General features: G+C 40.0%; 2 protein-coding genes across 3 annotated transcripts in view; both read left to right on the forward strand.

Annotated features, from left to right (window-relative positions):
- The first annotated feature begins 19252 nt into the window (after window positions 1-19252).
- LOC117422323 (neurogenic locus notch homolog protein 1) lies at window positions 19253-53680 on the forward strand. Its single transcript, XM_058987041.1, has 34 exons — window positions 19253-19552; window positions 21590-21674; window positions 33860-34122; window positions 34223-34561; window positions 35836-35958; window positions 36055-36288; window positions 36465-36620; window positions 36718-36903; window positions 37160-37273; window positions 38920-39033; window positions 39140-39373; window positions 39514-39624; window positions 40860-41052; window positions 41166-41311; window positions 41432-41545; window positions 42269-42388; window positions 42497-42649; window positions 42754-42982; window positions 43109-43310; window positions 43509-43662; window positions 43786-43970; window positions 44279-44411; window positions 44616-44873; window positions 44979-45091; window positions 45182-45753; window positions 46283-46708; window positions 47072-47220; window positions 47962-48178; window positions 48427-48517; window positions 48713-48875; window positions 49346-49644; window positions 49793-49940; window positions 50037-50134; window positions 50461-53680. The coding sequence occupies exons 1-34, from the start codon at window positions 19495-19497 to the stop codon at window positions 51877-51879; spliced, it is 7599 nt and encodes a 2532-aa protein (XP_058843024.1). The 5' UTR covers window positions 19253-19494; the 3' UTR covers window positions 51880-53680.
- A 3905-nt stretch (window positions 53681-57585) lies between these two features.
- Window positions 57586-72089, forward strand: part of LOC131697529 (ubiquitin-associated domain-containing protein 1-like) — a 15890-nt gene continuing 1386 nt past the window's right edge. The window contains exons 1-11 of one of the 2 annotated variants that reach the window (XM_058987042.1): window positions 57586-57968; window positions 58685-58805; window positions 58917-58990; window positions 60285-60392; window positions 61463-61489; window positions 62251-62353; window positions 62924-63032; window positions 63382-63691; window positions 64591-64677; window positions 67582-67720; window positions 68177-72089. The exon at window positions 68177-72089 is cut by the window's right edge and continues 1386 nt beyond it. In XM_058987042.1, the coding sequence (XP_058843025.1) occupies window positions 57831-57968; window positions 58685-58805; window positions 58917-58990; window positions 60285-60392; window positions 61463-61489; window positions 62251-62353; window positions 62924-63032; window positions 63382-63691; window positions 64591-64677; window positions 67582-67720; window positions 68177-68292 (1332 nt within the window). In that variant the 5' untranslated portion in view covers window positions 57586-57830 and the 3' untranslated portion in view covers window positions 68293-72089. The remainder of the gene's footprint in view (window positions 57969-58684; window positions 58806-58916; window positions 58991-60284; window positions 60393-61462; window positions 61490-62250; window positions 62354-62923; window positions 63033-63381; window positions 63692-64590; window positions 64678-67581; window positions 67721-68176) is intronic. The other variant, XM_058987043.1, reaches the window with a different exon arrangement.

The following is a 72089-nucleotide window of genomic DNA, read 5'->3' on the forward strand; positions in this document are numbered from 1 at the left end:
TTATGCAGGTTAACGCAAAGCTTGACATCTGGTATCGGGAACACTATAAGAGGCATTTCCAGCTGCCATATTCATGTGTTCCTCATGTAAAGAGGATTTCTAGAGCACTTGACCAGTTTCCTTCTGTATATCTGACTTCTCTTTAACCCTTGACTGAGATCTGACATCTCAAAGAGATCAGTGGATGAAGCGTAAAGTGGACAGCTCTTCATTCAAGTCACTGTCTGCCTATATGACAAAACAAATTGTGATTGTGACGTAACTACACTATGGCTACTGTAATTAACCTCGACTTATGCTTCACTAGGGATATTCTTAAAATTGAAGACTCAATCAGTCATTACGGAGACTTTAATACAGATTTCCAAATCTCTGAAGAAATCAGACGCTTCAGTCGCTGAGGAATGGGCATGTATCCCAGTCCAAAACCTTTCAGGCCTGCTGTTCTGACTGCCGTTGGCGGTACTGCAAGTGACAGTGTTATGGCGTGTGTTTCCCTGCATATATTAATACAGTACATGCTTTTTTCACTTTCTTTTGTCAACTACTTTTTTTTCTTTTGTTGTGTGTTCTTTCTTTTCTTCGAAGTTGTGGCTAGCTCGCCACAGCTGCTTTACAGGACTTGCAGACTCTTGGTATTGTTCGTTGCCTTGGTTACTCTGCTGGGGTCACAGGGACAGTTTTTTGTGCTGCGTTGTGCCCCACTGAGAGAGGATGTGGTAGCGAGCAGCTAGCAGAGGCCTCAGATCTGATAACAGAAAGCAGGGGGAAAACAGCAAGGGCCTGGACTGTATTACCAATGAAGGGGAACAGCCAGACTAGTAGACTTTACTTGTGTCAGCTGCTTTGAACCAGGGACAGTGTGGGCTGGTGCTGTGACACCATGTTATATTCATGTTCCTTTTTTTCTGATATTACATTTACAAATTGTGTGAAATTGAGTTTCAGTGCAATACCTAGCTGTCTGTTTAATGTACCGTAGTACTCATCCAGTTTAATTTCACCAGCTTTACATGGTCACTCAGACGGTTGTTACCATTCATAGCAAATAGAAGTAGATTATTTTCCTCTATCCTCCAATATTACCCCTGATATTCACCTGGAAAATGGAGAAATCTTTGCACCGATTATTTATTTTTTTAATAAAAAGTGATACATTCCACAGAGATTTTATACAAAATAACAAACGAAATGAAGGTCTTGGTTATATTTAAGACATTGAGAATCCATTACTGTTTTGTTGTTTCCAAAGAGGCACAGTTTTGTGGTCATTTGTAAAAGCAGTATGGTCTATATTTATCTAGTAAAAGAGACAAAACCTCAACCATAACGCCAACAGGAAGAAGCATTATCAAAGACATCTGACAGAAAGAGCTAGCTTGTGTTTATTACAGATGAGTCCCAGTAACGTTTAATAACAGACAGATAAAGGTGTAGTGGCCCCCATGGTGTTCAGACATATTTTCAATCTATATTTCAGAAGGTTGTTGCTTTGTGAGCCTGTGATGAAATACAAGCTGCAGGGGTTTCCTGCAAAATGTTATCAGTGCAACAAAAACAGGCTACCCCCTTTTGATCAATTATGTTTTGCTTTCAGAGCAATAAGAGTCTGTGGAATTTGATAGGAAAAGGAGGAATTAACAAACTTTATTTTATGGACAATATATATATTTTTATTTGCAGTTCCAACTTGTGGTGAAATGTGGTGCCCACCCACACTGTTTCAATATAAATTAGAATGAAGTGAACATTTTTTTCTATATGAATATACACTGCCTAGCCACTTTATTAGGACCTGTACCTAGTATCGGGTTGGGTCACCATTTTCCCTGATCACAGCCTTGACAAGACGTGGTATTTATATCAGTCATTTATATCAGCTATTTATATTTCACATATTTGGTGCAGCGAGGGAGGCAGAGGATCTAGATGACCACTGCGTTGTTCATGTTCATCTCAAACATGCTCCAGTGGATCAGGGTGAGGAGACTGAGTTGTTCCATGGCAGATGCAATGTCTTTGTCATTCCAAGAGTTGGAAATGGATCATCTGTTTTTGGGCCTCTTACTGGATATAGACAATCCCAGACAAGGTTTACAGCAAAAATAATAATACACATTTAAGATTTAAGACATTTACAGTAAGATGATTTTTACTAGACCTATTTCTCTAGGATAACCAGCTCCCAAACCAACACTGAGTCTCCTGAACCAGCAGGACCAGCTGAAAACCAGCAAACCAGCAGCTCTGACCAGTATACATCAGGGCAGGTCATGGCTACAATCTCCTCCAGAGTAGATAGAAGCAATGGGATTACACCATCCTACAGGCTTGGTCTGGATGTTGCCAATCACACTGAGTGAAGCCCACCTGGTGCAGACTGGTCACTCGGGTGACTGAAGTGATAAGCAGGAAAATGTTTTGTTTGTGGCGCTCTGTATGCGACCGTCTTCCTTTTGTTACTCTGAGTTTTCTCTGTTGCCGTGACAGACAGAAACTCAAACAGAAACTCCAGAACTACCGAACCATAAATCCATCTTGCACATGCACCCTGTATTCTGCTGCTGTGCATGCAAAGCCCCAAGTCCTATTTAATCTCTACTGGGTTCCTTGCACTGGTAATGAGACTGTAACTCCCTGTTAAGGGACCTTCATTGTTTTTTTTAATCAGTATTGTTTAACTTGTAAGGCTTCCTTCTGTCGCATCTGCCACCGTTAATTCATTTAATAAGCCATTTCTCTAAAGTAGCGCTCAGCGACTGAGGGTTTCTTAATGGGTGCACTTAAAAAGGAATTACATCGGACAACAAAGTTTATACATGCTACTATGGCAGACCTCTCCCCTATCGCTTCCAGTTGTAATGGAACATCCAAGAGTTCTGAATATTGTATGGGTATTTTGAATTAGAAGTGTTTAATCTCCTAAGATTAAAGACGCTTAAACTTTTTACATTTTGGTAACTGCTCAGATAACCCATAACAAGACGCACCTGAATATAATTTTAAATACATGACTACAATATTATTAGTGTGTGTAAGACTACTGATGTGTAGATTAATTAGACAGTGAATCAATACTGAATATTAAATACATTACCTTTCACTGCTGTATCAACACTTCTATTTTCTATAAGCATATTTCTGATAAAGTTGTTTTGGATAATAAGTTACTGCTTTTATTGGTTCATACTATTGTAATGCCATCTGTATGTCAAAATATGAAAATGTTAGTTTGCTAGTTGAGTTCCATCATTAGTTCAAGCTGCTTATGTGCTACTGCTCTCATTGTCACTGACTGTAAGGGATATGTTGGATAGATCTGGATTGCAAACAGAAAAGACTGTTCTAGGAAGAGCTTTGACACAGTACAGGGAGCTCCAATAGTACAGCAAAGTATTAATCAGAATCTAAGTTGTGTGTTCTGTTGCAATAGATCAAAGTCTGGGGAAGATCCTGGACTTACAGTAAAACAAGTATACGTGCATTTGTGTAAAATATTTTACCTTGTGTCAGATATTATGAACTTCTATGAAAGCAGGCCCCTTTTTAAAATACATATAAAAAGGTTGCTTTATATTAAATTCACACTGTAATATATAGTGTGTAAATGTATGTTCTTGATGGGGTTTTGAAGTATTTTGTTATGGTTCATAAAAATACGTAAGAGATAGTCTTAATAGGATATGGACTTGAACAAAGTAAATCCACCCCATTCATTCTGAAAGGCAATAAAACAACACTGATATTGCTGTATAAAAGCACACTCTATAAAGATCACTATAAAATGACTCAACGCAGTTCAATAATGGTGAATTCTTTCTTGTTAATTCTTGTATAACCCATTCAGTTACTGCATTTATCATTGTAACATATGAGGTTTCCTGTCTATGCTATACTTTAAACTCTATATGTATATATACTTTTAAAGTCTTTGGCAGTGCAATTTCTCATACTAAATTGAGTTTACATAAACAGCTTTACATTTAAATGTGATGAAAACATTTTGACCAAAAGGGTACAAAAATGAGGGCACACTTCAAAATGAAGCCCTTGGTGTTTTAAAAACTAACCAGCATGTTTAACCACTAATAAAGAAGCCCCCAGAGTATTAACTTAGCAATGTGGTTCTTTTCATGAGAACACTGCCGTTTGTGATGGATGCCGGAAAATATGGAAACAGTAAGTTTTAACTATCAGTCACTCAATAGTGATTTAGAAATGAAGAAAGAGTTAATGAAACTAACTAAAATGTCTTGAAGACATCGAGAAAGACTTTTAGTCTAAAAATCTGTCATTAAATTTACTGTTTCTTTTCATATTTCTAAATGTAATTAATTAATTACACTTTGAAATTTGTTTTCCACCAAGCGATGTCTGCCCTAACATCATTATTTTGTCATTTGTATTTAATGAAGCTAGAACATGTTTGCATTTCGTATATATTTTTATTGTTGTAAGTGTAAATAAATGACATTTAGGTCCAAGCTTCTTATGAAGTAGACTTATGAAGACGTTAACCACATTGTATATATGCGCTCACATGTAGGTAATGTATTAGACTTTTTGCTACTATAATTATACCATGTTCGTGGTTGTAGACAAAACATAGGATGTATACAGCATTCTCTATGTGGTTAAAATGATAAAGGCCTGAACTCTTGCTAGGTCTTACCTGGGTGATTATGTAATAATCGAGAGGGCAGAGATTACCAGCAGTGGATATTTTAAAACAAAACTGCCAGTACTTATCAAACTCAGGGTAATATTTAACTTCAAAACACTCACAAATTGTCTACTTGACTTGTAGTTTTCCCTTAATATTTAGCTTACACTTCTCAATAATTTACCAGTTTACAAGCGTGTACCTTTCTCAATAATTTACCAATTTACAAGCGTGTACCTTTCTCAATAACTTACCAGTTTACAAGCGTGTACCTTGGTTTAATACTTAATACTACCTTGTGCGTAGGATGTCTCTTTAATATTATAGACATGTCATCGCGTGCAGTTTGGGCAAGTTCTGCTGCACAAACTGTGGGAAATTATTTCTGTTATAATAAGAGACACACTACACACCACAAATGAATGTATTATATATATATATATATATATATATATATATATATATATATATATATATATATAGATTATACTCATATAAATACAAGATAGAGGACAAATCCTTAAGAGTGACTAATTTATTGCCTATAGGTGATTTATAATACAAAAACTAACAAAACCACCTTTGCAAAATGATGCTTTGCCTACAGAGATTGTTTTGAGAAGTATAAGCTTTCCATAACCTTACCCTGAAAGTGGCTTGTCACAACTTGTCATGTGATGTAATGTAGTCACTCAAAGGGTTGTCAGCTTACTCTCACAGCGGCAGATGAATGGTCCATTTATTTTCATTTAATCGTCCACTTTACCACAATGGAAGCTTAACCATGGGAAAGGCGTGCAACTATAAGCCAGAGAAAGCCTATAATTATATAAATATATGAACTTCAAATTGTTTACCATATGTTTTTTTTTTCAATAAAGTTTTATTTTTAGTTTTTTTTAGTTTTTTTTTTTTAACCTAGCCAAAAGTTTTAAACAGACAATGTGGCTTAGTGGTTAAAATCCAGGAGATCCAATCGCAGATTTACTTTCAGTTACTACAGGTTTTAAGGATCAATGATTTCTAAGTGCAACATTTAAAATAGAGTTTTCTCTGCTCATGATGTATATGGCATTCACTTTTTTAAGATGTGCTTGCTGTATGGATGCATGGATTACCAATTGCTTGTTCTACCACAAGGACTGCAACATTTTTTTACACATACCCCTTGGGCCACAATTGCAGTGATAAGACAACATATAAAACAACATCAATAACGGTTATTATATTTATTTGCACATAAACCTGGGTGTAAGCAACACTGCACAAAGATGGCGCATCTTTGCTGTACAGTAATATGTTGGTCCAATGCAAGGCATTAACCATCGCTTCTCTACTCTACAGAATGATCAGCATGGTTTCTGCAGGCAGCCATTGTATTCCACTTTAATGTGGTGCATGCAGAACTGTGAGAAGTCATCATTGTAAAAAGATGTCAAGGTGTTGACACGTCGACATTAACAGCAGCTGGTCAGGGCAAATGTGTAAATCTGAAACACGATTAAAATGTCTTTCATTCACTATTTCTTGTTTCCTATTGTATGTTGTTTTTGGACTAGGTTTTTCAATTACCGTATTCCTTCGTATTTTTTAAACCAGTTTTTTCTTCTCAAAAACAGCCAGCGTCTTAAATTCGAATACAGTATAGTGATGCATGTATTAAAATCGCCAACAAAAGACGTGACTACCCGAGTACACCATCAGCAACGTGACTGACCGCCGAGAAAAGACGAACAAAGGCGTCATTGCCCGAATACACAAGCAGCAGCGTGACTTACTGCCGAGAAAAAACAAACAGAAACGTTACTGCTCGATCTCGAATCATCCATGACGTACAGGCAGCCACTTTTAACGAAGCATCATTAGCTTCCTGAGGAATTCGAACAGAAGTTTTTACAATTTCAGCATTTCTTACAATCAGTACCAGCTTGGACAGATCGGAAATGCTGATTTTTTAAGGATTTTTCAACATGCCAAACAATACCACAGTTCAAAAATTGAGAGAAAAACAGGTGAGTAATCATGACTGGAAATAATAAGCAGCACATAACTGTAATGCTCTGTGTGATGGCAGATGGCAGCAAATTGTCTCCATATGCGTAATTGAGGTTGTATCTATAAATGCATATTTATTTAATGTTTTATTTTTTCCTCAAATTGAGGGTGGGAAATTTGCGCTGTGTCTTAAATTTGAGGGCGTCTAAAATTCGAAAGAATACTGTATTACTAGAATATTAAAATGTCTTATTATTAAAGGATATTAATATTAGCTATTAATTAACCCAAGTGTTACCTACCTAACAGCTGAGCAAATATTATAAACAAGCTGTGAACAGCTTGGTAAGGTCATAAAACAAAGGCTTAAGATGCAGCAGTTCAGAGGTTATCGGTCTATTCAACAGCTGGATATAAAATTAAGTGCAACTTGAAATTTAGACCAGGAATGCAGCAGACTTTAGTTGACGCTTTATCTCACAATCATTATAATATCACTTTAGAATGGAGGAATGGGATCACCCTTGACTATGTTAAATACATACTACACATACAGACTTGCTACGCAGGAGCTCCCAGATCATACGCACCATTACTCGGGTCATACAGGTCATACTGGTTACTGGTTTCTTACTCGATACCACAGTTGGTGTATAAAACCCCAGCAAAGGTTCACAGAGATATTTAGGAGGGTAGACACCAATTACTTAACTTGAAAATCTGACAAGATCATTTTTTAACCAGTATAATCAGCTCTTCAACCAGCATGAGCAATTGAAAACCAGAATACAAGCTCTGAGCGGGACAGACCAGTGTTGGATATTTCTCACACCACAGGACTGTTCATCTTGGCCCAAGCTTGTGGAAATCTCCTGTAGAAGACCCAAGAGTCTTGGGTCTTCCACGGGAGATTTGTATTGTTTATTTACAAAATTCTATCTCTTCCTGTTATTTTTTATTTGTAACAAAAAGGCCTGTGTAATGTATTTGTGTGTGTGTGGGGGGGGGGGGGGGGGGGGTTGTATTAAAATATAATATTACTCACTCTTGTGAAAGACTTCCCATTGTAAAGATGTAATAAATATGCTTTATAGTTCTTTATAGTGATAGAGAACGAGGGATATGCCCGGGCAAGTTTCTCCTCAGGAGTTTTTATAGAGGTTAGGAGTGAGTGCAGCTGACACAACACAGACAAGTATTATTTCGTGTGTGATTTATAACAGACTGATATGTACCTCACCCACACCTCAATGAAACAATCGCCTAGCTTGTGCATGAGGTCCTGAATCGGCACTGATACCCTACTTGTAAATTTAAGTTACAGAATTTTGTGATTCAACATCAATGTCTGGTAACATTACATTTTCCTGCATGTTATTTGAGAAAGGACTTTCCCACTCCCTGCATTCATTCAGTCAATGTGTATTGTGCTTATTTATTAAAGCCTTTTAAGATGTCCTCTGCAGCCGCCATCTTCCTTAATAAATATGTAGTTGCTTTTAAATTGAGACAGATCAGAATCCTTTAAGATGTGTGACTCAAATGGTCCTCACAGTAGCAGTGTGGGATATAGATTCAGGGACACCTACTACAATGCCCATTTCAAACTTTCAAAATCGTTTTACTGATAAGCGCTCAAGGACTGTGATATCAAAACAAAACGGACCAAAGTGATCCATTTCACAAGACAAGATTAGGTGATAACCTCAAAGACATTACATATGGCACATTATCTAATGACAAATTTAAAGGCACGACATTACATGAAATAATGAAGCAAAACAGCGGCCTTCAGCTGTAAAAAGCCTGATGAAATGCGTTAGATCTGGTTTGGGATGCTTGATAAGTGGAACTCCAAAAATGTTCCCAAGCTTGTGGCACTGAGCGATTTCCCTCATGGGCCAAATATGAACACCGAACACTGAGCAGACGTGTTTCCAGCATGAGCAAGAAGCACTGGGAATGAGCTGCCCTCCAGTCGCTGCAAAGGGCAGTCCTTTGGGGTCTGGTTTGGCAGAGCTTTGTGGGAAAACCTGGCAATCTGCTCCCTTGTGCAAGTACATGGTCTAAGGACAGATAGAGGAATGCAGTTATTTATTTAACAGGGAGTCCATCTGAATTGCAAGAGCTCCTAGAATGCGACCATTAGAGTAAGTTAATTGAAATTTGCTTTACTACACCATTGCAGTGTACAGTATATACAAATGTACAGGTGCTGCCTCAATTTGCTTACAGACCGGTACCGTCCCGGGTCGGCACCTGGTCGGTTCAGTACCGGTTCGGTAACTGTAGCACCGGTTCGGTACGGTACAATACAGGGTCGGAACCAGGACGGTACCAGGTCGGTTTGGTACCCGTGCGGTGACTTTAGCACTGGGTCGTTACAAGAACGGGTCTACTGGTTCATAACTAATTTTGGGGTTTGATGTTTTTGAACACCTGCCGTAACGACAGTCTTAGTTAGATCATGAGAAAACATACATCATATATTTGCCAACAACCTACCCCTACCGAAGCATATGCAAATAATTATGGTTTTTAATGTGTAATATAAACTTACAACATATGGCGTCATTATTAGACTCCATACTAATATGAACACATACAAAAGAAAAAAGGTTTTGGAATGTCATCCTCCCCTAGGATTTACTTTCTCACTTTCTGCTTGAATGGTACATAAACCCTCAGGAATTATGCAGATATAGTCCTGAAACTATGTATTAAATTCTTCGGTTTTGTCTGGTGGGCCTCCATCTTGTCAAGTCTTCAGACTTTACTTTTTGTGTTAAGAATACAGTAAGTTGTAAATGTGCACAGCAATTATAGATTTTTGCGTAAAGAGAAGAGTTTATCGTACTGAATTCCCTGAGGCCGTAGCTATTTCTTTACTTGCGTAACGTTACTGTGTTTAAGATAACTTTGAAGGCTTGGATGCATTACAGAAAACCAGTTCCAATTTCATAATTCCAGTTCCAGTTTATTAAAAAGCTGAGCGCTGTAGTGTCTCAGTTTCACCCCGCAGTTGCCTTGTGTCTTGTGGATTCATTTCCTGGACTGATGTCACCACCAGACATCCTGGTCACACTTAATGAAAAAACAATTGATATTGATATATTCTTTCTTTTGTGGTTTCAGTTACAAAGACCCAAGGCAAAACAACACAATCAGACTGCAACAGAAAAACAACCACAAAAAGCAGCTACAAAAAGTATGAGGTAGTTTGTGTCACATTTTTACATTAATGCTAATGACATTAGCATTAATGGAGAAATGTGACAACCACAAGTCTTTCAAAGTACCGGTACCTCAAATACAGGAACATTTTAACAGATGCTGAACTGCTGAACTTTTGGTTTTTTAGACTTTACTTTTACTTTCACTGAGTTCAAGACCATTTTGTCTGCCCCAATACTATTGACTTTATTTTGAAGCAAGTGAAAATATTATAGAAAGCATTAACACAACAGTATATAAAACTAGACATGAATGACTACAAGAAGGTGCAGTTTAATTAGTGTTCTGAGAAGTTTTTTGCTAGCTTATACCATTTATACCAACATAAGTCTGAGATCGGAATTTTCCCTACAAGCGACTGCCAAATCTATTCCTTTCTGTAAATTATTATTTTTGATAAACTGATATTAGTTTAACTTTCTATTATAGTATGTTGTTTCTATGTTGCAACTAAACACTCCTTAGTGGGCAACATGTCTGGGATCAACGGCTGTATTAAGAAGTTATATATTTATATATTTTTTCAGTTAAATTTAGAAGTCAGGGCCTGGGTTACATTTTGGTAGGTTTTACTTCTCTATTACTCTGTTATGAAATGAACCGTTACAAAGTGAAATACTCACTATGGAAGTTGTTTCATCTATAATGGAACTACCATAGGGTCTACTTGCAGAAATTAACGTGTCTATTGCCACATTCTTATTTTTCCAATGCGTATCAAATCCTATGTAGGCCCAATTTGCTCATTTTAAGGTAATTATTACTCTTTGCATTCATTTCTTTAATGTTAGCACCACGTTTAAACAATATCATCTTTAATATTTTTTACATCTCATGGCGCTTAACAACAGAACTGAAGTTATTTAACGACGCTAACATAAAAAGAAATGGATGGAAAGCAGACAAGTGGGCTTACATACGATTCGATACAGTTCATTTCTGCCAATATACCCGAGTAGTTTTACTATTTACTATTAAAGGTGAAACAACTTCCACGTATTTTTTCTCACGCTATAGACCCATGTTCTTCTCATTTGCTTCAAAATAAACAAAGGACACTGTAAAAAGTGTTGTAATGTTTTCGGGAGGGTGTTCTGAACACAGGTACCTAGACACATGCAAGTACATGGACCACAGCAGACTTTTGCTATGTGATCAAACAGTCGGTGGAAGCCCCGCCCCTACAGACAAACACGGCTGCTACTCAAATGTCACCCTACAACTTCCCTGTGAATGGCCCCATGCATTTATTATTAATTAAGATATGTATTAATTATTAGATGGTTCAATGATGTATAAATGGCTTGCTTGCAGGTCTCCGCGTGGACTGCAGGATGCGCCCTATAGCCTGGAGATCGCAGGTTCGAATCCAGGCTATGTCATTGCCGACCGTGACCGGGGGTTCCTAGGGGGCGGCGCACAATTGGCCAAGTGCCGCCCGGGTAGGGAGGGCTTAGGTCAGCAGGGCAATCCATGGTTCACCGCGCATCAGCGACCTGCGGGTCTGCAGTGGAGCCATTCAGGTCTGTTTTGTCCTCCGGCACTATGGGTCTGGTGGCTTTGCTGTGGATCCGCAGTGCAAAAAATGACAGATTGGCAGGAACACGTGACAGGACGAGTGTTTCAGCCTCTGTTTCCCGAGTCAGTGTGGGAGTTGCAGCGGTGAACCAGAATAAAAATAATAATTGGCCGTTGCAAATTGGGGAGAAAACTGGGGTAAAAGCCATTGGTGACGACTAAATTGAAAAAAAAAATAATAATAATAAAATAAATGGCTTGTTTGCAAACACATAATACTAACTTTGTGTTGGTTGTAGTCAGTAGGCTAGTGACTCAAACTTTTCATTAACACCTAAATCCTATCCAGCCCACGTTTTGTTATCTAAGCCTAATGATGGGCCTTCAAGAAATCTTGAGTATAGCTGCTGTAGGTAACACTATTAATATCATTATAGTAAAACGTATGTGTTTTATAACTTCTAAAAACATATTTCTATTCTACTGGTGGTTAGGATACCAGGCAGCACCCATGCAATTTCAGTAACACTTTTTAATGAGTGATGAGAATTCAACTAGACATTGCATAACTAGCATCTCCAGTGGGATCTCTCATATAAGAGCTGTTAACATAAACTAAAAAACAAGGAGCAGCCGTTGCAAAAGGGCTTAAAATATATGTGGAATGCTAAAAAAAATGTTACAGGGAAATGGCTTACTGTCATATGAACTATGAAGACTTTGGACCTTATTCACAAAACTTTAATGACAAAGTTATTTTAAAAAACTGCTTTTTCAATGTCTGTTTTTATTAATGAAATAAAGTATGATACATTCTTGAAAAACTTCTGAGTCAAAGCTTTGTGGATAGTGCCCCATATCTCAATGTCAGTTGCCTCTTATCATGCAGAAACCTAACAAATAACATGACCTCAACACGGAGGCCAAATATGTGGAGGTCAAGGTCAACACATTTAACCTGCAGTGTTTATATTATCCTGCAAATATATATTCATTATCCCAAACGGTTTATGAGATACCAGCAAGGAGCTGTTAAGTTGTTATCAGGTACTTGGCTTCATATATAATATAGCATCAAAATAATGTTGTAGTTGGTGCCTGATTTGATGACTTTTCTTTTCACTAAGAAGATTCAGTCTGCATCTAAACATACACATTCTCTTCCTGTCAGCCCCTCCCGTCCCTCTATTCTTCAAACCCTGAGGGGGGTCTCCACTGGCTAGAGCTGTTTTAAAATAAAATATTAGCTGCCATTAGCAGCTTGCTGGTAACTAATGTGCCTTTTCACACCTGGGAGACACTAACTCTCTATTGAACACAATGGGAGGATTGTTTTGTGCCCAAAGCAACAAATGACTATAAGCTCCCAACGGCAATTTACAGTTGCAACTCGGGATCAAAAGCTTATTTCATACATTATCTCTTCAAATATGCGGGGCTTTAACTTTTAAAAGTAACACCTCATTCTCCCATATAATAGTTCTATATTACTGCCTAGTTGCTTTATTACATTTGCACAAACCCAATAGTTATAGTGGGTTGCATCCTATTAACTTCTACAACCATAATAAAGTATTTAACTGTGAGTGTCGGTTTGAGGAGTATATAGCAACAGTAGTTTAGCAAGTAATGGACCTTTTTGTGACGTCCTGCACTAGTTTGCCATAACTATTTATTCTCCCTACTGAATATGTTTAAAAATTGTATTTTGTTTATGTTTTAATTACTTTTGTTTCACTGCAATCTTTAATGTTGTTTTCCAGTTCTTCTGTATTTTAGCTACTTTTTTTGTGACAGTTTTGAATAATATATTAGATTAGGTTTATCCTAGTTAATCCTTTTTTTTTTTTTTTTAAACCAAAACATGATAAAATATTTGCTATGGGGTTCTGTGAACATTACATGGTCTTACTGTGAGGATGAAATTGTTGCAAGAAGAAAGAAACAAAAGCATCCGGTCAATTTTTAAAAGGCTTTTAAAATCTCAAATCCCTGACTTCAGGTTGAGGCAGGTCATATTTGAGGAGTCACGGTTTGGCCCCTTTCCAGTCAAGACGTGCCGGACTGGATTGAGGAACTCCTGAGCCCAGGTCACTCTAGCTGTGATGGGAGGGAGCCTCCAGCGATGGTTGAACTGGAAACCAGCCAACACTACTGCGAGTACAAATAAACAGCAATAGCAAAATCCTATTTCCTTTTAATGTCTCTCATTCAGAATCATGCTTTTCACAGCACTGTTCTTGAGAACTTCATTACTTACTCATGAGAAGAAGGTGTGAAAATGTGGTTTATGGGGGATTATAAGGGTGAACAGCTGGTTGTGGGACACACGGAAAGTTTCTAAATATCACCGGTACATTTCTGTGTAAAATTCTGGTTTGATCATGTCTTTGTACGACGATTTAAAAGTTAGTGGTGAACCATTGGCACCATCTTGACAGCCAAAACAAGTGATGCATTCTACCAGTATTTCAAGGGACTGTACATAGAATTTATAAGATATTGATACATTTTCCTCTTCACATTCTCTTACAATTTCTATGAATATACAGCACAGCTATTATTTTAAATTACGAGCCCTATTCATATAAGCTATTTAAAGCTGTACTCCGTTATACAAGAGACCATAAATGCACCCTTCCATTGTTAAGTGTTAAGAAAGACACCCCATAAGAAAAATAGTTCAGTAAGACTTTATCCACTTTATCCTATGGCTAAGAAGTATATAGTGATAAGGGTGTGGGGGGTTTGAATTAAGACACAGGGGTCTAATGATATTCTACTATCTATATAATATAATATATAATAGCATTTAGATCCACCTCTGTTTTGATCAATTTAAGTGTTTTCATTTCTCTTGTGACTCCTGATTTCCACATTTGCCTCTGATACAAGGGTTGAGCTAACTTGACAATGTGAGTGTGTATTTTCTGTGGCTCTGGAAGGGAAGGAAGGGAGTTAAAGGAATTGGCTATTATTGTTGGCTGCGACCCAGTCACTGTTTTCCTATAAGACCCAGAGGTCAGAACTGGGTGGGAAACACGATCAGCCAGCAGGTCATTTCTCAGGCTGGGTGCAGGACGGGGAGTGTGGGGGTCGGGATAGGGGGTGGATGGACCAAATTGAGTCTCCACAGCGCAACACATGAAGACAAAACCATGAAATTCTCAGGCTGTTGAAATGTTTTTGGTTAGATTTTTTTAAGTGTTGAATAGTGTAATAAACACAGATACAAATATAAACTGCACTACAGTTATGGGAACCACTCTGCAGACCTCAAAGGAATGTTTGGTTACTACTCAATGGCATACTTCTACTCTAGCACAGATATGGCTTCAACTGATCGTGCATGTCAATAGCACCTTCTGAAAAATGGCACAATGAAATCTAATCTTAACTTCCTATTTTCCCAGAGTTTTGATGTGCAGGCTGTCTCTTATAAAAGACGTAATTTTGCACAGTTTCGGCTGCAGGCAAGGAAGCTTTCTTCCTCATTGAAATCTTGTTGCTATTTCATGCTGCAGTAAGAGGTTATGTCATCTGCAAGCAGTTTCTGTAGCCCCAATGGTGTTTTTTTAAACTGATTTTTTAACTTAGTAACAATATGCGTGTGTGTGTGTGTGTGTGTGTGTGTGGACAGGACAATGCTAGTTGGACATTGGCATTGGAATTCTCTTTAAAAATGAACAGTGCAACTGCAGGAAAATAGATCTGTTTCACAAACCTAACAATGGGCCGGATTTTCCTGGAATCTGGATCCTTCCTTACTCCCTGGTACCTGCAATGAAACAGAAAATAGATGACATGACATTAGAATCAATCAAACTAAACTATCCTGTTTTAGTATTCTTAATGCATTATTTTTTCTGTTTTTCTGGATTTTAAATGTATTTTGCATTCATTAGCTTTACATTCATTAAAAATTAATTAGTACATCCATTTCACTTTCCGGGCTTGCATTTTAAATCCTTTAAAGTGCATGCTTTTTGAAATCTAAAGTATTTTGTCTGCAAGTGTTCAAAGAGAAATCCACCCTGTCCCGTTGCTGGAATGGAGACAGGTTGCAGAATCTCTAACTTCCCCAAAGGTTTTGCTTCCTGTTTAAAAATAACATACTGTAATTCTAATGGCATCACACCTCCATAGATAACACTCAGTTTGGTATATAGAGATGATACAGGTTTTGTTCCATTCAATATTTTATACTACTGAGCCAAATGCTGTACCCATTGCACAACCAAACCCTTTACTGAGGTATCAAGCCTTTACTATGTTTAATCAGCTGTAAATCACAGTAATCACTATTATCGGCTAATTTAGACAGTGTGACAGACAGACAGACAGATGGAAGGACAGTTGGAGATGATCAGCGTATAATGATCCCCATTTATTGAACGAGGAACCTAAAAATGAGTTGATATTATTAATCAAAACAAGTTTATTGTTAAACTCTGAAATAATTGGGCTGTGCAGCAAGCTCAGTACAATATCAGTTTGAGACATGTTTGGGCAACTCGTCTGGACTGGACACTGTTTTACAGAAACACATTCATAACTTCAAACACACAAGGGGGGATTCAGTAAAAATAATACAGCGCCTGTGTTATCTCCCAGCTCAAAGGTGACATTCAATAAGAGTTTCCAAATCTGTTTTATAATGCACTGTGTTCAGGGTGTGTTCAGTATTAGTCTTACTGGTAGATGTCATGATAATACATTGTCCCAATTAGTCAACAGCACCAATTAATTGCTGTTAGAAATGTTCAAAAACTAAAATAAAAATAAAAAAACGTTGGTAGCGTGATTCAAATATGCATACGGAATAAGCAAATAAAACCACATAACCAGGTGTAATCACACTGCACTCATGGTAACACATGTGGAAGCAGTAACCAGTACAGAGTACAGAAATGCTGTGCTTAAACGTGGAAGCAGCTGCTTTCATAACAGCTTTACTGTGAGGCAAAGTGATAACCATGCTTCAAGAATTAAAGTGGGTACAAAATAAAGGTATTCAAAGTACCTGCTGTTTAAAGAAAATAAGCCTATTTGTTATAATTAACCAAAACTGCCCATGTGAAAATGTGAATATAAGGGCCAGTTTATATTAAAAACACATTCAATATATAATTGCATGATAAACATGTTCCTACTTAAAGAGTATCTTATTATTTTAATGCTGTTTTCTCTTGATAGGCCCAGTTTGGTGAGCCAAAAAAAAATGCTAAGACGCCCTAGCAGACCCCAGGACTTAATTACATGACATATGAAGACAGGTTAACAGAATTAAATCTCTTCAGCATATAAAAAAGAATGGAAAGAGTGGGCTTGATTGAAGTCTATAAAATCATAAATGGTATAAAGTTAACCCAAGACACTATTTCAAATTTAAGAGACAGGGTCCAGTCTGTCTAGTCTCCTCTGAAGCTCAATGAGGTGAATAATCCCTAGGCTAACCCCCCGCAGGAGATCTTTTAATCCAACCACAATACTAAACAAGGTTAGAAACAAACTCTATTCCTGCACCCAGTCCTGGATTTCCGAAATACCCATGTTTAGGTATATTATTGAATTGACCAGGAGCCTGTTAGGAGTTGTTTTTGCAGTTACAGGGGAGGAACAAATTAAAAAGGAGTCTGATTGCACAAGCTCCCGCCTCCTAATCATATAAATAATATACTTAATTGAGGGTAGTTCTGAAACCCAGGACTGGGTGCAGGACTAATGTGTGTTTTTCTACCCTGTAGTAGGACTGGGATCAATCTAAACATACTGTGCAGCTATACTTCCAAGTTCTGTGGTGCAATTCGACCAACCTTCCACATATTTGTGGACCCAAACATGTCAATGCAGAAGCAAATGTGCCAAAATCATATTATCATTCAATAACACCTATGTATTGGCCTCTGTGGCTATTTTAGTATTCTGAGGGCTGCTGGGACAGTAAATGTTTATTCTAATGGCTTGCCAGAAGATTAAGTAAATGAGATCATTGGTCTCAATTCCTTGTTAAATAAATACACCTGAAATTAAAAATATATATATATATGCTCTGTTAAAAATGAAGGAAATATTGTCTTTAAATATCACAATCATTTTCTATAGTGTGATTTCTGTACCATATTGTCTGTCTCCTGCTGTTCTGCAATGCTTAAAGCAGTAATCATGTGCTTTACTCACGTCAGCTGTGTATGATGACGTCTTGAGCTTTTAAATGTATACACATAGAACAACAGTTTCCCCCTAGGCAATATACTTTGAAAAAAAGTTTCGGTGCAATTTAACAGTTTAATGTTCAGATATTAACTTGCCTCAACAATAAAAAGATTTGTGAGTCTGGGGAAACAAATCTTCCAGCAGCACCATTACAGGTGAAAGGTATCAACTTTGGAGATCTGCCAGAATCTGCGTGTTCTGAGACGTTAGAAAGCTTTCCACACCCATCCAGTTTTAATAAAAGGCAGGTAAACTTGGTGTGTTACACTTCAAGCACCTGCAGTTACCGTCACTATGTAGAAACTACACACCAAAGCTGAAGGCTCATTCTACCATTACACTGTGCATGCTTGATACAAAATGAGCTAAATTAAACTTCCACTCCTAAATTAAACTTTCACAACAGTGACTCCAGAGCCATGTTCGTTTTTTTAAAAAGTGACTATATCATGCACAAAACAGCAAGCTAGAATGCACTCTTTTGGAGGTTATGTACAGAGCTTGTCAATACAACATGTTATACAAAGATTACCGACCTAGTCTTCCAAGTTAACTAACCGCTATCTGTATACTGCCCATCAGTACTTGAAAGGTCTCAAATTAAATGGGTTACATCTTTTATTTCCAGTTTTGTGACTTGAACAGACAAGTTGACACGGTTTTATTTTCTTAATAGTTTGTAAATGTCTGTGATTATACTTTTTTTTACTTTGCTGTAACTGGGTGACTTACGGACTTAGACAGAAACTAGCCTGTTTGTGGTTAATCGGTGACACAAAACAAAACAAGGTATCTTCCAATGAGCAATACGGGGCAGTATCAGGATGTATTCATAAAAATAATAACATTTAACATGAGGCTACAGCCTCATGCCCAGTCCCTTTGTTGACAGGTTAACTATAAGCAATTATGTAAATGTCGACCCTACCATTTTTTTTTTAATTATTATTATTTTAAACCACATCTTTTATGTAGACCTGTGCATGACAAGAATCACTTAGGTGTTACTAGGTCTTAGCACCACAAATTAATGCCACTACCGCGTTTGACCTAAATGATAATCGCAAAGTACTGGGTTCTTATAAAAACAATTATTTCAGTAAGATGCAGCAAGATTCGGTGACAAACTTCTATACTTCTCTATGGCGACCCGGCATTTCTTTCAGTACGCGGCCACGTTAAAACACTGAAGTTGGTCTAAAACGAAAGCGTTTTAGATTGCTGTATTCATCCCTTTGTTACCCTCAAACTCCGCAGATAACTCTCGGGATTTGAGCTCTCCTTACCATAATAAACAAAAGAGAGAAGCAGCGCCGCTGTGTCACCAAGCTGCTACCCCAAGCCATCCCATCATTGATTTGCAAATTAGACATACCGCTCCGCCTCACACACACACACACAAAACTTTATTAAGTCCTGTTATAGTAGTAGTGCTCTGTCTGGGAAAAATCATAGTTCCTGTTTTAATTGTACAGAAATCGCAACCGTCCATTAAAGTAGTTCTAACTGCAGGTTGTTTTGTTGTGCAAAGCTACTTTGAACAGATAGGTGTGATTTTCCCAATGATATTTGAGATACGGCTTTAGGAGAAAAGGATTTGTTTCAGAAGTACCTGCGCGGAAGGATAACGCCCCTGAGTGCCGGGTGGAGATTGCTGTGCTTGACATGTTGAATCATTTAGACGTGAGAAGCTGATGAGAGAGCAGCACACACGCACCACTAGGATCAATTCCAAGGAGTAATCTGGGATTTATTTATTAAGGATATTATATATGTTTTAAACACTTGGAAGAAAGATCAAAAAAACGTTTGGATCTATGCTAACCCTACGTGGAATTATTAAGAATATTTAAAGCAGAAGAGAAGGAATGCATCACTTCTTTGTGAAACTAATATTTTTGATATCACTGGTTGCTTTAACACGAGGTAAGTTGCAAGAGCTATAATACAGAAGAGTTAGTGCAAGTATCCACTTTCCCATTGAAGGGGCTGATACAAGAAACCAGGAATTGAATTAAACGAATTTCTGTAGTGTGCGACTTTTTTGGGGGTGGTACTATTTGTTTTATTGTGTGCAAAAGTGTATTTACCTAACAAGAAACATTGTTTTTTGTTTTTTTTTTAAAGTACCCCAATCTTAATATCTTTTGTAATTGACTTAAAAAAACAACAGAATATGGACTGGTCGTTTCGTTTCTGGGATCCTGAGAATCCGCTTGTTCCGCGCTTAAGAAGACACTTGTTGCTTCTGTTCTGGTAGAGCAGACCGTATATTTGTTTTATTTCTAATGAGGTTCCTTACGCTTCAGCGTTAGCGTATACTTTAAACAACGATTTTGTGGTGTGTATAAATGCAGCCTAAGTGCCGTTTAGAAAATGGGTATAACTATATTACTTGACGTCTAACACTTTTCATTCTCTATCGCCCTTGTATGTAATCAAAATTTGGGGGACTTTTGTTGTGCTTTTGCGACACAATAATATGTAGGAGTGAGAACCAGAATGTGTGGAACAGGTTTTCAACTAACCTATGATTGTGCGATATTTGCATCAGTTCAGGTACGTTTTGTTCACACATTTTCTTGTGGGAAAATGTATTGCATATCATTTTAATATTTTTAAAAGATGCATTTATGACTCAAATGACCTTATGTGATTCAACTAAGAGTGTGTCAGATGCCCAAATTCTATCGCACTGCTTCAGAACGAAAAAGCAATTCGCAGCTACTAGTGTCATTTGGTGTTTATCTCACAGTAGCTACTTACTGTATCACTTTATCAAAGTTACGGTAAGAAGCTGGCGTAAAGTGAAACTGTTCAGGGGAAGTCGACTACTTTTTTGATATTTGTGTTTATATTTTTAGGGTTGAATTCTGAAATAAGCAACTTTAGCAAACTGATGAATAAGTAGCGCATTTTGAAAGTGAAGTTAGATCACCATACAGATGCCGCTGTAAAAGTTAGAAATGTGTTCACAACAAAGCGCGGTGACAGAGCTCAAAGTACATCAACGTACTCTGGTTTTTTTGAAGACCGCAAGATGTCTGTGAGCGTGCTCTGTCTAGCGGGTTGAGGAAGCCCGGGGGGTGGGGGGGATAGTGTGTGTTAATCCTGCCCTGCAGTAAACAATGCAACATCAGTGTTTTTTTTCCCCTATACCACAAAGGACGACTCCGATTTCTCCTTTTGTTTAAACTCTTGAGGAACCCCTGCTCTGCAGCTGTTGTTTTTTCCCACGAACTCGCACGCCAGAATTACACACAACTCCACTGTTTTTAAGCATCATGAGGCCACTTTACAGAGGAATTGATATGAAATTGAAGTACATAAAGAAAGAAAACACACACACAAAGGGACTGCATGACACGCTTTAGCTGCCAAACTAAACACGGAGTACTGTATGTAGCATTTCTTTAATCTTAAGGGTGTCTGTCCACCAGTGGCGCATACAGCGAACTAGCAAGCATACAGCTACTTGTCATTACCTATTTTTACCACTAGAGCACTTTAGAATAAAGTTTAGCATCTTTTTGATTAGTGGGTGCTGTGGTGGGTAGCGCTGCTGCCTCACAGCTCCAGGGTCCTGGGTTCGATTCTGGCCTCGGGGGTCTGTCTGTGTGGAGTTTACATGTTCTCCCAGTGTTCATGTGGGTTTTTCTCTGGGTACTCCGGTTTCCTCCCATAGTCCAAAGACATGCTGGCTAGGTGGATTGGCCTCTCTAAATTGTCCCTTAATTGCCCTGCGATGGACTGGAGTCCCGTCCAGGGTGTAGTCCCATCTTGCACCATATGTCAGCCAGGTTAGTCTCTGGCTCACCGCAACCCTCTATAGGATTAAGCGGTTACAGATAATGGATGGATGTTTTGATTAGTGTGTTTAACGGGACAAACAGGCCTCAAAATGTCTTCATAGTGATTGGGAATGATTTAAATTGAACATAACTCTGGTATTTATCTTAACAGGTTCAAGATGCACACTCCTGCCTGCTGAATCATGTTTGAATGGTGGGAGATGTGACAATGGCCCAGGCGGAACTGGGGAATGCAAGTAAGTTTACAAAGTCAGAACCACAATTCCAGAAGTCAAGTTAGCAATGATAAACAACATTTCTGCTCCAATGAGGTGGTGTGCACAGGTTCTACTTTCTACCCAAAAGTATAATGGCATACTTCCAGTATATCTTTTCCACAAACACTGAAAAAACAAAATAATACAGTTACAGGGCCAGTCTTTTTTTTTTTTTCTTTGAACTTTCTTTCCTAATTTCAGAGTTTCCATTTCTATACTGATGAAGACGCACTGTAACCGTCTGAGTTTTGGAGAGTGTTCATGCCAGAGTTTGAATAGTAACTTTCCCTGGCAACATTGAGCATCTTTTTGTGGTGTCTTCTCTTATTGGTGCTCTACCTCTGCCCAGGCATCTGCAAAAAACAAACAAAACAAAAAATCCTCTTGCAAATTAATTAGGCACATGAGCAATTTAGCAGACAAAGGCCTGCATCTTAACCCCCCTCTCTCTTGAAGTCACTAATGAATGCAGGACACTTTTCTCTAGCAGAAGTCTCCTGGACGCTTGATGCTCTAAATCTTGTTTTCTCTTTTCTTTCACGGGGCGACAGCTGGGGTTCGGTTAAAACTCTGCAGCTATTGTAAGGAAGCAGATTAATGCTGTGTGACTAATCGTTGTGTGGCTTCCCAGAATGCTCAGCCCCCCACTTCCCTCCTCTCTCTTTTTTTTGAATGGGCATTCTTTCTTGTCTAATGCATCCAATAATTCTCATTTAAGAGTACATATGGCAATGATCTCTAATTAGATTGCTTTGGGATAGCATTCTGAAAAATACATAATCAAATGGTCAATGTTGTATAAGACGGGTTCCATCTAAATAATTTATCAATTTCTATTTCCATCTAGAATGAGCTCCCATTGAAATGCATCTCAATTCCAATGTGATCCTGGGTACCAGCAGCTTGTATAACTGTGCTCACTCAGTTATAAAGCAAATTCTCTCAACCTGCACTCTGAGTTAAATCTGTACCAACAGCAAATACTGGCTCTCCAAGTCCGCACTAATGCAGTGGTATCTGTTTACTCTTAATCGTGGTTACAATCTTAGTAATGAAGTAAAGTAGAGGGTGAAATATCCCAAGTTTGCGTTTTTGCATTTCTAAGTGGATCCTGAATGAAATGAACCACCTTGGCTAGCGTCCAGATCTTCATTCTGTCTGGCATGATGTGTAGCCTGGCCACAAAGCCACTATTGTCCATGTTCTCCTCTCAAACTCTTGCAACTAGAAAGTGAAGTGAAATAAATACTTTAGATGAGAGAAGCTTTTCCAACAACGGGAAAGCATTTTTCTTTCCCCAAAAGCAGAACAGGGTTGTCTTTTGGTCCCCTTTTTTTTTTCTTCAGCCAATGCATGGAATTTAAAAAAATCTAATACAAAAAAAGCAAAGATGAAATTGTGCATGGATGTGTATGATTTCATATTTTGTTCCCTTTATTTTGAGCTTAGCTGAAAGGGATACCTAAAGACAAACATCAAACTCCTATCATTGGTTTTCTTGATAGTTTATTTTTGTGGCTTTTCCATGTTTTGTCTTTCTTTAAACTGCTGAACGGAAATTTGGTTGGCAGTGCTGTTGGAAGCACCTGTTGTATCTCGGTGGCTTTTGTGGTGAACGTTGTCTTTTGTTTCTGAGGGTAGAAAAAAAGTATGTGTAGATGGCATTGGTTTTTAAAGCCAAAATTCTATGCCTTGTAGGCATATATGCTTACAAAAAAGCAAGTAGGAATATTTGTTTTTTTTCAGATTAGTCCACTGAGATGTGAGCACCAAACTACGTTTCTCAAGGTGTGAAGCAGTTTTGTTTTTTTTTTATTAATTTTTTTCCCATACTGCTTTCTTGTTTAGTTAATTTATGCTGGTCACTTGCCTTCAGCTATTGTTTTCTCATGAGAAGTCTTTTCCTCTTCGTGGCTTTGTCGCACGTTTCTGTAATGGTACAATGTGTAACTAAAGGAGGAAGAGGTGGGGTTGTGTCGGTTGTGAAATTACTCAATAAGATTCTAGCCGGTCTTAAAATACACTGCTGCAGAAATATTTTATTTGTAATACACAGTATGTGAAAACAACAACAGTGAATTAGTTTGTCATTTGCATGACGCTGGTAGAATCCACTTTCCTGTGGCAATTAAGACATAAATAAGACAATAGCACTAAAGCTAAGGCTGTCCTTTAACAGTGAGAAAACAATATTGGCAACATATTGATGTGAAACAGGAATAGCAAGTCACCTTTATTATTGTAAAACTGGAGATGAGATCATTTTAATGTAAGGGGGGGAGGGAGGCTCTGGATAGGTAATTATATATAATGATTTGTTGAATAGGCTATTCTGATCTTTTGTTGGTGTTTACTGGAATTAAGACAGAGCCTAATGTCTGTATCTATTGTACCAGGAGGTGGGAAAGTATTAAGAGGCACAGTGTAATACCACACTGTTAAATGGTTATGGCAACATAGAAAGTGGAGTGCAAGTAGTCTGTAAGGTAGTTGAACAAAGCTGAATGTGAGGCTGAGCACTGCTTATGCACAGTGAATGGGCAAAACCTTTCACACTTCTGAACAAACTGTCAGGTATACAGGCAAGCTTTGATTTTCAGTGATTCAGTCCATTTGGTTGCAGCCTGTTTTGTGGTGGGATGTGGTAGTTTTTCATGTTCAGTCAAGTGCAGTGAGAAGGCTTATTTTTTAAATTTCTGTTTTGTGAAAGTCATCCTAGGCTGCAATACTGAATAATCTCTGAGTAGTGACAGGTGGGTTACTCCTGTGAAGCAGTCAAGCTCATTCATTGAGGTAGGGGTACCCTGACCCTGTGTTAATGTGTGACCAGCATGGGGGTAGGTGCCCCTGTCAGCAGGTTAATTAAGCTTGATGGGAATGTCTCAGATCTAATGAAGTGAAATTCCTAAAGTGTAACAGTCCGTTCCAGAGTGCTGGCTAGCAGGGCACAGCAACGTCACACTGTGGAACAATAAGCAACGGCTATAGGTTTATGAGGAAGAGGTTTTTCAACAATTCTTTATTAAGGGGGTAGTACTGTGTGCACTTGTTTCATATACTAGGATTCACCTGTCATGCTTGCAAATTGCCCGGGAGATTTGTTTATCATGTAAACACAGTCAACCCCAAACAAAGTGCACTGGATGCTGTACAAATCTCTTCGCCTGCTTAACAGTAACAGTATCTGTATCTGCAGGGATGGAAATAAGACTCCTTCTGCATAGCAGTTTACTCATTCCATGTTTTAGTACAAGCCTGATTAGCCCCAGTGTATAGGTAACAAGCTCAGGTGGGTCTTATTCAATTTATAGTAAAACCAGGAATGGATCAAACTGCTATACAATGGGAGTCTTATTTCCTTCCCTGTGTCTGCCTGATTCCATTATAAAAAAGATGAATAACCTTCAGTAAACATTAGAAAACATGTTTGTGCTTTAAGACATATTGGAAGTAGGATGTGCTGATTACTTGATGCTGCCTCCTGACCTTCCGCTGTTGCAGCGTCTTGCCTCTCTGAACTTTCAAAGCCACTTCCTTTTGTTTTTTTTATGCTAATTTTGGAGCTCACACAAGCAACGTTTCAGATCTGAGTGAAGTGGATTTTGCAGCTTTGAGGAAAGATGTGGGATTTTGCTGTGTCAAACAAAGCGACCTGGCCAGAAGCACTGAGAAAATAAAAAAAAATAAAAAAAATAGAAATGGAGTTTCATATCTCATTACTGCAGAGGATTTTCTTCTTTGAGCTGTAAAAAGCACGTGGCTTGTTGGAGACTATCTGTCTTCTGTTTAAACAACTGTGTGCACTTTCTAGTCACATTTTCAGAAGATTGCTTCCAGAGCATTGAGCTGTGCTTCACCTCCTTCAGCAAGTCTCTTGGGACCTGTGGTGGGCTTTGATTAGAAACATTGGTTAAACAGTTACTGCCTTAAACCATTAGGTAGAACATTAAACATTTAATTTTTTTTTAAAATACCAATTATCCATGAGATTTTCAGGCCCCAGAGTGAGAAACTATGCTTCAGGGATTGCTTAGGTATGTTAATGATACAAACCGTGTATACTCTCAATTAGCCTTTGCTTTAGGCTGTCAAAACATATTTCCGGCTGAAATTGTCTGCATCAGTGTTTCAGTTTCCATAGACGCAGGCCGGGCCAAAACAGCAGACTTGTGTTTTTGTTTTCATTCACCAAAATAACCGAGCGTAGTCATTTTTATCCCAGTTCTGCTGTGGTGAACTTATTTGACCGTCAGTTTAAGCTTCACTTCTCACTGTGGTCAGGCCGATTCCCAGGGGTGCTCTGCTTCCAACAGCAGTTGGTTAAAAAAACAAAAACAAATGAAACCCACTATGTTTCAGGAAGGTGGTGTTGGAGAATGGGAAGTTAAGACACATATGCATTACTTTATGGAAAACAAACTGTTGGGTGCTTACCCATATCCTGACTCATCTCTTAAATCACAGTTGTGTGATACAGGAGGTGTTTGAAAATCATCCCGTACACACCTATGTAAACAACTCCCAGCAGTCGTCTCTAGCCCGGGGACCATTTGCTTTGAGACACCCTTGGCCTTTCTAACCCTTAACGGCAAATGGAAAAAGATAAGAAGCCCCACTGAAAAGAAAATAACAGGATGTGACCTCTCTCTTGAGAATTCAGGAATTTAAAAGCCTGCCCTTGTCAATTTACAAAATGATACTGGGATGATTTTAATGTCTGATGGATACAGGCTTTTGAGTCAGAAGGGTAGGCAAGTCTTGGCCTTCCTTATTCAGAGGTGAAAAGGTGGGTAACTAGGGAACAGAAAGGAGGAATCCAACAAGACCAGAGGCTCTGCACCCAGACGCATGCTGCCATCGGTGTGTGTTCTCTTTCTTTCATAGTTTTCAGTGGATTTATGTTGACCAAAAAGGTTTTAAATGTGAAAGGTATGTGCATTTTCAGTAACCTTCTTTGAATTGAACAGAAAACCGCAAGACAATCCAGGATCTGTGTACTGTCCTTTTTTTATGATCTGACTTTATTTATTTGACAGTATCAAGTTTCGTTTCTGTAAACTGGTCTGCTTCCCATAGATATCGACAGACACAACACTGAACTGTCACTGATGTTTTGAGATAGGAAATTACGCGAGAGGCCTAGGCACGAAACCTCAGCAACTAGGGGGGCGAGGGGGGACCAAAGCTGAGTTACAAAAACCATAGCGGATACCTTTTTCAGATGGAGGCTCAAATGAGCAAGTTGCAGCGCTGCAGATGGCATCTCGACTCAATTCAACACAAAACCACATTTTCAAACCATCAAGAGTGCAGTTAATTTGTTTCACATTTTGAACTAATTGAGAATAATATAGTGTGCTGTAATATTCTAGATCATGGTGGGTTAGGTGCTGATTCTGAAACAGGAGGACGCACTCTTCCCTCCCTTGCCTCCCCCATCTCCAGTACATTGAGAACACCTGCCATCACCAGTATGGTGCCCCACTGATGGTGGACGGCATGGTTTGTTACGGGCACGCTTACTGTAACAGACCCTCAAATATCCAGCAAGGTTGGCACTGGGCCCTATTTCCTGTGTAACTGCATATCTGCTGGATGATATTACTCTGACTGGATGGCTCTCGTGTTGTCGTTTCTTCCAGATGTAAATGCGCTCATGTCTTTGAGAGCTGCATTTACACAGTTTAGATATGAAGTGTCGATTCAAAGTGGAAGTAATTAATGAGACCCCTATATTTAAACACACCAGGTCCATCTAACGAGCTGGGTACTACTGATACATCTACTGTATTCCAGGAAGTCCAGTCTCTTCCTGTGATTCTGTATTATACAATTTTACTAAAGAGTATAAACAACTTCACACATTTGACAGTCATCACAGGTACAAACATATTCTGCAACTTATTTTGTGGGGTAGTTAAGTGATTGAAAATACAAGAATAATGATTGGATGAAAATGTGTAATTGAACTGTAATTGATATGGTATAAGTACAATTACGCAGGTGTCAAGGTTCACCTGCAGTTGCTTACAATTACATTGTAATTGCAATTCATTATAAATTGCACATTTACAAGTGTAATTGAGCCCAGGTCTATACTGAGTCGTTGTTAAAGTAAAGAATATGGCCATGTATTGGTACAGAGTTAGGGCTGGTTCTTAAAAGCCAGATCCAGGAGGTGAAAGAAATTGTACTGACTAGAACAATCAGCAACACACGATTCAGATTCAGACAAGCAAACCAAATTCCTCTTATGGATTGTGATTTTAAGAAAGAAAATATATATTCTTCCCGCAGTCACAAGCAGGCCCATCTGTTTTTGAGAGCCTCTTCTTCTGATTGCAAGATTGTCTTAAGTAACATTATCCCAACCTGCTTCATTATCCCTCTAATTACATGTGGCTGTGCGCTATTGAAAAGAGGTTAGCTTGAACAGAAGACATGCGGTTTACAGAGGCAGGTGTTGGAGGTGAGTGCCTCCCCCTCTTACACCCTGTGAAGCCAGCAGCAGCTCCAAAATACTGTTCCTTTAATGAGGGCCTGTCTTTGTCTAGGCCTCTCTTTTGAGAAGAGGCTTTTTGTAAATTAGGGTTCGGATGGATTCAACTTTCAAGAGAAAGGCACTTCAGCTTGCAGGATATTTGATATTCCAAAGTACATTCTGCATACAAACCTGTTCAGCTGTACACATGTTCTTAAAAACATGTATACAACCCTTGCCTCATTTCCCCAGCGCAATTTGCATCTTTTTAACTAGGTGGTGAAATTTGTCATGATGTTTAACTTGATATGGGGGAAAGTCAGTATTGAATACTTCAAAGCGTTGTTTTATGTATGGGAAATGGGTAGGTACAGTACACCTACTGTACGTTTTGAGTCATCCAGCAGTTTCGTATTGCAAATCTGGGCCCTTTTTAAACATGCTCGTTCTTGAAAAAAGATTTTGCTTTGAGAGCAATACTTGGCACGTCTTTTTTTTTTTTAACCACAATAAAATATGCATCGGCAAGAAAGCATCATTTGTTCCTTTTTTAGATTTTTTAAATGATGGATTCATTCATTAAACTCCCCACCTGTACCATCTAGTTTTACAGACCCAAATCTTCTCCAACGTTCTCATCTTTTCCAGTGTATGAATGTTTTTTTGAATAACTGAATCAGTGAGTGTGTAATGGTTATTTCTAATGAGCAAAAAGGGATTTTCAATGCTGTTTGTTGCCAAGAACGTATTCCGAGTCCAAGTCTCCAGACAGCCAGGATCTTTTTACTGTTTTTTTATCTTTTATTTTATTGACTGGGAGAGGTTAGGCAGTTGTTTGAAGTCTTGCAGGGTGAGAGGAAGGCCTCCAAGGCTCCAGTGCTTAATGTGCTGGGGTGCATAATTTTAAAGTAGGTTGAATGGCTGCATTAGACCGACCTTAACCTAGATATGAGAATATCTACAGACTAGACATTAAAACAGCTCAGTAGCACTGACGCAGAAAGGGGCAGTCGGTTTCCATCAAAGATATAGGTTGAGTAAACCGAGAAAGTAACGGGATTGATTGCTTCCTACTTCAGATGAACTTTAAATGGATCTAGAAGAAAATAAGTATTTGGCCCTTACTACCCAGCCCAGTTTTGCACCTTCCATTCTGTCAACCTCAGTAGGAGGAAACAAACTTTAATAAGACGCATTGTTACCCAGCTGTGTTTGCCTTGAACGTATTGTTATTAAAGATCACATTTCTCAACTAAGTGTAGCAAAATCCTTATTAACCGACTTGCAGTTAAGTGCAGTTCAGACCAGAGATTTAACCACCGGCACGGTTTTAGCAGTATAAGCAGTTGGTAAATGACAGCTGGTAGATCTCAGCTATACTACAGTATATAGAGTATGCATTACTGCCAGTGTGTGCAACTCACCTGCTCCCACCTAGAAGCACTTACTTGTTTTACAATCACTTTGAGCTACTGGCACCATTAATTAGCCTAAAGATACAGACCTCTAATTCAAACCACCAGTCCCTGGAGTGTAGGTTTTCTCACAGGCAAAATACAGATCTGATGCATCTAGCAGATGTTCTGCTGGAAAGGTTACTCAATGGGTAATATGGAGCCAAAAGCTAGTCCTAGTTAGTCTTTGGGAAGTCCTACATTTATAGGAAGAATATGTGATGTTAAAAGCTGGCTGACTTGATCATTTAGCATAACTTTACTATTTCAATTTCACACTCAATCTTGGTGCTGCATTCTGTGTTTCACTAGAAGATTCTCAATTGCAGTGGTTTTAATTAGTAGAACAGTTGGCTATTACTGATAGATTTCCTAGAGATGAGACCATTCATTTCACATTATAATTGGCGTAGATTCAACACTTGCTACTTAATCTTAGAAAAAGCCCTTTGTTTTAATGTGTAAGGCGTGCTTTGCAATTTCCTTCAAAGGCATTTTCCAGAGTTTTGACATTTTTAAACACACAAGTGTGGTACCGTTTCACTGTGCCTGGATACCAAGAGTGGCAGATGGCAGCTTAGCCCATTGAGGAGGAAAACATCACAGCTCCAAATAGCTTGGGGTCAGAGGTCATGGAAACATCTGCCATGGGTTGTGTTGGGAAGCACATTACTGCACTGAAAGAAACCTGTTCCAGGAAGTCTAATGGTTGTGGCTACTGCACAAAGGAGATGGAGCTGAGCTTTGCCTTTCTTTTATATTGGCTGGCAAAAGAATAGGGTTCAATTAGAGTGAAATGCCTCAGGCTATTGATAATAAATCAATTTCTCTGGCCTGTGCTACTTTTTACATTTTGCCTCTTATTTTTTTAAACATTCTAATTATTCAATTAGTCATTCATTACTTGGTTTAAACCCATACACCTTTTTAAGTTTAATAATTTAACACTAACTTAATGAACAGCCAGTTGTATTTTGTGGAACTAGCCAGCCTCAATTAAAACGGAGAAACGTTCATATAGGTTTTCAGTGGTAATTAGTGAGCAGGTAGAGTACAGCCGCTTTCTTGAGTATTTTTTGCTGACCATGTATTTAACACTTTTCTGCCAAGTTAAAAAATAAACAGCAAGAATTCTTCAGCACCGTGCGCTGGGGAACTGAAGTTCCAAATATTTTTAGAGCACGGTGTGTAACTAAAGCAGCGATGTGAAAAGGGAGACTAAAGATCTTCGCTTTTCCCCCCAGACTGGGGATTTTATCAGGCCAGGGCGAGACTAAAGTTATTTCAAAGAGGGTGAGAGATTTCACAGTGACCTGCAAAGTGAGGCTGCCAGATCTGTTTCATTCAGGAGTGTTGACCAGGGCACAAGCAGGCTTTAGAGTTGGCGCCTCTCACTCAGGGCACCGGGCAAACAGAAAAGTAAGACTGCATTGCATGCTGTGTGTGGTTTTATTTTGCAGCCTTATATGACTTCTCCATACATGTATCTTCGTTATTGGTAGACTTTTCTGATGTTCTTCCAGAGGAAATTGAGCCAGAAGCTAGCTGGAAACTGTCTTGGTTTAATACAGAGAAACTAGCAGTCTAGTATAGTTGATACGTTTGTCATTTGAATTTTTGTATTTTAGTATTTCTAATTTCTGCGTGTTTGTTGTGTCCAGTTTTGACTGAAGGCTGAAATTATTAGAGGGAGAAAACCGTGTTCTTATACTGTAATATTGCGGCGTTGAGTTTGCATGCAAGTGTGATCTTTAATGAGTTGCAGTAGTACAAAAAAAAGAGAGCGAGAGAATGAGCGATGGTAAGTTTAACAGCTGAATGCACACTCTCGCAGTTTGGAGTCAGCATGCCTTCGGTCAGCTCTGAAAGGCTGCTGGAACAATGAGCCCACTCATAAAGACAGCATGCCTGAACCCAGGCTGCAGGGACGCCGTTCAGCCAGCCAGGAGCCCGGCCTTTTCTTTTCTTCTCAACAAGCCAATTCCTGCGTGTGATTGGTGGCGGGGCGGCCAGCAGCTGCCGTCCGCTCATTAACATGCGCACCTGCTCCTCGTGGCCTTTCTGGGAGGCCAGCAGATGCCCCTCTTCATTATCCCCAATTTTTTATTTATTTATTTTTTGGCTGGGATAATAAAATCTCATTACTTGATGTTCAAGAATCCTTGCAAATTCCCGGACACAATGAGACGCAAATAGCATTTACTTTTTTTTTTTTTTTTTATAGATATAAAACATCTCCCTCTTACAAAAGGAAAAATATCTAGACACAAGCTTTCAGAAAATAAAAACAATATATTTAAATCCAGTCGTGCTACATGCAGCCATCAGATAAACGTCAAGAAGTATCAGTCCATTACAACATGTATTTGTATTGAAGTCTTTTGTCAACCCATTTGTTTTCCTGACCCCAGAACCTTTTAAGTGAACATTTTATGATTTATTATTATTTTGTATATATTTTTTTTTACTAATCCTATGAGAAGGATTCTATGTGTATAACTTCAGTCAACAAAACATTAAAGACAAGGTTTATGCAACAAGCTGGCCTCCCATCAAACTAATGAAATACGCGGCTAGTGAAACAGAATCGTGTACCAAAAGGCTTAACGCAATGTATGCAGGGCTTTGGACTGGGGATGATCAAATAACTCCAAGGCTCTTGATCTCCAGGGAAGTGATGGGATCGAATCAGACAGTGCATTGCAGAGTACGCTGTGTAGGGCCGTTAAGTGGAGCGTTGTGTTTACCAAATGTGCTTTCTGAAGCCCATGGCATCCACCAGAATGTTTTGTTGCATGAGCAAAAGTTTAGACCTACTAAACCCCAGGAGCCACACTGTAAAAACAGCATGCCCCCCCCCCCCCCCGAAAGTAGACTGCTGTTCCCGCTACAGAGGAGAGGAGCATTTGTTAGTGTCTGGTGATTTGCGGGTTTTAGCATTGTCATGTTTGAAAAATAACATCTTTTGTATCATCTGGAAAGAATAGTGAAGCTGGTAGCAGTATGCTGTGGTGGTGCCAACTCTGCTATAAAGCCCTGTTTTTATAGAATCTGTAAAGACTTTGAGAGAATTTTGCAAACTATTCTCCCTTTTATGCAGTCCTGATTGATGTTGGAGAGGCCTACTCTGCTAAAAGAATACAGGGTATTCAGGTAGAGACCCCTCCCCAATGTTAGCTCTAAGTTCAAAAGAACAGACATAGACAGTACCTTGTTTTTTTGAAAGAATGAGTCCTACAAAAAAAGGGAGCTGAAATGCATGAAGACGGCAGGTTTTTTTTGTCTAAGAGCTGTTGACAAGGGGTTGTCCAGTGAGATTTTTCCTTTTGGTAATGAATGGCTCTTTTTTTTTTTTTGCAGGTTTATTTTAGACAGAGAGTGCACAGACACATTAGCATATGTTTAATTATGTGGGAATTTTGGTCATCCAATTGTATGGGGAGGGGGGAGGGGTTGGGTGCAATTCCATTGTTCAGGGAAGTATTTCGAGAGAGGTACAGTCTAACAGTCGTTCCACCCCCCCCCCCCCCCCCCCCCCCACCCCCACACATATACTAAAGTAGTTTGGCAGACTGGCAGTCAGTGACCCCAAATGCCTTTGTCTGCCTGTTTAGCAAGAGGGTGCCTGTGAAGGAGTGACCATCCTTTTCTTGTGTTGGTGATTTATAGGCGCAGTGGTCTCTGGGGAACGCAGGGGGGCAGGTGGTGAAGTGGCGTGTCAGTCCCATTTAGAATTCCCATGCACAATCAGGTTCAAAAGGAACTGGAGACTACCCCCTCCCCAAACCTCTGTTTTGGATTGGTAATTACTGGGGTTAGCAAATCTGGTTGGGCAACATGGTTGGGTGAAAAATACTGATTAACACTTCATGCTGAAATGGAGCCTGGATACACAGAGGCCTAAACTCTGAGGATATGGAGCATTAGGGATGGGGGTGTTTTTTTAAGTAATCACATTTCCAAAACCAGGACAAATAGTTATGTAAAAACAAAATTAATTTTTAACTAGTTAAAACCAAAATAATTCTAATCAGGTTTTTGAACGCTTGTTGGTTTTTGGCTTCAAATAAGCTGTAGGGATAGCTAAACTCAGTGTGTGGCACCATAACTTATTTTACAAAACAAGCAACCAAGTTATCAGTTTTGTAAAGTGAAGGGTTATTTGTTCCCAGCTAAAACTGACTGCTAAGTCCCCCTGTAATTACCGTGTCATGTCATTGTCTTTCCAGATGTTCCATGGACTATTTCGGCAGCAGGTGTGAGTACCCAAACCCCTGTCTCAGCTCGCCATGCAAGAACGCAGGCACGTGTCGTCCGTTTAACCATGGCAACACAGTGGATTATACCTGCATGTGCCGTGTTGGCTATACTGACCGTCTCTGCCTCACACCCATTGATAACGTGTGCCTGAACAACCCCTGCAGGAACGGAGGGACTTGTGAGCTCGTCAGCCTCAAGGAATACAAATGCCGGTGTCCGCCAGGATGGTCAGGTAAAAAACAAATAAACAATATGTACTTGGGTAGCTTTACAGATGAAATTAAGTTCAGATGCTGAACTAGTATCGCATTTTAATTCACTACTACTCCCAGGTGAGACGTGTCAACAGGCTGATCCTTGCGCCTCCAACCCTTGCGCCAACGGCGGCCAGTGCTCCCCATTTGAAGCGCACTACATCTGCAGCTGCCCCTCGGGATTCCACGGCCCATCCTGCAAGCAAGACAAGAACGAGTGCGCCCTGAGCCCCTCCCTGTGCCAGAACGGAGGCAAGTGCGTCAACGAGTTTGGCTCCTACCGGTGCGAGTGCCAGCAGCAGTACATTGGAAAGAACTGCGAGATCCCTTACGTGCCATGCAACCCCTCGCCCTGCCAGAACGGGGGAACCTGCCGGCAAACTGGAGATACCTCCTACGACTGCGCCTGCCTGCCAGGTACAGTGAGCCTTCACTGCTGTGTGTGTGTGTGTGTGTGTGTGTGTGTGCGTATATATATATTGTGCAAAGGTTCCAGCAAAGGTTGGCCTTTCAAAGTGGAATATGATCCATATGTACGACCTAACACAGGTCTTTCTTGGTATGAACTGTACTTAATTAAAAATGTTACCATACTTTTTAACCTCCCTCCCAATGTAAAATGATTCTGTTGCTGTGCTTTTGTATGGAGTAATAGGTTAGAGGTCTTGAATGTTTCTTATCCGTGTGTCTGTGTGAGTATGTGAATGGGGGAGAGCGGGGAAATGTTCACATGCTATCAGGAGGAAACATCTGAACAACAACATCCGAAAAGCAGAGCCTTGTGGCCTAGACAGGGCAGGGACCTGTGGACACACAGTATAGACGTCAGGCTGTTTTAAAAGCAAGGGAACCCAAACATTTCTGTAGGATGGGCTCCTGTTACAGCTGCTTGCTGGTATTGAAGTCTTTCCTCGCATTATATAATTGCCTAGTTCATTGTGCTGTTCATTGGTCAGAAAGCTCTAGTGGTTTTACTATTAATAATATGCCTTTAAAGCTATAGGATTTGTGGTTGGAAACTGAAAGCACAACACCCTTACAAAGTTTAACCTTTTCATGCATGGCGATCTCATGTGGTGATGGATAATTTGATTTGATTGTTGCTATTAAAATAGTCCAGCAATGCAATAAAAGACTTCCTTTATCCTCCCCGTCATGCAATTCTGATCTTTTTTTCTCCGACTCTCCTCCCTCAAGTTCCGGCGAGGTATTAAAAAATCCTTTTAACAGCCCTGCCTGTATCTGGTTGTGTGAGAGAGAACAGATTCATCTTGATAAGGGAAGACATCTTGTAAATCTGTTCTCGGTCATTTCTGTTTCTCTGGTTGCTGTTCTTGATTCTTCTTGCTGATTCCAGGTTCATCAGTCTTGGATTTCAGTCAGCGAGCTGTCTGAGGGGAACAGGGTTGCTTCCTTGCTTGGGGTTGATTTTTAAACATTTCATATCAGGGGTGATGTTGCAAAAGACATCTCGTTGTACTTTTTTATACGGTTCTAACACATACAACTAAACTGTGACATGATTGAAAAGGTCTCCAAGCATGTAGGCCGACTGCAGTTGAATGTTATACCGCCTGATTTATAAATATAAATAACCCTAAGTAGCTATTTGGGTAAAACGTGATCACATTTTGCATATTGATGGTGCACCTTTTTGTAAACTGATTTATGTACTTCGTTTCACCCTCCAGGTTTTGCTGGTCAGAACTGTGACAAGAACATTGACGATTGTCCTGAACACAAGTGCCAGAACAGAGGCACCTGTGTGGATGGTGTGAACACATACAACTGCCAGTGCCCACCTGAATGGACAGGTAAGCTTCCACTTGGGGTCGCTAACACGTACCACAATAAGAGTCAGCGGGAAATGTGCGATTTTTAATAGATTCTGTCTTGTTTCGGTTGTGCAGGCCAGTTCTGTATGGAGGATGTAGATGAATGCCAACTCATGCCCAATGCCTGTCAGAATGGGGGTACCTGCCATAACACCCACGGAGGCTACAACTGTGTGTGCGTCAATGGCTGGACAGGCGATGACTGCAGCGAGAATATCGACGACTGCGCCAGCGCTGCCTGCTACCTGGGGGCCACCTGCCACGATCGCGTGGCCTCCTTCTTCTGCGAGTGTCCACAAGGCCGGACAGGTAAGAACCTTGCGCTACTTTTTCACCCGTAATGACAAAGAACAGTATCCAGAACACAGGGGGAAAATGCTCGGCACTTTTTATTTCTTTGTGTTCTCTTCTCACTACTGATACTCCTGCATGCATGTAAAGCGACATAAAGTAACCCGGCTTGCTGTTCTTCTGCTTCTTTTCAGGTTTGCTGTGCCACCTGGACGATGCCTGCATCAGTAACCCCTGCCAGAAAGGTTCGAACTGTGACACAAACCCAGTCAACGGCAAGGCTATCTGTACCTGCCCTCAAGGCTATATGGGCCCTGCCTGCAACCAGGATGTGGACGAGTGTTCTCTAGGTAATGACTTCTTTTAATAAAGCCAGGGTATATTGTTTTTTGTGTGTTTAAGCCAATATCTGGCAGGCTTGGGAATCTAATAATCGGGCTGTTACAGGTGCCAATCCTTGTGAGCACGGGGGCAAGTGCATCAACACCAGGGGCTCCTTCCAGTGCCAGTGTCTGCAGGGCTACACCGGGCCTCGCTGTGAGCTGGATGTGAACGAGTGCATGTCCAGCCCCTGCCAGAACGACGCGACCTGCCTGGACCAGATTGGAGGCTTCAGCTGCATCTGCATGCCAGGTAACTTCAGTGTAGAGCTGTATGGATTGGATTTGTGGCTATCAATTTTTTATTTTTATTTTTTATTACCAGCTGACGAACCTAGTCTTGACGGCTCGAAACACTACGCAGAGGCTTTATCTTCATTATTGTTATATTTGTTAGTTTTTTGTGGAGTAATTTTCGTTGAATCTAGTTTCTCTTAACAGTATCTGCTTGAATACTGAATGTCTTCAGCCTCCCTAAATAGCTTTTTTTTTTATGTTTTAATCTTCAGGTTACGAGGGCGTTTTCTGTGAAATCAATACAGACGAGTGTGCCAGCAGTCCATGTTTGAACAACGGAAAATGTATTGACAAGATCAACACATATCACTGCGAGTGCCCCACAGGTGAGAGAGAGAGAGAGAGAGGGGGGGGGGGGAGAGAGAGAGAGAGGGAGGGTCGATAGAGCCTCCCCCCCAGTCTGGCCTTTCAACTGGAAACTGAGACACAATGTAATCCATGCCTGGAGGGCAGGCTTAGCATGACGGGCTTGAAAATGTAGGAAAATCCATAGGAGGGAGGCTTAAGTAACAGTTTAATCTAAGACATGAAATCGAGAAAGTGTGGAGCTTTAAAGTTTTCTCTTCCCAACTTTTAAATGTGAAGAATCTACACAAAACTTTAACTAGGATATAACCATGAATATAGATACAATACAATAATCAAACACGTTGTAGGGAGTCAAATATATTTAAAACCAATTGGTAGTAGTGCATTGAGATGCTTTAAGGGTTCATTAATAGATTAATATGTGTCCTGACCTAGTTTTCAGTCCTGGTTTTAAATGGAGGGAGTAGTTTCTTAGAGTAGCTTGGATTCCTGGTTGCTTGGTGGACCACTGTAAGCCAGTCAAAGGCACTGGGTATTTTAAAAAGGAAATGAATGCAGGCAAAGTGTGAATGGGGGTTTTGTATTGGCTAATCCTTTGATTTTTCTTTAGAGGGAGCCAATGAAATTATTAGACAGGAAAAAGTCTGCCCCTTGAAAGAAAGAGCAAAGGCCTCCTCTAGAAGCAAAACTGTAAAAACCTGAATGCCGAGGCTACCTACAGCTTTGCCCAGTGAGCAGAAAAAAAGCTTAGCAGCTGAAAAGGGTCCGTGCAGGAAAGAAAGACGGGGCGACTCAATGGAGTGTCTGAGGGAAGGCTGCAGCGTAGAATACACACACAGTTCATCTTTGTAACAGGAAGGGAGGTGGTTGATTCAGGGTCTCTGCTTTTGCTTGAGAATTTATTCTGCGAATAGGGGTAGGCCTCCTCTTTCACTTTCCTATACACCATATCCATGGAAACGAAGACTGTAGCCTTGACTGTTTGATTTCCATAGGAGGGCTGGAAGACTGTTAAAGAAAAACCTATAATCCAGATAGAGATTGGAGTTTGTGGTATTTCCAGTGCAACTGGTCGATCTGTAGTTTAAAGCTGTTGAATCTTAAGAGACTATTGATAGTTTTCTTCTTGATTGGAAGTTGAGTGTTTTAAATTAAAAAATGAAAATAGTCACATACAACACAATGTAATTTTAGGCATCTGATTTGTTGTTCAATATTCACATACATTTCAAATGAAGAGCCTTTAGGTAAAGGACAACCAAGTAGAATTGGAATAACTCATTACAAGGAAACCTGAACGCTGTTTTGAACAGTTGTTGGCAATGGGAGGAGGTCAGAGTTCAAACAGTGCAAGAAGCTGTAGAATGTCATTGTTATGGAAAAGTTAAGAGGACAAAAGGAGCAGCCCGTTTGTTGTCCTCGCCGCATTCATAAAACAGTAACCCTTTTGTCTGAGGCCTGCTGGTGAGGCCTATATACGTTTTCATTCACAGTGTGAACCCAGATTTCAAAGAGAATTGTTGTAGAACGTGTTTCTGACATCAATCTGAATTTGAATGCAAAGACCAGTTTTAGAACTGGTAGGAAGCACACCACTGTATTGGTCTCTGCTAAAGTGCAATGTGTCCTCATTTAAAGCAAATCTCTCTCCTTGACATTGCAGGTTTCACCGGGTTTCTTTGTCAGGTGGATATTGATGAGTGTGCCAGTACACCTTGCAAAAATGGAGCCAAGTGCGTGGATGGGCCAAACAAGTACACCTGTGAATGTACTGAAGGTGTGTGTTATATTTATACACTCTGCGACTTGCATGCAAAACTATATACAATGTTAGCCATTTTGCGTTTTGGTCTGTTCCGCTAACTTTACCTTGCCTCCCGTAGGCTATTCTGGCATGTACTGCGAAAGCGATATTAACGAGTGCGACCCGGATCCTTGTCACTACGGCGCCTGTAAGGACGGCATTGCCACCTTCACCTGCGTGTGCAATCCTGGCTACACCGGCCGCCGGTGCGAGATCGACATCAATGAGTGCCAGAGCCAGCCTTGTCAGAATGGGGGAACGTGTCAGGACCGAAATAATGGCTACTTCTGCAACTGCCCTAAGGGGACAACAGGTGTGCTTTCCTGCGGTTTTGTTTTACAATATAAAGAGATTTTTTTTAATATAATACACATTGTGTATAGTCTAAATTGGAAAGACTGTTGCAAAATAACTGTGTTTGTATCTGAACGGTGTCTGATTGTGATTCTCTAGGAGCAAACTGTGAGATAAATCTTGACGACTGCGAGAAAAACCCTTGCGATTATGGCAAGTGCATCGACAAAATCAATGGCTACGAGTGCACCTGTGAGCCAGGCTACAAAGGTAAGAGCTGGTACACTTTCACTCACTCACTCACGCACTCACTCACTCACTCACTCGGGACCCAGTCTGAGCTCATACTGATATACAGGTTTGACAGGTGGCCTCCCTACTTTGTTTGTTTAAAACATTCAGGTCTAGTGTTACCTGCTTCATGTCGGAGGACAATGGGCTCAATCCCTGAGCTGGAAGCAGATCTGTGGAAGTCTTTGCCCTATTTGTTTACCAAAAGATTTTACGATGCTCGGATTTAAAACGCTTGAAAGATCATCTTGAAAAACAAAAGGGAGGGTTCGGAGGAAGATTTGTGTAACTTTGAGAAACATGCTGTACTACATCCAAATAAAACAAGACATTTTCTCAACTCGAGGGCAGCTTATATGAAAAAACTGATATGCGTGTATCCTAGTAGCAAGTTTTCTGTTTAAAAAAAAAAAAAACTGGAGCAAAATGTCATCAAGAAAGCAGGGAGTCCCATGGGTATCGTGTTGCTGGCCTTGCCTAACTGGTTTGTTTGATCATGAGAGACACAGAGAGGGAGACTGCACCTAGCTGCATAATAGTGGGGCCCGGACTTCATTCACCTGCTCAGGATGATCCTCATCATCGTATTATCAAGCCGCAGTGGCCCAACCGTTACTCTGAGAGCTCTTCTGAATAGAGCCTTTCTTCTGCCAGGCTGCAGACTGCTGTGTAGAATTACAGGCCTAGATTATACCCCCCACCCCCCCCCCCCCTCTTGTGCTCCTTTTATTTCTTATAAAAACCCAGAGGCATTGAAATGTATAACAAAAAGGGAGTTGTAATTTGAGAAACCACCCTGTCCATTACCATTTTTAATTAATAAGAATGGGGTGGGGGTAGATTAATCGTTGCTTAGTCATGTGTAAAATAAGGCCTGTGCTTTCCGCCTTTTGTATGCAGTCACCAGCAGTCATTAAAGGGTAAATCGGTTTCCCCCTTTTGTATTTTGGCTTCTTGTATTGTGCAATGCTGGGATCCAGTGTGAACTTGTGTGATCTTAAAGTACAAGTGAGTCAGTTCTGGAGTGTTTTTTTTTGCAGAGGTCATGTGAAACCACATACCCAATTATAACCTTGAGGTTAAATACAGGTGGTTTCCAAAGAAGGGGAAACATTCAATTGTTTAATGTTAAATTTGGGTGGGTGGTCTTTTATTTTTTGTGCCGTCATGGAGAATGCTTCAATTTTTGCTTTGGATTTTTTTGGGGGTTTTAGGTACAATGTGCAACATCAACATCGACGAGTGTGCCTCAAACCCCTGCCACAACGGCGGCACCTGCAGGGACGGCATCAACAGCTTCACCTGCGTCTGCCCAGAGGGCTACCACGATCCCACCTGTCTGTCTGAGGTCAATGAGTGCAACAGCAACCCCTGCATTCACGGGTCCTGCCAGGATGGTGTCAATGGGTAAGCCTATTCCTGTAGAACTGCAGTGGGAACTTTGCACTGAGGTCCTTTTTAGATTAGAACCGCCTCTTGATGCATGGTTTTAACTTCACTTTTTTATTTTCTCTCATCAGCTACAAATGTGACTGTGACCCTGGCTGGAGCGGTACAAACTGTGACATCAACAACAATGAATGCGAGTCCAATCCCTGTATGAACGGAGGCACCTGTAAAGACATGACCAGCGGCTATGTCTGCACCTGTCGAGTTGGATTCAGTGGTGAGGAACTATCCTTATAGCGAATTAATTAGCTGAACGTGTCTTGCTCTCTGTAAATCTGTTTCATTGTGTTGGCAGAGTTGGTCCGGATTTGTTTTAATGATGTATCCATTGTTTTAGGTCCCAACTGCCAGACAAATATCAACGAGTGTGCGTCTAACCCCTGCCTGAATCAAGGGACCTGCATTGATGATGTGGCTGGCTACAAATGCAACTGCTTGTTGCCTTACACTGGTAAGAACTTGCTATCCGCCTTTCAGTTTCCGTCACTTCTGTATTTAGATTGGCACAGGCAAGTCTTCCAAATGTTGTGAAGACCTTTTGGTTTCTCAGATTTAGCGTGGGTTTTTGTTTCCCATAACAATATGAGAAAATACTTTTCAGCTGTCTGTTTACCTTTTTGGATTCTTTTTTGGAAAAAAAGACACTCCTCCAGAGTTGAAATAATACCGTGCAGGTTTTGGAGTGGGTTGGGAACTGCTGCTTGACCCATTTCCTGTTTGCCCGCTTCCTGCTTCCTGTCTCACAGAACAGCAAAGGCCTGCACAATGGCAGGAAACTCTGGCGATTTTCCTGCCTGTGCTTGTTGCCATGGAAATGGCAAATGGCTCTGGAGACTCATGCAGGCAAACTATAGCAGATAAAAAAGAATTCGCAGGATAATCCTTGAGGGAACTTCAACTAAGAATGATGCAAATGTTCTGAAATTCAGGATGTACAGCAACCAGTTTTTGAATTAAGCTTTTTCTATGGTTTGAAACCAGAATTTGATATGTAACTGTAATAGGACTAGGTACCATGAATAGTGCTCAGAAATGGTAGGACTGAAGATTCATGCGCCACTTACAAGATATCTTAAGATTTAATAATGACTTCAATTGTAGATATTCTTGCCCTGTTTTATGTGTCACCACCTGAAAGGATGCAGTTCTTGATCTGAATGTATTTCTTTCACAGGAGCGAACTGTGAGGATCTCCTCGCTCCCTGTGCTGCAAACCCATGTAAGAACAAGGGGGCTTGCCAGGAGTCGGAGGACTATGAGAGCTTCTCCTGTGTGTGTCCGGAGGGCTGGCAAGGTAGGCATCCACAGCTTCATTCCAATGTTTTTAGGTGTTCAGACTGACCAACCAACATTTAGAAAAATGTCCTGAAATGTGGTGCTTTTTTCTTGTGTGCGTCTTCAGGACAGACCTGTGAAATCGACTTCAACGAGTGCGTGAAGAATCCCTGCCGAAACTTTGCCCCCTGCCAGAACACCATCGGCGGCTACAGGTGCAACTGTAAATCCGGCTATTCGGGACGTAACTGTGAAACCGATATCGACGACTGCCAGCCCAGTAAGTGAGACCGCGGCTTCCGCACCTGCGCACCACTATCATAAAGAGGTCAATAAAACCCAAATGTTTTCAGTTTTAATATGATTTGTTGTTTCTCTACCCAGACCCCTGCAGTAATGACGGATCCTGCTCCGATGGCATCAGCAGCTTTGTGTGCACCTGCCTGCCAGGGTTCCGTGGGCCGATATGTGAGGAGGACATCAACGAGTGCGACAGCAACCCCTGCAAGAACGGGGCCAACTGTACCGACTTCGTGAACAGCTACACCTGCAGCTGCCCCGCGGGCTTTAGCGGCATCCACTGCGAGAACAACACCCCCGACTGCACTGAGAGGTAGTGCAGAAACACTATTCCTGGGCTCAATTATAAAACTATAAAAAGAAAAGCTGTGTTGTAGGGAGGTTAATATATTTGGTGTGTTTTTAAAACCCCGCCCCCCATTTTTCTTTTTATCTGAAGCTCCTGTTTCAATGGTGGTACCTGCGTGGATGGCATCAACACCTTCACCTGCTTGTGCCCTCCTGGCTTCACGGGCAGCTACTGCCAGCATGATATCAACGAGTGTGACTCCAACCCCTGTATTAATGGAGGAACCTGTCAAGACAGCTACGGCACCTACAAGTGTACCTGTCCCCAGGGCTACAATGGCTTGAACTGCCAGGTAACATACCTGGGCTGTGCTCTTCCTCGGTCATCCATCATTGAGCTTTTATTAAATAAACGCATGTTAAGAGAATCTTGAGACTGAGATGGATTAATGGCTCAATGGGAAACAAATTAGTCATGGGTCTTCAATTATAAAATACTTCAAGTTTTGTTGAACATCAGGTGTTAACCCTGTCCTCCTGCTTCTCCTCAGAGCCTGGTGCGCTGGTGTGACTCCTCCCCCTGTAAGAATGGAGGCACATGCTGGCAGACTGGCACCTCGTACCGCTGTGAGTGCAAGAGCGGCTGGACCGGCCTCTATTGTGACGTACCCAGTGTCTCCTGTGAGGTGGCAGCTAAACAGCAAGGTCAGAGTCTACTGCTGCATTTAGACCATCTTTCTTTGGGTGTTTTTTTTCTGAACTGGCTCTGCTAGAGTGTTTAAAATTATTTTCTCCTGCACATTGACACTCTTCAATCTCAACCTCTAGGTATTGACGTGCCTCAGCTGTGCAGGAACTCGGGCCAGTGTGTGGACACTGGCAACACCCATTACTGCCGGTGCCAGACTGGATACACGGGCAGCTACTGTGAGGAACAGGTGGATGAGTGCGCTCCAAATCCCTGCCAGAATGGAGCGACCTGCATAGACTACCTTGGTGGATACTCTTGTCAGGTAAGGAAAAACGGGCTATTCTACAGCAGAGAGTGGAGCATTGCTTTATTGCATGAGACGATGTTTGATGGTTTTTATTACGCACGAAATACAAGTATTTTATGTAAAGCTTCCCAGCTACATGAACCCCAATAGTCTAATTACTTCTCCTATCCTGCCTCAGCACTAGTTAAATGCTTGACTGTTAATCTTGTATTTTTATTTGTAGTGTTGCAACTGCTTGCTAAGCATAACAAACTAAAAGGCTGGTAAAGGCTTCCTGTCGCTTGTTTTATGTCCAATATTGATTGCTTTCTTTGTTTTTGTAGTGCGTGCCGGGATACCAGGGATTTAACTGTTCGGAGGAGAGCAACGAGTGCCTTTCCCAACCCTGTATGAACGGAGGCACCTGCATTGACCTCATTAATACCTACAAGTGCTCCTGCCCACGGGGAACCCAAGGTACATTACCTGCTTGCCTTGGAGAATTTTAACAATAGTTTGTTACAAGTTAATGGGAGTTTGAGACCTCTCCATCACTTAGTAACCTTGGAAGAATCGTACTGCTTCATGTTATGGAAATGTCTCTAGCATTAATAAGCCTGATGCACAGAATGCAGGTCATTGCTGGTCCCTCAATGCCATTGACCTTCCTTCCCTCCCCAGGTGTGCACTGCGAGATCAATGTGGACGACTGCAACCCGTTTGTCGATCCAGTCACGTTGGAACCCAAGTGTTTCAACAACGGCAAGTGTATAGACAGAGTGGGAGGATACCACTGCATCTGCCTGGCAGGCTTTGTGGGCGAGCACTGCGAAGGGGACGTCAACGAGTGTCTGTCCAACCCCTGTGACCTCCGTGGCACCCAGAACTGCATCCAGCTCATCAACAACTACCGCTGTGAGTGCCGCACTGGCTTCACAGGTAAGAAATGCTTTTAAAATGAACATTCAGGATGCAGAGTCGGTTTTGGGTCCTGCTCATTCTCTGCCTTCACTCCGTATTTAAACGCTGTCTTGCTTGTGGCAGGCCGGCGTTGTGACGCGGTGTTTGACGGCTGCAAGGGGAAGCCATGCCGGAACGGAGGAACCTGTGCTGTGGCCAGCAATACACCTAATGGATTCATATGCAGATGTCCTCCTGTAAGTATATTGGACATTATAGTTAAAAAGCATATCATTAACTTTAAACAATATAAAGAAATAACTTTTTGTATTTATTTTATTTCACAGGGTTTCGACGGGTCCACCTGTGAATATGACTCCCGCACCTGTGGCAGCCTACGCTGCCAGAACGGAGGGAAGTGCATCAATGGCCCTAATGCCCCCAGATGCGTCTGCCCGTCTGAGTTCACTGGCCCGGAGTGCCAGTATCCCGTCAACAGCCCCTGCAATTCCAACCCCTGCTACAACGGTGGCACCTGCAAGTTCTTCCAGGAGGCCCCCTTCTACCAGTGTACCTGCCCCACCAACTTCAACGGGCTCTGGTGCCACATCCTGGATTACAAGTTCCCTGGCGGGATGGGCGTAGACATCACCCCACCCCCTGAGATCACGGAGCGTTGTGAGAACCCAGAGTGTGAGGAGCGCAAGGGCAACAAGATCTGTGACCGAGTCTGCAATAACCACGCCTGCGGCTGGGATGGGGGAGACTGTTCCCTCAACTTCAATGACCCTTGGAAGAACTGCACCCAGTCCCTGCAGTGCTGGCGCTACTTCAACGATGGCAAGTGTGACGAGCAGTGCAACAACCCCGGCTGCCTCTACGATGGCTTTGATTGTCAAAACCTGGACAGCCAGTGCAAGTAAGTACAGCCACACATGTTTCATAGACAATCCAGCTGCACTGCAGTTACTAAAAACAGCAATCAGGCTATGTTCAAGCAGTACTGGTTCCAATTGTCTTAAATTGATTAGCTGCTGAAATCAACATGCACCACCATGAGCAGGTGCCAGTTTAGCTTAACAGGCTGCATCATGTGGTCTAATTGCTGCTACCAGATCATTTATGTGAGTCATTGCAAGAAGTAACTTTTTTAAAAACACAGGTTTGGGTGCAAGACCAATATTATTGAAAGAATTGAAACAGAAGTATAAATCTTTGCCGGGGGGGGGGGGGCGGTTTTTCAAGAGGAGGAATTGAAAAACACATATAACAGATGTAATTTCATAATTGGTTTCTCTGACTTCCTCTGATGGGCAATGCTGACCTCTTTCCTGAATGATGCTTCATTTTGAGTTTACCGATATTACCCCCTCCTATGCTGACCCACAGTCTTCATTCTCCAATGCCCATTTGCGTGCTGTGTTAACAAACTTTTGGTTTCCTTCCAGCCCCCTGTATGATCAGTATTGTAAAGACCACTATGCGGATGGGCACTGTGACCAAGGCTGCAACAACGCAGAGTGCGAATGGGACGGTCTGGATTGCACCAGCTCGCCAGAGAAGCTAGCAGTCGGCAGGCTGGTACTGGTGGTGCAGATCCCTCCAGAGCAGCTCAAGAACAACTCGTTTGGGTTCCTGCGGGAGCTCAGCCGGGTGCTACACACCAACGTGGTCTTCCGCAAGGATGAGAATGGCGAGTCCATGATCTACCCTTACTACGGCAGCGAGCAGGAGCTCAAGAAGCACAACATCAAGAGGTCATCAGGCAGCTGGGCAGAGATTCCAAGCAACGTCTTCAACAAGATGAAGAAGTCCATGTACACCGTGGTGAATGCCAGGAAGCGCCGGGAGCTGGACCAGATGCAGATCAAGGGGTGAGTCTGGAGGCAGGCTGCTGGACTTGGTTGGCCTTGGCCCTGCATAGCTGCGGTGCAGCTTTGATTATTTAATGGTTCCAAGGGCTTTAGCATTTGTGCTTATTCCGAGACCAATATACATTGTATGGTATGTAAATGTACCTAATTTATCTGTAACATAAAACACTTATTTTATAATAGTTTCATACAGTTTGAGTAGCAAAAGTGACTAACCACGAGACAAATTTTGATCAATGCATTAGCTGAAACCGTTTTCTTATTCAATCATGTATAGAAGACATTGCAAGACAATGTTTCATAAACAAATATAGATCCCAATAGGACAGTGTGTATATATAATTGTCTCTTACATTTTTTTAGGTCGGTGGTTTATTTGGAGATTGATAACCGGCAGTGCTATCAGCAATCTACAGAATGCTTCCAAAGTGCAACCGACGTGGCAGCCTTCCTCGGTGCTCTGGCTTCCAGTGGCAATCTGAATGTTCCCTACATCATCGAGGCTGTTACCAGTAAGTCCAGATACACTTCCACTAATCGCTGCCCCAGTCTTGTACACGCCCCATACCGCTCACCCTTTATTTAGTTCTGCATTACTGATATTTAAAATGTTCTTAATGAAAATAAGTCACATTGTGCTGCAATATATATTCTGCCTATTCTAACAAAAGACAAAAATAAATTCATTATAATAATAATAATAATACTTTCCGTTTTCAATATAAGGGCTCAAAACTGCAGGCACCAAAACGGTTAATTAAAGTAAATCAAAGTCCTCCATTGTGGAAAGGGGATACTGCAACCTTAACCTTGTTGAATGTAATACCGGGATTTAATGTCTCTCTGAGGGTTTAGTGGTGAGAGTTTATCATTTCAAAATCATTAGGAAAAAAAAAATTGATCGGGAGTGTGCTAGAAGTTGGGAGTCTTTGTTATCTTGAAAATCCTAATAAATCCATGGTCTTTACAGCTTAAAGCGCGTGCAGTAATTTGAAGTTCATTAATCCCTTTTTCTTAAAGAAGAAATGGGGAAGTTGTCTCTCGGTACACTGGGCTGAAAGGGAAGGAGACATTTTTTGTGTGTTTTTGGTTGGTTAGCAATTCTGATTATTAGCGAATGAAACAACTTTGTTTTACAAATGATTAGCTCCTTGGTTCCCGTATAGAAACCCAATGCCTCGCTCCAGCTGCGATTTGCAGGTGTCGGGCATCGTGGATCCTGATTTTGAGAATGTGCCTCTCTCCTCTTGCAGGCGAGAACACGGAGGAGCAGAAGAGGTCGGAGCTGTACCCCATGTATGTGGTGGTGTGCGCGCTGGCCTTCCTGGCTTGCATCGGCGTGGGGGTGCTGGTGTCCCGCAAGAGGCGCAGGGAGCACGGGCAGCTCTGGTTCCCCGAGGGCTTCAAAGTGACGGAACCCAGCAAGAAGAAGCGGCGTGAGCCGGTGGGAGAGGACTCGGTTGGATTAAAGTAAGTGATCACCGCGGCTTAAACCATCTCGCTAACGTTCCTGGGCACCTCTGATTTTAAGAAGAGCTGAATATGTTTGATCATTGGATGTAAAGGTATTTTTTAAGATGAAATGTAGAGATGTACTATTTGTTTTACGTATTGGACTGCTGTGCAGATTTGCTGCTAGGTACATGTAAAAATAGATAAGTATACACAGTACATCACTTTAAAATGCTTTGCCTGTCTTTTTTTTTTTTTCTTTAAAGGCCATTGAAAATTGCTTCGGATTTATCGCTGATGGATGATAATCAGAATGAATGGGGAGACGAAGAGCCCTCGGACACCAAGCGATTCCGAGTAAGGCTTTCATTATTTGAATCCAGCTTGCTGGTCACACCAAAGAAGAAAATACTTTTAAAACACAAGGAAAGAAGTTATTGGAATTTGTATGGCATTTTGAGAAGCGGCATATTTTTTACAAAGGTTGCTTCTTTAGATATGAATAAAGGATTGCATTTGGGATTTCTAACGTGAACTTGTTTGCTTGGCTAGTTTGAAGAGCAGGCGATGCTGGACCTGGATGATCAGTCGGACCACAGGCAGTGGACTCAGCAGCACCTGGATGCAGCTGACATTCGCATCCCCTCTATAGCTCCGACTCCTCCACAGGGAGAGATCGACATCGACTGCATGGATGTCAACGTCAGGGGGCCAGGTACAGGAAACCAGTTTATATTACCTATTTCCCAACCCTTTTAAAGTGTCTCTATTAGCGTGATAACTACAGAGTAGCTTTAATACCTGAATGCCCAGCAATATTGGAACTGCACTAGATCTAATGTAACATACAGACAGCGCAATGGCTTTGGAACTAATAATAAACAGTATTGGGAGGGATCTATTGGCGTATCCTAATATTAATAACAAACTTGAGATCAGGAATATGCCTTTTACTGCAGCTTGTGTGTGTGTGTGTGTTCAGTGAGCAGGAGGTGTAAGCTAAGGGAATTCTTGAGGGGGAAATGTGCAGCAATTTAAGGCAGAATACTTGGAGGTGAAGGCTTTAATTTAATATCTGATAGATTACAGTTTGACAACACAAATGTTCATAATTTAAGATGTCCACAGGGGTTTGATGTAATGCTAACTTTTTTTTTTGTTTGTTTGTTTGTTGTCTTTCTTTAGATGGGTTCACTCCCCTAATGATCGCGTCCTGCAGCGGTGGGGGGCTGGAGACTGGAAACAGCGAGGAGGAAGAGGACGCCTCTGCCAATGTGATCTCTGACTTCATCTACCAAGGTGCCATCCTGCACAATCAAACCGACCGAACCGGGGAGACGGCACTCCACTTGGCAGCCCGCTACGCCCGCTCGGACGCAGCCAAGCGCCTCCTGGAGGCCAGCGCTGATGCCAACACCCAAGACAACATGGGCAGGACACCTCTGCACGCTGCCGTGGCTGCTGATGCTCAGGGAGTCTTCCAGGTAGATCTCAATCCATTATATAACAGATTGATTTTGCAAGACACATCTATCTTTCCTTTCTCCCAGAATAGTGTTTTTTTAACCACCCATATTCCTTGGGCGTAGCTTGCTGTCCTTGGTAACATGATTCATTTGGCTTCCTCCCCAGATCCTGATTAGGAACAGAGCGACAGACTTGGATGCCCGCATGCACGATGGCACCACTCCCCTCATCCTGGCAGCTCGTCTGGCAGTCGAAGGCATGGTGGAAGAGCTGATCAACTGTCACGCAGACGTCAACGCAATCGACGACTTTGGTATGCTCCTGTTCCTTCTTTCTTCGAGGATGGAAATGCCTCAATTGCTCTGGTTTTGAACTTGGGAATTCATTTTGTTTCCTTTTTTGTTTTCAGGCAAGTCTGCTTTGCACTGGGCTGCAGCTGTGAACAATGTGGAGGCTGCGATGGTGCTGCTGAAGAATGGAGCCAATAAGGATATGCAGAACAATAAGGTAAAAATCTGCAAAGGTGTTATTGAATAGCAGTTTTGTGGTAAATGAGTGCATTGATTTTAATTGTGGATTCTTGAGAATCTATCAATAGTAATTACATTCTATATCGGTATGGAAAAAGCTTGTGTTTAACTATTACTTAAATGTTTGATTTCATTTAAGGAGTAGCTATCTTGGGAAAACCCTCTTGGTTCAAAGCATACGACTTTCACAGTGTGTTTTTTTTATTTTTTATAAAAGCAATAAAAGAAAGAAATATCAATGTTGTACTCTCTGCTTTTAGTTTTATGCAGTAAACATATATATTTTCTGTGTTCTCTTCACAGGAGGAAACGCCTTTGTTCCTTGCTGCCAGAGAAGGAAGCTATGAGACTGCCAAAGTCCTGCTGGATCACTTCGCCAATCGGGAAATCACTGACCACATGGACCGTCTCCCTCGGGACATCGCGCAGGACCGCATGCACCATGACATTGTACGCCTGCTGGACGAGTACAACCTGGTGAGGAGCCCTCCCATGCACAATGGCCACATTGGAGCCACCCTCTCCCCGACTCTCTGCTCGCCCAACAGCTACCTGGGGAACATGAAGCCGGTGCAGGGCAAGAAAGCCAGAAAGCCAAGCACCAAGGGCATGAGCTGCAATGGCAAAGATGCCAAAGACATCAAGGCGAGAAGGAAGAAGTCCCAAGATGGGAAAGGCAGTCTGCTGGACAGCTCAGCTGTGCTGTCGCCAGTGGATTCCCTCGAGTCTCCTCATGGGTACATGTCGGATGTGGCTTCCCCACGCATGATGACCTCTCCCTTCCAGCAGTCCCCTTCCATGCCCCTCAACCATCTTCAGGGCTTGTCTGATGCCCACATTGGTGTAAACCACCTGGGCATGACTGGGAAGCAGGATATGTCCATGGGCAGCTCCAATCGGATGTTTGAGTCTGTGCCGCCACGACTCTCGCACCTTCCTGTGTCCACTCCCAACAGCACTGTTCTGAGCAATGGTTCCATTAGCTTCACTATGGGTGGGGGGCCCACCATGAATGGCCAGTGCGACTGGATGTCCAGGATGCAAGCTCCCATGGGGCAGAACCAGTTCAATCCCATGAGGAGCAACAGCCAGGGCAGCATGCACCCGGTCAACCAAGCCCTGCAGCATAGTATGATGACCTCCTTGCACAACGGGCTTCCCACCACCACCTTGTCCCAGATGATGAGCTACCAAGGGATGCAAAATACGAGGCTTGCCAGCCAGCCTCATTTAATGCAGACGCAGCAGATCCAACAAATGCAACATCAGCAGAACCTGCAGCAGCAGTTACAGCAGCAGCAAAGCATGCAACTGCAGCACCAGAACTCCAATACTGCCACCAACGGTCACACTATTGGCCAGAACTTCATTGCTGGTGACCTGAGCCAGTCGGATCTACAGCAGCTGTCTGGCACTACCATGCCGATCCACACCATACTGCCACAAGAGACCCAGATCCTTCCCTCATCCCTCAGCCAACCCATGCCCACCACCCAGTTCCTCACCCCTCCCTCCCAGCACAGCTACTCTTCCCCATTGGACAATACCCCCAACCACCAGCTCCAGGTGCCAGACCACCCCTTTCTGACTCCTTCTCCAGAATCCCCGGACCAGTGGTCAAGCTCCTCCCCACATTCCATGTCTGATTGGTCAGAAGGCATCTCCAGCCCACCCACAAGTATGCAGTCACAAATGGGACACATTCCAGACCAATTTAAATGAAGGGCAGAGTGAGGAATAAAACCACAGGGATTTTGTATTCTGATTCTTGTAGGAGCACACTTTAGAAAAAAAGACACTGGTTGTGACGGAAGGATCCTTTTTTTAAAATATGGTTTTATACTAATGAGCAGAATCACATTCTATTCACCTTTTTGTATTTATTTTTGTACTCTTTTATTTTACATGTGGGCACTGCCTTGTTTATTTATACATTTTAATTGTTCTTTGTGTTAAAGAAATCACAGGAATTGTTTAGGTCTGGCAGTTGTAATCCTGGTGGAAAAACAGATGTAGTGGTTTGTTTTTGTTTTGCTTTGTTAATGCTTTTCGCTGCAGCATAAGCAACGATTCGTGATTTTATGGAAACACAGGTTTATTTATTGGTGTCTTAAAATGTTACTTATCTAATTTGATTGTACACCAAATTGTATTTTAAACCGTACTACTGTAATTTTGTGTAAAAAAAGAAAACATTTAATCTTGTTTTAAGTTTCAGTATTATGTAGATGTATTTGTTTTAACAGAAATTTAGTATTTTAAATGCAGACTTTATTTTTTGATGCAGGGCCATTTTTAATTTTTTTTTTTTTTTTTGTAATAAACAATTTATAGAACCATAATCTAGAAGCTAAAAGTCTAATGCATCGATGCTGCCAAAAAGAAAGACTATCGAGAAAAAATTATAGAATCTGAACTCTGTCTTACAATATCTGTACCTGTGAAGACTGCCCAGAAAACTGCCATCGGATTGCATAGAATGTTCTCCTATTAATGAATGTGTCTAGGAATCCTCCTTGCCGCAGCAGTGGAAATGTTCAGGTAAGTTAATAGAGGAAGAAAAAGGATCATTTCTCGTATGCCTTCCTTTTTCGATCCCACATGGTGTATTACAGTAAGATCTGTGGTACAATGAATGTAACAACAGATGCAAATGAGTTGCCCACCTAACCAACCAGAATGCACTGGAGATGTATGTCTTTTCAAATTAAATAAGGGGTTTAATGTAAGATCTGCACATTGTACCACCATTTGTACAGTTTAGATTTAAACCCATAGCTTTTTTTAACACTGGTTGTCAAGTGGCTGAGACGCGAGATGCAAAAGGAAAATATAGATTTTCCTGATGCATCTCTTAAAGTTTTGAACGACAGTAATTACATGTTTGAAATAAAAAGCCTGTGGCAGGTATTGAATGTGTAAATAAGGTGTATTTTTAAATAAGCAGGATTTTGTTTAAAAAATCTGCTTAGGTGAATGAGTCTTAAGCATGTTATGTTAGAGGAGTCACAATGTTGTGTACAGGGATCAGTCCAGAAATCCTAACTACTTACAGTACGTTCCACAGAAGCAACCAGGGTATAGTGGTGTTTATATAAATATAGTGGGGATTTGAGGTCCCTATAGATAAGATAAATTAAATATAAATGCTTTTATAATTATTTATTGATAATCCACACTGTATCCTGGGATTTGGAGTACGATATTAAGATTTATTTTTTAAGTGAAAACCCTGAATTTTTGTTTTACCCATCTCTTGCAATATTGTGACATCCCTAAGGCTTCTGATGAACATCGGGTGGTGTCAGTACTTGCTGTCATGTTTTATAAACTAGAGGGTAGTTTACAAAGGAAAAAAAAATCTGTAATGGGGGAGAAAAAGTGGCCTACCTGCAAAATTGTAGTTTTGCAAAAAAAAAAAAAATAGAACAAAAAAAAAAATGTATTTTCTGTTACCTGATTTGTAAACGATTGTTTCTTGATTAAATAAATGGTGCTGTCAGGCATCTAGAGTTTACTAAAACTTACCTGAAGCATTTTGTTTATTTATTTATTTTTTTAATGTCATTACAACACACAATGAAAGTATACACGACATACACAATGTTATTAAATGAATATTTGAATTGTATAAACACTTGAATGTTGAACAGTATTGTATACTAGATACACAGCATAGCTAAACATCAAGGATTTACAGCAGTGTGCATGATTTTAATCATTTCAACAGTACATCTTCAAATAGACAAATTCATTACTGCAAATATACCCTACTGTCAGTTTCATTGTAAATATTTCATTTGTGGCCATCAATTCTAGACACATTTCCCATCTTTTAGACCCTTCTCCATTTTGCACTAGATAAAACTCTGCTCAATGAATGATCAGAGGGCTTGCTCTACTGCAATCTCGGTTCACAACATTCACTTTGGAGGCTTTGACCAAAGAGAAATATTACATGTTACAAGAAGACAAGCACACACTTCATCTTTTTTTATTAAAAAGATGACTTTGCCATTTTTAAAAAATAATTTAAAATGAATAAATATATTGTTTTTGTTTTAAAAGATGTGAAGTGGCAGCTGGTCATCTTGTTACAAGATGAAACAATAAAAACTTTATTGTGTGAATTAAAATGTCCACCGCTGTACTTCCTGTTTGCTGTGAAGTGCTGATATCCCCGTTGTCACAGCCTTTCCTTCCTTGGCTGATGACAAAAACAGAACCCTCCCCCAACAAGGTAGATAATACATTCTGCTCTGGGAAATTAAAAGTTCCAGATCTGCTTTTAAGCTGAGGGAACACGAAGCCACTTTGCGGCTTGGAACTTGGTTTCAGGAGATTAGGTTTCAGAGCACTTTGGGTTTGATACAGAAAAGTTGCCTCAGACTAGGTCTCCCGGTCTGGAACCAGGTTTCAAGCCACTGTTCCTGAAAGTGACTGTTCCCTCATGCCCCTGGGGATACTCTATTTTTGTTCACAAAAACTCCCATTTCTATTTGTTTATTTCAGTGTTCAGCAATACTTCTAACTTGCAGTTATAAAAATATACAATTGCAATTTCATAAAAGAACATGATGGTGAATGAATGCTCATATAGTCCTTATTGTGTAACATTTCCATACTACAATAACTTGAGATTACTGAAATTTATGAGCAAGCCAGATGGTCAAAAATGGTTGGGTGCCAAGTTTCTAAGTGACTAAAATTTACAATCAAAACCACACTTGCAGCCAAGTCTAGCGCAGTGTCCTTGAACATCCTATGACTGCTTGCTTTAATGTTGTGAATTGTTACTGTCTAACGCCTTGTAATTTCAGTTTGACCTTCATGAACAAAACCCTTGCTCTCTGCCACAGGTCCGTAGCAACTGACAGGAACAGATTTCAGAAACGTCTCTGGCTGAAGATTAAAGTAGTGTGGCAAACATAACTCTGCTCATAATTCATACTTGCACAGGAAAGTTGTTTCACATCTCTTTCCTTGAGCTCATGGAAAAGGTCAGACAGGAATGCCTCCATGACACAATATTCTGAAAGAACTGCTCAGAGAAACCAATCTTTCCACCACACCTTTCAGATAATGCACGGATTGCGTGTGCACCAATGTCCTGGGCCTGTAGTCTGTAACACAACTTATATACAGTAGGAGTAAATATCGGAAGAGTACACGTCATCATTTTCTTGTGCATCATTCCTGTTCATATGTAATATAATGTTCATTTTTCATACACACTTTTGTGCCAGTGGGCAGAGCCTCACTTGTCTGATGCATGTTATATGCATATGGAATCCCTGACATGTATTGTGTGTAAAAGCTACTTATCCTATTTCAGTGCAAGGTGCTTGGTTGGCAGGTGCTTCTGTATCCAAAACTGATCAAACTACTGACGTTTTACGAGGACCAATCTCTAATGGGCTCTACAGAGCCTTCTGCTGCAGATTTCAACACCCGAAGGTAATCGCTAACGAATAATCAAGTATCAGAGCATTTAAATGCAGATTTGTCACATCGAATTAGCTTCCCATGATGGCTATAGTACATCTTATCAACTGTGCGTGGCAGAGAATCCTTTTTCATATAGATGTTTTATCACTTCCAACCTCATGTTGATTGACTAGTTTTAACTAAGCTTGGGCCAGGGGTATATCAAGAATTGAAAACTCACTGAATTCACAGTGTTGTCTACATCATACAAAAAATTGTTTCTTTATCTCTCGCAAACATCCTAATTGCAACTTCAACAAGCAGCAAGTTATGAATCTCAAGTGTGAAAAACATTCAGGCACATAATTACAAATATGCATTTCTGTTCAATTTCAAGTTTAAAAATGTCACACATTAAATCAACCAGCAGTTCTAGATGGAAATGAAAATTCTTTTGAAAAGTTCAACAAAGCTGATGATTAGTTTTGTACTTTTTGAGGTGCATGCACATATGCAAAGCTGCACTTTCTAAATTATTGAGGGAAACATTATCGATACAACTGAAATAAATCTGCGAATCAGTTCCCTAAAATATATATTTTTAAACTGTAGTTGAAAAAACGCTATTGCACTTATGATACTGGATTTTTATTTCACCCAATTCAAGCCTGCCTGTGGATACCGTTGCCACTGCTTCAGGATTTGGCAACATGCAATGCCTTGAAGTCAACATTGCGTGTACTTTGTCGCCCTCTTGTGGGAAAAATAAACTTAATTTTCTGTTTTACCTTCAGTTTCCATAGTATTAAAGTAGAGTTGATAGCTTTTACATAATACTCATAAATAACGCATAACTATATCTTTACATAAACCTGCCTATTTGGATAGGGGGCAGAAAAGGTTGCAAAGAGCTAAGAAGCTTGTGTCTCTGCAATTAACATTACCTTTGGGGAAAGTAAACACACAGACTCTAACCAAGTCAACATATAACTTGCAAAAAGTACAATGCATAGAAGGCTATGGAAAACTATACTAAACAGACAGCTAAGAAATTACTACAGTACATTCTATTAGACTCAAAGGCACTCAATAACACATTAAAGTGGAAGCCACAGTATCTGTTCCATACTAAATGGGTAATCAGCTGATATGATAACAAGGGCATTAACAAATAACCATTATGGGACAGTGCAGCATTGAGGAAGGCTAATGTGCAACATTAAGCTAATTATCTTGTATCTGATTAAAGTAATGTCCTGCTGTAATAAATGAGTTACATGATTGACACAAGTTAACTTATCTCACTTCGAGATACAGTTGTGTGTTTTAAATATTTATTGGGAATATGAAAGACTGGGTTTATTAAACTCCCATATACACATATACCATAGAAATGTTTACCTCAGTTAACCATAGCTTTGTATGTTTTACCATCATTATGTGTTCTTTATCATGATTGCCTTTGTTCTACCATGCATTACAATACTTTAACATGTATTATAACACTTTGTTTTTCCACTAAATACCACAGTAAACTGTACAAGGGTTGATGATGTTAATACTGTAACCATACAGTTTTTTTTTGTTTTTTTTTTAATAAGAAATATAAACCACAGATTTGGCCATTTGAAGATGTCTTAGGACATTTCAGCATTGAGCCACCAGATGGCGCCATATACCTAAACTTGAGTGTAAAAATAGACTGACCCGAATATCGTGCAGGTTTTTGCGCACCGTAACACCTTACGAAGACATATGCCTTTTTTTTATAATTTCTATATTAGAGTCCTTATTGCATTAATTCATTTGGAGTACGATAACTGAAGAAAATACAACACATATGCGTGAGGTAAATACGAAATAATTCAAGTATTCCAAATGTGAGACGATTGAAGTCAGTTTAATACATATTATATTTACTGTCTAGCACGAAAAATGCAAAATATTGATGCTGCATAAAAAATATCACTGAACTACAATCCCCACAAGGCACCTCATATGAGCCTTTTCCTGGTCAAAGGTGAAAGTTCAGTCTCTCAACTCGTAGACCCGAGCAACAAAACAAGCAGCAGCTGGCCTGGTGGGTAAATATAGTAACTATCCAGTAAATAACAGCACCGCGCTCCAGTGCCACCCGAGAACCCAGCGGCAAGTCATTAAAATGGCGATAGAGTAAGAGCGGAGGGCTTTTCTTTTTATCGAGGGGTAGACACAAGCCAGTCGGGCTGTAGAGACGAAAAGCACCGATGTTTGTGCAGGAGGAGAAGATTTTCGCAGGGAAGGTGTTGAAAGTCCACATCTGCACCATTGAAGGGGCAGAGTGGGTGGAGGAAGTAACAGATGACACTACCATAGAGAAACTCAAGGAAAAGTGCTTGAAACATGTACGTTTTTCTTTTCTTTTCTTGAAAATCTACACCGAGCAACGAGTGAGGCAGGGGGCCATATACTAGATAATGACAGCTATTTCATATCAGCATGTGTGAAGGGTAGGCCCCGTTAAACCGGTCATATTATTTATAGAAAAAGGTTTAAGTCTATTTATAATTTAATTTACCGTTACGTCCAGACGTTTTGAAGTGAGCATTAAAGTCTTTATGTAATGGTTCTGTTTTTTGACTTTCGATAATCACGTCTATGCATCAGTGACACTCATATATGCTGTCGCAGTGAGTCAGCTTATTACCGTGCTGTCACACTAAGTTTAATTCAGGTTCATCGACCGATAAAGCTTTGACATTTCGTTTGTTGGGTTACATTTTAAAGGGGAAACGCATTGTTGATGGTGTTGATACTGCTTTTCTGTTTTAGTGAGTTTAAAAAGATCCTCGGTGCTGTCAACCTACATCAAGAGTAAACACGCTTAAACTAAAATAAACCCGACACGAGAGCATGTAAACTTTTCATAGTAATGCGGAGATTCATATGGTCTATTTATTTTGTTACTGTTTGTTTTCTTGTGAATGGATTGTTACTTAATCTTACGTTTTTTTTTCTTTTTCTGTAGCATATAAATTGTGGAATTTAACTGAATCGAATTGATCATGAGTGTATGTCACAGCTTTATTCTGTTGCAAAAATACTCGCTGTTCTCTTCTAGTGTGTACATGGAAGCCTAGAAGACCCAAAAACTGTGACTCATCACAAACTTATCCATGCTGATTCTGAAAGAGTGCTAACAGACACTAAAACTGTAGGAGAGGAGAATATTAAAGATAAAGGTATGTGGTTACATTATAGTGGCACATTTACAATAAAGTACAGCTTTATGTAGTCTCTCTCTCTCTCTCTCGTTTTCATATAAAGTACACTAATTGTTTCTCTTGTTCTAGATGTCTTGCTGTTAATTAAAAAGCGAGCCCCTCCTCCACCTCCCAAGATGCTCGATGTGTCTGCAGAGGAAAAGGTAGCTTACTTTCCTTCATTGCTTGTAAAAGTATTTATAAAAATACAATACGTTGCCAACTGCAATATTTTGCAATCAAATATACCAGTGTGACTTTCCTCAAAGTGTGGCTGTATGGTGCTAATTGGGAAGATGTATATGCCTTAACAATTTGTTAGGACCTATGTAAAGTTTAAAATTAAATATTTTTCCCACCCTTTTATGTACAGTTTTTGGCCCAGTGGAGTAGTAAAGTATTCATAGAATTGTAGCAGCTGCCAAAATGGTAAAGTGAGTCAGTAACTAAGACCTTACAGTTGATCTCTGAATAGATTACAGTAGTCTGACATGACATTCCAAACTACAGTAATCATATGATTTCTTTATGAAATATACCGTTGCCTTAGGCTGAGCAAAGGAACCCTATGGCCTTTTAAAAAGGTTTGTCTGTTGTCACAAGGGAAATAATGCAGGGGGTTCTCCAGAATATTTTAAGGGAAGAGATCCAAATTAATACTATAGGTAGGTTTGAAGTGCTGGGTTCATGTTTTTATTATATACAGTACCTGTATGTACTGTCAAGGTGAGCAGGTAACTGTTTGTCCAATGTAGACCAAAACACTATTTTTAGTTTATTGTCCATCTTACTAAGAGGATTACTGTGTGTGTCTAAAATTATTTTGTGGTTGGATATGGGTACACTAATATATATTTTATTCCCAGCAGATTATTATGTATTGTAAGATAGCGGGTTGTGAGAGACAGCAGGGAGGGGGTTAAAACCTCCCTGCGAGAGAAATGCACCTGTTTGTTAATTGTTTTGATGGATTGCTTTATTGTTTCATTTAATTTGCTTATTGTTTAGTTTAATTGTTTTATTGTTAATTATCATCCGCACCTGGGCGTTATTAAAAATTAGGTCCAGGTGCTGGAGTTTTAAAAGGAGAGCAAGCAGTCTGCTCGGGGCTGCTGAGTAGAAGGAGGCAGAAGAGGTGCTCTGTCTCCGAGTAGCCAGAGAAAAAGTAAGTGCGGTGTCAAACCAGTGTGTTTCAGTTTGTGGTGTCAGGTAAACGGCTTAGCCGTCCTGCAAGTTAGTCAGGGAATAACCTGTTAGTTAGTGCTCGTACAGAGCTAGGTGTTTATTTTGTGTATTTGTTTTATTTTTGTCTTTATTAAAAATTAGCGCAACCGCGCAAGAAAATCCATTTCTGTGTGCTGGGTCGTATTTTTAAAGGGGCACGAACCCGAGTGAGTGCGAATCGTGTTACAGTATATATACATTATGTATTTTTTTAATTTTATTTAATCCTTGTAGAAAAAGCAGGAACAAAGAGCTCCAGACAAAGATGCCATCTTAAAAGCAACAGCAAGCCTACCTACACGCCATTCTGATCGGACTGTCGCGCAACACAACATGCGAGATGTAAGTTACTGAGTTTGTAAGGGCTGTGTTTTAAAATAAGCATGGAGTTGTTCAGAAGAGTCTGAAATGTCAAAACATAAGCCATTAAAAACCTCTGTTAATGTTCAGGGATTTAGAATTTGATCTAATATTACTGTGTTGGTGGGTATGAAAAGCTCCCCTTCCACTTCTAAGAATAATAGAGATCATATTTACCTATTCTACTTTGCTTGGTGTCAGGATATTTAGAGGTTCATGGACAGGCTGTGTCATCTGATAAAGATGGTATTTGCTGTAGCAGCAAATCATTCTGGGCATCAGAATCCAAGAAATGCTTTAGAGTTTAGGATCTTTCTAAGGAACATTGGGTAAGTTAACGGTAACTGAATTATTTCTCTTGGTGAATTGTAACGTTGTTGCACTGTGCTTGGCCGTGACTAGATACCCCATTCCTTATTCTCATGGAAAATACAATTGATACAGGTGGCTGGATATTCAAGGTGCCTTTCTTGGGGTTTACAGACCCCTTAAATCAGAGGACCTGAAGATTTGTACATACACATTGTAGATCGGGGGGCCCTACATTCCCATAGTCTCATTTTCTTGTGCGCTACAGTATCTGCACCAGTTTGCCTGCATTGTTCCACCTGTCTGATCATTTCGTGGAAGTTAAATACATTTTAATTAAGAGAATGTACATGTGTTCAGGTGAGTGTGGATGATGTCGGAAAGGAAACTACAAAAGCAGAGCTAGATTAGTTATCCAGGCACAGTTTATGTTACAGCAACAGACTTCAGAACCCTTTTAAAGCTGCTTTTCAGATTATATTGTAACTTTAATGATGAAGATATGCAATCGTGGAACAGCAGAGAAGAAATATTTTGTGTAAGATTTTTTGGTGCAGTGGGATAACTAGTATATTTAAATATTAGTAAATAGTAGTAAAAATGTACCGACAGTATACTGTACAGTATGTAGTTTTAGAGCTTGTGAATTGTCCGCTGAATTTTTAGTCTGGCAATAAAACATGCTTAAACCTAAAAGTACTGAAACTGTTCTGTTTTTCTTTTGACTGTCATGGAAATGCAAGGCAGTACCCTTTTTTGGACTTAAAAAGGTTTGTTCCAGATTAATTACCTGTATTTAAAGTTAAGGATCAGTGTCGAAACATTTACTTTTGTGTTTTAAAAAAAAAACTAAAAACTAGCATATCAATACATACAGTTTACAAGGGAGCATAATATAGTGTAGTAAATGCACTCGTTTCAAAATGTGATTTACCTGCTCTGCAGTTTCCTAACTTGAGGTCGTAGCGTCTTGAAAAGTTCTTACTCAGCTGTTTGTTTGTTTGTGTAGGTCATCTTTAGTTTTTGTCAGCATATTTTTCCAAACTCAAATGCTTGTAGAAACTGTGTCCGTGATCTCTAGAACTCTAATGTAACCACGAGTTTGAAATACCAAATACACATTTTTATAGAAAACATACATACAGTTTTGTTTTTGTGGGGTTTTTTTGTACAAAGTTTTAGAACAGAATAAAATTACAATATACTGGCTGGTATAATATTAAATAACTATTTGAATCACTCAAACATTCTCTGACACCAAATTATATTTTCCTTCTTCAATGTAAAGGCCATGGCATGTCAAGCTTATCAGGCAGTACATTTGTATTAATTTTCTTCATTATGTAGTTTATTAATTTGAAAGGGACAATTTTAATGTGGGTATGTGGATAATAAAGTAAAGAAACTTAAAAAATGCTATGAAAGAAATCAGAAATCAAAAGGTATTCTGGTTACCATTTTATTCAAGGTAACTAAATCTGTAACCATCTTGCTGTTACAGCCTCACTGAAATTCATTTCTGGTGTCTCAGTTTCAGACAGAACTCAGGAAAATCCTTGTGTCGCTTATTGAAGTGGCACAGAAACTGCTGGCACTGAACCCTGATGCAGTAGAATTGTTTAAGAAGGCCAACGGTAAGAATAAAATAAGTGTCACACTGAAGTGAATTATAAAGAAACCTGTCTGGCAGGAAGCTCTTCCATTTTTTTTTTTATTACTATTGCCCTGTACATATTTTGTTTGTTGATATATAATGTTTGATTCATTTTGCTTAGGAAGTTTATTCTATAGTACACCACAAAATACTTTTTTTTTATATAGTTGCATTTTAATTTTATTTGTACAACTCTGGAATAAAAATCAAATGTAAGACTTATTTATTTGCCAAGTTTAATATGAAATTGCATTATCCAACATAGTTAATATCTATTTTAATGGGGTTTCTGTGGAAGTAATGGAGAAACACATAGGGTACCAATCGTTTTATGGGATAAAATCCTATATAAAAGTATTATAAACCTGTTAAGGATGTTTGTATACCAGCAACACACTGTTTACTTGTCATAGTATCTATACTTTGTATATAATGATTACAACACCAATGTGTAACATCATGTTAGGGTTACACTGAAATATATGTTCAGAGCTAATACTCCATGAAAGTCTGTGTGTACGTTTCTAGTCCTGTGTTTTCGTACTTTCAGCCATGTTGGATGAAGATGAAGAGGACAGAGTGGATGAGATGGCACTCCAACAGCTCACTGAAATGGGGTTCCCAGAGCGCAGAGTTGTTAAAGCGCTGCGTCTTAATCAGTGGGTATCTGTCGGTCTCGCCCTCACTTTCTATACAGAGGTGTTTTGAGTAGATGACGCTGTTAGGTCAGTATAAGCACTTCATATTCATGAAGCAACACCCTAGTCAATTAGAAGCTTTTCAGATCTAGAGAGGACTCAGTAATGATGAATTAAAACTTTCCTCAAGCAGTGATGGGTCGCATTTGAAACTCAAGGTAAGCTACCAGAAAGATGTTAAACTAAATAGTGTACTGCAGCAAAGCAATTGTGTTTACTGCTGGAGAAGGTTAGCAGTGACTGAATTGATATGTGTGTGAAATTACAAAGCAGCTCACAGCATCACAATGTGCTCCCTTTTTGTTTGCAGTATGTCGGTGACGCAGGCGATGGAGTGGCTATTCGAGCATGCAGACGATCCCACCGCTGATGCCCCTGTGCCTGGCCAGGAGTCAGCTGGAGCCACTGCTGGACCTTCAACCACCGCAGCAACAGCATCAATACCATCATCATCAGCAGCAGCAGCAGCAGCATCAATACCATCATCATCAGCAGCAGCAGCAGCAGCTTCCAGTGCAAAGGTCGCTTTAGAAGCCAACACTGAATACTCGAAGCAGGACGAGCTAACAGACATCTTTAAAAGGATCCGAAGGAAAAGAGAATTTCGACCAGATTCACGAGTAGGTTGTTCCAAAGGCATTTTTAGGCTAGATTCTCCGAACCAATTTACTACCAAACGTGATTGACACAGTTTTTTCAGGTAGTAAAATGCACCCAATGAAGTTAGCAAACCAGAAATATACAACTCGCACATTTAAGTTGGGTGCTTGTGAGTAGTGTGACGTAGTTTCTTCAATTCGTTTTGTGTTTTTACCATTCAGACAAGTGTAACGCTAATGACGATTTGGAGTAAATTGCTTTGAGAATCTAGTCCTTCAGCTGATATGGGCCCTACATTTTAAGGTATAAATCTTACAATAAAGTACTCAGAATTTTTTTTAAAGAAATGCTAATATTACATCATTCTTTTTTTTTGTCTTTGCCTGACGAGAAAAGATATATATATCTTAAAAGATAGCTATAGCTCAAAATATATGATCTATTTTGCTTTCCTGAGTTAGAAAAATAGTATTGTCTGAATACATCCTGGACTATATTTAATGGCTATTGAGTCCTTATACATAACAAGGGTAATGCTATTGTTTTGTGTTTTAAAATAGGATAATATTTTATGTTGAATATACAGTGACTCTGCCACCACTGGCCATTGCATATGTTATTGTAGGGCATTCCATGGCTAATCACATAGACGCCATCATGAAAGTTAAAGGAGACCCAGCCAAGTACTAATGCAACATTAAATGTTGATTCTCTGGGCAAAAAGGACAAGAAATTGTACATTTATATATATTATAAATCCTAAAAATGCTTAGTGAAATTGATTTATTGAGTTTCTGTATTTTGTTACTGAAAAGAAAATGAAATAACCCTATGCAGTGGTAGAATATGCAGACTTGTTGGCTCCACTGTATATCATTTGCTTGCAAACCCATCTTTGTTCTGGTTTGTGTTTCTCTAGGCAGTCATTGCACTGATGGAAATGGGATTTGATGAAAAAGAAGTTGTTGATGCCCTGCGAGTAAATAACAACCAGCAAGATGCAGCTGTGAGTGTTAAATTGATTTTGGCGACATCATTTTCTTAGGTAATGTAAGAAAGAGACATAGCAGCCATGTAAGCAGGCTGTGTGCAGCATCACTTTCTTAATGACTTGCCTGTAGACATGTATCAGTTTAAGTTGATCTGTCATGAATAGTATATTGACTTTCACTGCAAAAGCCAGAGGGAGCCATTAAACTGAACAGCTTTATTATTATTTTTTTCTACTATGGTTTATATTTTACAATAGCAAAGGAATATGTCGATAGTACCTGAACCTGAACATGTCTATAGAAATTGTATGTAGGCCAATATACTCAAATATACTACTTTACACAAAACACATTACCCCCACTGCATGATTCCTAGTCATCAAAAAGTATGCAGGCATGGTTTCAATCAATTAATCAACATATTACTTAATGTATTTTATAGTACAAAAATAGGCAGATATAACTAGAAGCTTTCCTAGAACACCGACAAAAAACTCTTATCACAAATGTAATTCTGTAAAGCCATAAATATCTGCGAGCCTTTTATTATGCTTTTTTCGGAGGAAAATAGGTTTTATAGGTGTGATGCGCCAAATAATTTGCTCACAAATATTTATGGCTTTACTGTAATTTACATAAGAGGAAATAGAGTATTTTACTTTCAATAGAAATCTCAAACATTAAAAAAAAAAAAAGTCAGAATATATCAGCTAAGTCTCAATATTTAACTTATTTTAAATATAACGTTTTTAACACAACTGAAAAAAAACACCACTGGCAGGCCGTGAATTTATCCTTGAGATGCTGTTTGCACTGAAAATCGATCAGCACCATTTGAAGATCTGGACATTACAGGAAAATGGGTTTGCAAATAACTGAAAGATGTTTCGATGAGACTGGAAGTCTTGAAATCAAGTCAGATTAATTTATCAGGTTTGTTAGTTTTTCATTGTAGTTGTAGTCTTCATCATCAAATTAATTGCTGTGTAACTCTTGAATCTCGTGGCATGCAGTGAAGAGAACAACATTTCTGTTTGACAAATGTTGCTGCCACAAATTCAACTTGGCTTGAATTTGGCTTGGCTGTCACCTTTTCATTGATTAGTGTTGCGATCTGCTTTGGCCCTTGGAGTGTCTTGTTTAAAATGTTCATTTGCTTGGTGAGGTCAACAAGAAACCAAAGGGGATTACTTAGCTTCTCCTCGACATGAAGAGGAGGAGCTAATAGGAGGCTGTGTGGTCCAGTGGTTAAAGAAAAGGGCTTGTAACCAGGAGATCCCCGGTTCAAATCCCACCTCAGCCACTGACTCACTGTGTGACCCTGAGCAAGTCACTTAACCTCCTTGTGCTCCGTCTTTCGGGTGAGATGTAATTGTAAGTGACTCTGCAGCTGATGCATAGTTCACACACCCGAGTCTCTGTAAGTCGCCTTGGATAAAGGCGTCTGATAAATAAACAAATAATAATGAAGTCCTGTATTGATGCCAGTGAAAGAACTGTTTCAGCACTGTCCCACGACTCAGCCATCGTACATTGGTAAAATACAGTAAATTGTCATACTGCGATTCCAACTCATTTAACAAGGCATGAAACTGTCGATGCTACAGGCCCCTGCTGCGGATGAAATTCACACTTAACAATGCTCATTACGTCTTCTAATTCTGCAACTTTTCCACATAATGCCTGTTGATGCAGAATCCAGTGTAAGAAAATTGGTACTTCTGCACCATCGGTTGTAATCCCAGTTAGTTTCTTCCAAGGTACTTTTGCACTTTCCAAGGCTTGAAGTTTAAAAAAAGCCCTTTCCTGTGGTTGTGTTGATGTCTGATAAACACAAAAGCTTTTCAATGACATTAAAGTCCTGGGTTATTCCTGTTACAAAAACCGCAAGCTGCGCAAGCATCCAAGGCGACTGAAAATGGACAAAACTCCTTGGCTTTTTCTTTAACCTTCAGTTTAATATTACCTGCCATTTCGGTAATTTGCTCAGCAACCGTGTTACGAGACAGACTGACAGAAAATGTTCTTTTTTCAGGGCATACTACATTGGCTGTTTTAGGCATGCGCCTTTTAACAAATTCGCCACCTGAAAAAGGTTTAGCAGCACATGCAATCTGTTTGTTAATAAACTGGCCTCCACAGCACTTTCATTTGTTCTTCTCATTTTCAGCAAATCAGACATATTGCCATGCCATCAAATAATCATTTGTCCAACGATTTTGGAATCTTCTTGTGTTCCGCCTCCACCTTTCACTTCCATGACATCTCTGGCAACTGATTTCAAATTTTACACAAAGTAAAATAAGTAGTTTAAACTAAGCCTTCACTTCGCTATCCTAATCAAAATTATGTGTGCTGTGCACTTACACGTGTTTGTGAGAACGCAATTTTATCAATGCAATTTTAGAAACTAATTGGCGGGCCGTCCAAACTTGCCCCACAGGGCATATGTTGGACATCCTTGAGTTAAAGGGCAACTGTGTTCACATCAGCCACTGTTCAGATCTGGTCATTCTTCTCTATATCGTATTGTTTTGTGGATGGATCTCTTGTCTGTAGAGCTGAAAACCAGAGTATGTATCCACACGGTTCAATGCTTAAAGATGTTTGGGTCACTTTTTATAAAAAAATTAATAGTTGTGTGCAACAAGGCAACCTCTGATCTCGACATTTCAAACCATTGCGAACAAGTTAACCATTGAGAACCAAGAGAACAAGTTAAATTTATCTTGCAATCTCAACACAACAATTTAAAATGCAGGCTTCTATTATTTTTTATAGTAGCCCAAGGTTAAAATCATCAGTTCATAGTCTTAGTAATGAAAGCAGGCAGGGTAAATTAATATGAGACATGGCAGCTTTATGGTTGAGAAAATACAGTTGTTTAAAATGAACTAAAAGCATGTTTTTAATTCCAGTGTGACTGGTTGCTGGGAGACAGGAAGCCCTCGCCAGAAGATTTAGATAAGGGTATTGACACAAACAGCCCCCTGTTTCAGGCCATCCTCGAAAACCCTGTTGTACAGCTTGGACTTACCAACCCAAAAACACTTTTAGGTATGTAGCACATCGTGAAATCTGATCTGTTCATAGAGATGTTGGGGCTGCTCATATTAGCTTAGTTACAAAAAGAATATTGCTAAACGAGGGTTGAGTTACAGAGGTTTATAACGATAGAAACAGCGACATAATATATTTGCAAATGGATTGTGGAGGAGGGGTTGGTATGCCATTATTTTTACACTGCTGAAGCTGCAGATCCCTTGGAATAAGTTGTATATGTATCTTGTATATGGAGTAACTTGTCCTCCTGTCCATCCATTGTCTGAACTTCACTCTAACAATTATGTACGTGTGGTAGATGTAGCTCAAAGCGATCTACTTTATCATGATCCAGAATTAGAGCTATCACAATTTACCAGTGTCACGAATGTAAATGTAAACATCTGAAGTTCATTCTTATCGACTTAGCTCTGTAGCTGTCTTCTTTGAACCCCCCTCTTGTTCCCACAGCATTTGAAGACATGCTGGAGAACCCGTTAAACAGTACTCAGTGGATGAACGATCCCGAGACGGGGCCTGTAATGCTACAGATATCTAGGATCTTCCAGACACTAAACCGCGCATAGGGTCTACCTCCTGCCTGGGCGGGCAAGCTGTCCTCGTGCTGTAGAGTGCACTGGAAACTAGGTGGGCTCTGTGCAGTGGGAAAGCAGCAGTGACCCTCTGTTTTAATAAGGGAAGTGTGTGTGTAGATGTGACTTCAATCTACTTTTGTCTTGCGAATGCAGTGCTGGAAGTGACATGTAAATGGGGTGGGATGACAAAGGATTCATTGATTTATTTATAATACAGGAGACACTTGTAAAAACCAACGTGAACACTTTTTGTTACAGTTCTAAAAATATTGGGTTGTTAACTCTTTTTAATTTAAACTGTTGGTCTAAGAGACAATAAATCATCGCCATCATCAAAGTTTACACAAATGTATTTTGTATTTTTATTAAGGTAGTTCACATATAAACCATAGAGTTTATTTTTCTCTAAGTGTAGTAGTGTCAAGTAAACGCTTTCCTCTTTCCTGTTTTTGTTTTCTTTTTTGTGAATCTGTAAGTTATTTGTGATGCACTCAAGTGTATTCTTTTTGATGGAAGTCTATGGACCATATTCACAAAGCATTAGCACATGTGTAAATACAATTCAATGACTTGCTGCAGCTTTGTGAATACTCCTCACTGTGTTACTACAGGTCCAGATTTGTTGATAAATATCCAAGCCCACGTTTTGCAAATTATAGACTATTCATATATCAATCCTCTGGACCTTCTGTGCATTTCTGTAAGAGTTTAAAATTGGCTGTTTTCTGTCTTCCAACGGCATGGCGTAACATAAATGCGGTAAGCTTTTAAAAGTTTAATAAAAAATACTAATAGTAAACAATACAAGGCATTATAACGTTGAAATTGACTGCACATAAAGTAAAATACACTTCAGCCCCCAATTATAAACTGCTACTGTATCTTTTTAAATTCAAGTACTCTGTGAATTCAGTATAGTTATGAACCTTATTGTAATTTTATTGTGGCAGTTCAGTGTGTCTAGTCAGGTAATCAGGGAAAACACTGCAAAGAACAAAATGTTGATTCTATTTTACCCCAAATGCATATGGAATACCCATTATTTGTTTAACGTTGTTGTATTTTTGTCCAGTTCCGTTTTATTTGAACCTTGTGTTGTCCATTTTTAATATTGTTTACCGTTTTAGTTTTTTCATTTTGTATCATTTTTTAAATTCATTTCTGTATTTCTTTTGCTATGATTGAACCACTTTTGGTGTTTTATTTCATATTTTAGTGTGCCCAGTAATTTTACCCCCGATTCTTGGATTTTATTTTTTTTCTTCCAATTATAATTTTTTCCTGTCACCACAGCAATTCCCCACACAGCTCATGAGATCAAGATTCAGTGGGCATCCTCCGATCCCACGGCCAAGCCAGCTTCCTCTTTTATACCCAGGAAATCGAGAGAGGATGTAAGCGAGCTACCGGCCTCTGGAGGACAAAGGCCAGCCCTGCAGGTGTCCGCTCTGACCTCACTGGGCGCCTGGCCAGCAGGGTCCGCTGTAGCTTGATGAGGAGAATCAGTCCCTGCTGGTTTTGCCCCCCTAACCCACAGGAGCACCAGAGCCAATGCTACGCTCCCTTCGGAATACCTAGCACAGTCTGTCAACGCCTCACAGCCAGGACGCAAACCTGCGCTGTATGATCCCCTTTGCACACCACGAGTCTGTGCTTTTACCAGGTGAGCCACTCGGACTCCCTAATTTCAATTTTAAATACTGAAAACAGTAGCTCTGGTAAATTTCCACGCTGGCGTAACAGTAGCATTGTTTCTTATCCTATTGACCCAAGACATCCGAAAAATAAAAACAAAAACAATATCGACTGACAATACACTCCTTGTTCAACAATAGTGGGAACTAAAAGTTGTGTTTTATAAGTGTCTTCCTTCCTTAGCCTGGCGTGACATGTCCCACAGTGTTTGTAGTATGTGGTTTAAAGGCTTTTGTTTATGGTGTGTTAATCAGGTGCTCTGATAAGTTTAAATGAATGCAGTTTTTTTTTTTTTAATGATTTTTTTTTTAAAAAAAGGTGGGACTTTAAAAGGGAATATGAGTGAATTTTTATGATTTATTTTAAATATAACTTGTGACAAAAGGATCGGCAGTTATTCATATTTTTATTGTTGATGCTGAAACATTGACGTGGCTTTAACTTCATTTTGGGAAATAATATGCAGGTTTGATATTCATGAAAAGGCTAGACTACTGTTTTCTTCTTTACAACAGTCTAAAACAGATTCAATAATATAAATTAAGTCATAATACAGGCTTTAAATTACTCCTGAGTTAAAGGGTTGTGAATATGGCCTGTGTTTTTTAATAACCACTTATTCCATTATGGACTGCTTTTATTTATGCATAGATAGATAGATAGATAGATAGATAGTTAAATAGATAGAAAATCTGAAGTACAGAGAAGGCAATACTCAAAAGCCCATTTTAGCTAAAATAAATCTTTCGGACATGAAAACGCTTTTGTCTGTGTATAGGGTAATGGGAATTAGTTACTTTACTATAAGTCCTTGTGCAAATCGTTTTTCCTATGATCAGTGCGCCAACCTTATAGAATACACCACAGAACAAACCTTTTTAGAAACTAAATATATATCCCATGTATTGAATGCTCATGCCATAACTGACTGTCAACCAAACTATTATATTCTGAACTTCTGAAGACCACACACACATCCTGAAATGCGTTGGTGGTTACACCTTAGGATTGCTGATTTTAATAAATGTTATTCATCATAAGGGTTATTTAAGTTTAAACAGGCAATTCCTGTTATTCATGCACATTTCTGTCACACATTGAGTGTGTGTTCTGTGATATACTACTAAAAATCAACCAGAATGAGGAGCAGCAGTCATTTAAATGAAGAGAATAGTTATTGCAAAGTCCCTTTAGCAATAAAGCAGTGAAAATAATACTGTTTTTTTCTGATATTAAATATGGGCTTCTGAGTGTTACATGTATTGATAGTAACAATTTTATGTGGTTACCAGAGTACTACTTTTCTTTTGACTACAGAAAAAATGGGTTTGTTGAATTAATGCATTGTTCACCTTGGAAACCAAATCTTATATATTAAATAGATAACAATATGTACTGTATTTATTGTATCAAAGGGAATGTGTGTTTTACCTGATGCTGAATAATGGAATAAGTGGATTTAATGCTCTTTAAAAAAACAGTGGTGTATGAGTTTGGGAAGTTGTGATAACTAGTATAATATGTTCAACATGACAAGTATTTATTTATATAGAGGGGAGTGTTTGTTGGCCAAAGTATTTTCTTCACATTTGTGCTGCATATAAAAAGTCTGATTACATATTAGTACTGTATGTATTATAATAATCCAATATATGAATAGAAGGAAAGTCTGTTTTTATTCTTGAGAAGCATGGAAGAGTTAGCTAGAAAGTATAGTATTTAATGGTAGCTAGATCGTATTGAGCCCTTGGCAGACTGTGCACTGACTGATCGTTCCCCGGTGAGCAGCAGTAGCATTCTTGTAGAATGTATTTTGAGTACTTTGTTCATTTGGGGAATTCAGATCCTCGTCTTATCTCAACACTTCCATACCAATCTGCTTGATTGCTGCTGAAATGCTGCATGCACCTTATTCACACTTAGAATTCCTTCAACTACAGCAGTCTGCAAAGGGTCAAGGTTTTGCAGAACATCAATGTTCAGTAAGACCTTATAGAAGATCATTTGGGAGTCCTGTAGAAGCAGGGGTTGGCGCAGCAGAAACTTTGAAAAACACTAATCTGATTGCAAAGAATGCCATTACTGAATTTACA

This window comes from Acipenser ruthenus, chromosome 15 (genome assembly GCF_902713425.1).
Source record: "Acipenser ruthenus chromosome 15, fAciRut3.2 maternal haplotype, whole genome shotgun sequence".
NCBI lineage: Eukaryota > Metazoa > Chordata > Actinopteri > Acipenseriformes > Acipenseridae > Acipenser > Acipenser ruthenus.

What these genes read in the sequence shown, in the direction of transcription:
- LOC117422323 (XM_058987041.1), top strand. Translation starts at nt 19,495, where the DNA reads ATGCATCACTTCTTTGTGAAACTAATATTTTTGATATCACTGGTTGCT. An exon ending in TTGGTGGATACTCTTGTCAG is followed by an intron (nt 43,971 to 44,278) that starts GTAAGGAAAAAC and finishes TTGTTTTTGTAG; the next exon opens with TGCGTGCCGGGATACCAGGG. An exon ending in ATGCTCAGGGAGTCTTCCAG is followed by an intron (nt 49,645 to 49,792) that starts GTAGATCTCAAT and finishes CTTCCTCCCCAG; the next exon opens with ATCCTGATTAGGAACAGAGC.